At 37.1% G+C, this 52,368-nt stretch overlaps 1 protein-coding gene across 1 annotated transcript; it reads left to right on the forward strand.

The window, feature by feature from the left end:
• Nucleotides 1-23,793: 23,793 nt before the first annotated feature.
• LOC104078531 (mannosyl-oligosaccharide 1,2-alpha-mannosidase IA-like) lies at nt 23,794-49,779 on the forward strand (the record flags this gene model as incomplete). Its single annotated transcript, XM_009580192.1, has 7 exons — nt 23,794-23,917; nt 26,255-26,348; nt 30,440-30,555; nt 41,753-41,972; nt 42,785-42,957; nt 47,827-47,942; nt 49,238-49,779. Coding segments are annotated over 7 exons (970 nt in total), but the record flags the coding sequence as incomplete, so codon positions are not given.
• Nucleotides 49,780-52,368: the final 2,589 nt, after the last annotated feature.

The raw sequence follows: 52,368 nt of genomic DNA on the forward strand, positions 1-52,368 counted from the left end.
TATATATATGTAAGTCTTTATTCATCATTATATGGTTTCTCATTACTCACGAGAGGATCTCTCCTTAACCTCCTCCAAACTATAACCTCCCAGCTGGACAGCTGAAACCCTACCTGTAACTGATGCAGTTGCGATGCGTCATGTATATCACAAATAACTATTTCACTTACCTGAATTTTCAACTTCTCTTTATAGTACTTCATAATCCTATTAATACTGTGAAACTTGAATTTTATGGTTTTCAGTTTCGTTATACCAATGTTGATGAGTGGGTTTTATGCCATTTTTGTAAACATGTTTAATTTTAAGCTGACTAGTCATAACTGCCTATGACATCTTTTGTTCTTCTGAAATTCATGGCATATCCGTTTTCATGGATACATCAGATACTCTTTCAGTGCAGTTTTCCATTTAATCTTTTAGAGTGCCCTTAAAATAACGAATCAGCATAAACCAAGTTCTCTTCTTCTCTATAAATCAGTCAGTTATATCAGAATAATAAGAACATTCATGCAGACTGATTTTTAGCTTTAGTTTTGGGTTTTTTTAAACAGAAATTAACGTTTATTATTTGTTAATTGTTCACTTAGGTTTAGCATTTGGAGAGATTTGCGGAGTTTCCTTTCTTTTCAGGAATCTTAAAATGACGGAGAATTATTGGTTTCCTTGCTTACATAATTGCTGATCATTAGTTGGATTTTCTCAGGTTTATAATCAGCTTCATGCATCCAGCTGAATACAGAATACATCCTTGTTTTTAAATAATAATCTCAGCATTAAATACAGATACCTGAAGTGCTGTACTTGTTACTTTCAGCTGTCTCAGTCTTAGTCAATGTGACAGCAGTTTTTGGTTGGAAAGCAGCTACGTTGTTTCTTGCAGTACCTCGTCAGCATCCAGACCTTATTTGAATCCTTAATCTAAGTTGCAGGTTTTTATTACAAGCTTCTGAGATCATCCAGTGCCTTTTAGTTGTATGTTTTCTGTAAATCAAGAACTATTGCAATCCGTCTTTGATCCTGTTCTAATTTATGTATTTTCTAACCCTGCTGCTACTCTTCCATGCTTTCGGCCCTCTTCTAATCCATTTTTAGTTTGGAGGAGAAACACACCACTGGTGATTTTCAGCTTTGATGGATGTTTTTTCTACTGAACTGTGATTCTGCCCTTTCCCCCACACCTTCCATAAGAGGAATCTGAATCCTGGATGCATCATGTTTTCCAGATCTGTGGGTTGCTTCTCTGAGGTTTTTTTTTTTTTTCAGATGTTTCAGTTTCATAGATGGTGAAAATTAATGTTTGGGAACTGTACTGGGTATTGTCCCACATATGTCTTCTGAGACTTCTGGGCTGACTGTTTTTCAGCCCCTTCCTCCCTCCCTCCTGTGTTTGAGGTTGTCTAGTTCATCTGCTGCTCTGCCTCTCTGCAGTACCCAAAATGGGACATATGCTAGAGCTGCTGCCTTAAGGTAAGATGCTTTTTGGAAGAGCTGATCCATCAATCCTACTTCTTCTAGTATATTATCACGTAATACACTGTTTCTTAAGGTCTTGAATATATTAAAGTACTTGAATATTCTGGAAGGTGTGATAATCAAGCTATTATTAGGCATATTTTAGTATACATTTGGGGGGGCGTATATATGTATACACACATATAGATGTTTTTTATATAGATAGATATATAACATTTATATTTTAATATGTATATATAACATTTAGCAGTGTGAGGCAAATTGGGGTGCTTTAGGGAAATTTGGGAGAAAAGATAAATAAAAAAAGGATGCGCTTGGCTTTGCTGCTGAAGGCTATATATTCTTTAAAAATCTCCTTTCCTGTCTCTGGTTTCTCTCAAATACAGAATTATGTGGTTTTTACCATCCCCTGGAAGACTTTAGAAACATTTTAAAAAAAAACCAAAAAAAACCCGAAACATTTTCAGCCTTCATTTGCTATTGAATATTCAGTCTTCCCTTTCTGATACCTAAGCTGACCACGTGAAAACTTATATTAGATCAGAATAAAATAGGTTACCGCTTTTTGGAAGCCATGATGTCATAATTTCTATACTCGTTCTTATCTTTTACAAAGGAGGGAATACAAGGGGAGAAAAAAAAATAGTTTTTAAGCAGCAATGAGGCTGGAGAAATAAGACATCTTTCACGCATAAATGGAAAATGAAAAAAGGCACATTCATTTTACTAGGTTCTCCTTTCCTTACAAGAGGACCCTTGAATAATCCTTTCCATTTTATAAAAACACCTTTTGATGATAATACAGATATGGACATAGGAAGATGTATGCTGGTTGAATGCTGCATTAATTATCTTTGCAGTATTTATAACTGCACACTCTTGATCAGAACTCTGATGAACTTTAGTCTATATCTCTATAAAGTTGTCTTCCTTTACTAGTTCTTAAAATTGCTTGCAATTTGTGCTCTGTGAAGGCCAGACAGGTATAGAGCACTTTTAATGGTTTCTAATGACAAAGTCAGCTGATGGAGAAATTTAAAAAGTCTCGGCAGTGAAGTCTTTCAACAATGCAACTACAAGTAAAACCTCTTTTGTAGTTGAAAATGTGTTGAAATACTATGCACCTCTGAATTTTGTCATTAAGAAGATTCTTTAAAAATTCACTTTTAAGCTTATGTAGTTTTTCTACTAACTATATTAAGTCACATTATAATTTATAATTTATTTGCCTTATTACAACACTTCATTAAAATGTCAGAAGATACAGCTTCTAGGCAGGGTATTACACCAAGAACTATACATGCGGTGCTTTTTTCGCATATGGAAATAGCTACAGCAGTTCTGTTCTGCAGCGTGAATTAACAAAGATTGATTGCAATCTGTTTTTATTAACTTAAGGAAGAAAAGCAATGTAGTGATATTAAGAAAATTAATTATAACTTTCTAATCTGGTAATTAATGTGCAGCTGGGCATGAGTGCAGTTAGTGCAGTTCAGTGATTTGGCAGTTCTGACAAATTAACATCATCTGTTTTAAGGTAGACAACTGGTTTTTAATCTTTGCTCAAATTTTTATAATCTTTTCCATTTCAGAATGGTTTTAACAGTTTAGAAGTTAGATGTGGCCTTTTACTATAATAATGTGAACTGAAGTTCGATTGTATCTTTTAGGACTGAAGTTCAGTTGTATTTTTTAGAACCCTTTTTTATTCTTTTCCAGTGTTGTACTGAAGTTTCTTATGAAGCAGTTGTATGAAACAGTGATTACTGGTAATTGACGTGCATATGTTGAATAATCTTAAAATGCTACTGAGAATTTAATGTACCCTGTAAATTGAGATGCTTCCAATTAAATAGAGTTCTTAGGATAATCACTTTCAAAACTAATCAAGTAATATAATGATGTTACTAAAACTCTTACTGACTTAATTGTGACAAATTAATAAACCTAACCAATGCAATTACTGTAATGGTCATATTAGTTTGTATTTTTCATAACCTATCCGTAAATGTTTTTCAGAAACACAAAGGGAAAATAGAAATTACCTAGGTGTATTGAATTAGCATGACAAGGTGACTTGAGTGGGGGAGTGCTTGTGCCCTTCTTGCCTTCTTTATGAGGCATGAAGGTTATTGTGGATCACCCCATGCTCAGTGCCTCTCATCTATTAGGAAATCAAATGCTACTGAATAAAAATTAGAACTAGGATTAAAAAAATTAGAACTAGAATAAAAATTAGAACTAGGATCCTAGCACTGGAACTGATAAGAGAAAATGCTCTTAAGCAGTCTGACTGGTTTTGCTACTATCAAATTCGATCTCCTAAAATACACCAGTGAACAAAGTATTGTAATATTGTCAATAAGGTTTATCTTTTGTGTTATTTTTAACAACAGAATGGGAAAAAGCACAAAGTACCTATGTAAATCAGACTCTGAAAACTGTCCAAAACTATTCAATATCCTTACACTGTCAGTGAACAGATGGTTAAAAAAACCTGCTGTGTTTACATAAGACTTTTTGGGGGCTTGCTTGTCGTCTTTAAGGGCTGTTGTTGTTGTTGTTGTTGTTGAAGTGTTCGTTAGGAATGCATTAGAGAAGGTGTTCTGGGAGACCAAAACCCAGGAGTTTTGAGCCCAGTGAATCTGTCCTTTTGGTTGTTTTGTGACACAATTTCAACAGGAGAAAAGATGGACAGCCTTTCCCAGAACAGCTTCTTGCCTAGCACGTAAGGTGTTCTCCAGGAATTCAGCAGGCATGGGTTTGAACCTCCTCAGCGGGAGGAGAATTGAACGTGAGGTCTTTCACTTCTTGGACATTTGCTTTAGCTCCCTAGGTTACTGCTTCCTTTAAAAGAAAGCATTAGCTATAGAACTTAAATCGGTCTGGTCTTACTGACGGATGGTGGGTATGTGTTATGGCTTAAGGGCTTGTGAATAATTAAGAGCAAGGAATCAATGTGGATGTCTTCATTAGCAGGTTAGTGCAGCTCAGGAATGAGCTTCTGAAGTGTTTCTCCCAGTCTTCCCCGCTTGCCGTGCTGCGGTTTATGGTTAAACACAAAAGTGCCTAGAAGTAGATGATTGCTCGGCACCTTTGACCTACTTGTTCTCAGGACATGTGGGGATCACAAACCTGGTCTTAGATACCTAAAGTAAAACAAAGCCTCCTATGTCTTTTGTTTGATCCAGCTCAAGCTGAGCAGAGCGCCAGCCAAGATTTTAAGCACAAATGAAAAGATTTGATTATTCCGTAATGAAAAAAAATATATAAGGGATTGGGGGTGGGAGAGGTGGGGAGAAGGGTGTTACTGAGGCTCTAATCAAATAAAAGCCTTGGAATTTTATAAAGGACCTACCAGGAAATTCGGTTGCTTTAGTGGTAGAGAGTAAAATTCAGGCAAATCTCATATTGGGTTTGCTTTATGAATAACGCCTGGAGACACAAAAAAATAAAAAAAACCCCACCCAAAAAAACCTCAAACACAAAGAGTGGAACTTGAAAATTGGCAGAGGTTTGGTGGTTGTCGCTAATGACTGTAAATACTGCATGGTGGTGTTCACTATCTTACGCCTTCTTCTAATTTGTGTTTCACAGTCAGCGTCATATCAGTGGTTTTAGGATCCTGAAATATTCCGTATTGTTCTCCATATCAAAAAATTTTCTTTCATTCATTCAAAATAAAAAATAGGCAGCAATGCAGTTTATTGCTTTAGTCATATTGAACAATTCATTTTGGAACAAATCAAATGAGGAAAGAATATAGCAAATTTGGCTTTTTTTTCTTTCTGTTTAGACACATGGTTGTGAACAATTCATATTTTCATTATTTTTCTGCTTCAAACCATTTTGTCAGTATCCTAAGTTTTTGTATTGTTTTATTTTCAAATTTGCTAAGTATTTTCTTTGCACTCACCAATGTAACACAACTTTCATGAGCATTCATAGTAATAAAGCTCAGTTTGCACATGGCAAAATAAGAATAGTTGCACAAAATGCACCTATTTGGAGAAAGAGATATTTTGAAGTGTCTTATGTATTCTTTGAAGTCATTCTGTGGTGGATTAGACACTCCAGTACTGTAAATCAGATTGATCACGCTGTAACTTTCAGTTAGATCAGCTATACTTTAGTTATTTGCTTTCACGTACTACCAGATATTACAACTGACAAAGAGCACACATTGCAGAATTAGTTTGTTAGGTATGTAGGAGAAAATATAACCCTAAATGATATCCAGTGGTATAATTCATTCAGCTGTGCTGACAAAATGGATGGTTGCAGAACTGATGTGGGTAGTGAAGTCCAAGAAATCCTCCAAAAGCAAATTCAGTCATATATATGAAAGCCTCAAGGCTTTTTGTAGCTATCTGTGGTTTTTTCTCATAGTATTAAAAGGTATGGAATGTCAACCGCAACACTTCAATCTTTCTGTCCCATTTTGATAGATAGGTTGGCTTTGAATGTCTTTTTTTTTTTCCTTTTTTTTTTTTAAAGAAAAACCTTTACCTTTTTTCTTTTTTGATCTCCTGATTGCTGATCAATTGCATGTACATATAACTTTGAAAGCTGATCCTCTGTCATATCGTTGGGTTTCTGATATGATGGACAGCATGATATTCATATTGAGAAAGAAACTGTAAAAGAAGATGCTGAATTCTTCCATCAGGAGAAATAAGGATTACCAAATAACCTGTGTCTGCTGAGATCGTTCTGGATTTTCTCTATCCTGTTTTGCAGTGAGTTGTTGCTAAAAATCCTGTACTCATTCATACTAACTGCATGGCATTGTTGTATCAATGTTATGGCTGGGTGAGCATTTCCAGTGAGTGTGCCTCTTGCTACCGGCGCCTGCTGGTGTTAGGGTGATTATTGGCTTCTGTATAGGCTGTATCTCTGTGGTTTGGTTTGGTTTGGGTTTTTTTCCCTAATATTGCCATGTAATTTGAAATTACTATAGTAGAGAGCTAATGCCTGGCTAGTCAACCTTAAGAATGACTGACCCAACGAGCAATACTTCCATGATCATGTTCTGCTCTGACTGAGCTTTAACTCATTACAGGCTGACTGGTGTAAGGGTGGAGAAGAGTAGGAATTCACAAGCGTATCTTTGTGTTGCAGAAAACAAGCAATCTGACTTTTTACTCCTTAGTCCAGCGGGCTGATGTGGACTGTCTTCCTTGTGTTAGGTGGATGCACCTAGCCAACATCCAAAATACGTGGTGTTCTCCCATGTTCTTGCTCACATTAAAAAATGAGCAACTTCACGTTTACTGCTTTCTGATGAGCAGACCTTGCTCGCTGTAGTACACCATAACCTAACTGAGTGGACCTGGCTTAGAGGATATGGTATAACTGAATATAGTTTTTAAAGACTTATCAGAATAGTCCGTTTGCTCTATATTAAACAATCCGCTGCCCACCAACGAGCAGTAATAAAATCCCAGCAGTAAATACCATAGACACATGGATGTCGCTGTAGGAGTCCAGATGACGGAGGGTAGAGACAAAATGAGACTTGTACAATGGTGGGGTAGTTTGAGAGCTATTAAAAAGGAAATAAAAAGAGGCTAGTGAGCCAGCTAAGCAGTTTGTTCCAGAAATTTGCCTTCATTGGTTTAAACTTCACGTTAAAATTACACTTTTATTGTTACAACACTGACACATCTTTACGAGAAAGTTAATAGGAGGGAACAATCTTTCAGCAAATTAAATGAAAGGCTACTATTTCCAGCTGACATCTGTGAAACTGCTGCTACATTCCTTGCAGTAGGGCTTAGAGAAATAAATGAGCAAGTATTCATTATAATTGAGCTTTAATGGTATCCATATGCTATATATCTTGTAATGGTGCTCATGTTGTGTGGTTTCTGTGTAGTATAAAAATCTAGTATTAGTCTGTCTAAAGGCCCATTAATGTAAATGTCTTGCTTCAATACTTAGCCTTGGTGAGGCTCATGTGTTTTAAATACATCCCAGCAAATTGTGGTTGGTGCAGCAAATCTGACATTCTTTCTGGTTGACCTTTCAGGTTGTCCATTTCATGTCATACAGCATACTTTCTAGATAATGAAATCTGTTGGAGCAAAGAAGATTTTTGAAGTGTTTCATTTTGATTTTAATTCTTTTAAAATTAATATTTTCTAACGGACATTAGAATGTGCAGTGTTTCAGCAATGTTGTTTCACATCATGTCATGATATTCTACTGAGGCCATAAATAACCTATTTTCTCTATCTTCTACCCAGAATTCATTTTGTATATTAATTGAGTTTTGCTTAACTATGTTTTAGTCAGCATTGTTTTAACAGCTAATAGCTTTTGGACCTGTCTTTGAAGGCTTAAATCAGGCTTAAGTCATTTTAGTATTCAGCCTGTTGTATGATTAAGGTTTACTAGCATGCAAGGTTTTCAGGAGCAGTACAAGTTCACAAGCCTGCTTTTGAGTAATTAAACTTTGGACAGTGGTTCAAACTTGCTTCTTTTTCTCCATTTAATGAAGTCTAAACTGTCCAATTTTTGCATGATAGACTGGTTCTTCTGAATGACGTTTCACAGATGCTTTGATAAGGCATACCTTAAAAATTAGAAAAGGACTCTTTATTGGCTTTGCTTGCTTCCCTCTTCCTCCTATAGTGTACAGGGATGGGATGCTCTAAAATTTTTATTACTAAACAAGCTTAATTCATCATGAATGTATGATTTAGCTTTATATTGCTTTATCAGATGTTTTTGGGGAGGCTTCAGAAATGGAATAATCACAGAAAATAAGGCAGAAGTCATGTCATCAATCTGTATGTTCCAATACTGAACACCTAAGCTGTGCCTACATTATCCCAGACAGATGTTTGTCTAGCCATTTCTTCAAGACCTGCAACACGGAGATCCCATGCTTTTCCAAGGAAGCTGATTCCAGTGCTTCTGTGTCTTTACTATTGGAAGTTTTTTGGAGTGGGTGTTATTTTCTCTGATGTCTATTCTGGAATTTAAATACTTCACTATTTTAGTGGAAGATTTATCCCCTTTTACGTGTTGGAAGAAGACTATTGCCATGTATAATCTGTTATCTGTTAACAAGATCACTCTTTCTCTCCTCAGCCCTGGGGCAATGCTTTCTGCGTTCCTGATAATTCTTGTTACTCTTTTCTAAGCTTTCTAAAATTTGTCCCTGTCTTTCTTGAAATGCAGTTGGTGTCCAGTATGGGATGCAGGTCATGGAAGGCCTTTCCATGAGTGAATAACATACACCCTTCAGCACCTTCATTCCTCAGTTCACAGTTAAGCTACATCATACACCCCACGACATGCCTTGTTTGCATTTCCACTGAACAGCCTGCTCATTTCTAAAACCTCCTTCCCCATGCCTGCTTCTCCAAGCTTTTTGAAACGCTTCTGTAGCAAATTCTAGTCCTAGGTAGCAGCTTCATTCTCCAGACCTCTTTTCCATACACATTTTTTTGAGTCAGCAAAATACTTGTCTTCTCAGAGCAGCTCTGGTATACTCTCAGCATCACTTTTATATTATTTCCCTCATTCAAGTACAACAGAAAGAGAAAACATTGGACACAACCATGGCATCACCATCACTTTTATGTGTTTTTTGTGTTATTCTATACCACATCAGTACTTGATCCTCTGATATGGGAGACTATGTTTCAATCTCTTGAGCCCTTTTGAAGTAAACAACCGGTTTATTTTTTCCTCTTTTCCTTTTATGATCCTTTGTAATTGTATAGCTTTTTGCGCATGAGCCAGATCGGGTTGTCATTAATCAGTCAGGTATTGACTAAACATGTTCTAGGTACTTTAGAGGATTAGAAAAAGACCTGTTGCTGTCTGCAGAGTTAGCAGTTGTAGCAGAGGTTGTTCTTTGTGCTCGCCTGTTAGGGAGGAGAAGGGAGCCTGGCCGTTTGTATTCCATCCCTGCATTCACCCACACATCAAAGACAGTTTGGACTCTGGTTGCTGGCCCTTGAAGACACCCTTTGGAAATCTGCTTACCTGAAAAAGATGGGAGTGAGAAAGGGGAGCCATCTCCACTTTCGTGTTTCCTCTGATCATTTTGACTTGGGCCAGGGTGTTACTCTCATACTCCCAAATTTGTAATATAATAAGAGTCAAGAAATATATCATTTTGATAGAGTAGACAGACTCTATTTTAAGTTACTCATAAGAGACCTAAAAATAGTTTATTTTTATGGCTTTTGAGTTCAAAGTCTCTCTGGTACCCAAAAGACAATTGTGTACATTACCAAAAATACTTATTTTGACTGACATTATCTTTCAAAAGTGTCAAAAAGACTAACCAATGTGCCATATCTATCCAGAATATACTCCATTCCTGACGAGGTCTTCATTTTAGTTGAAGAACAAGTATGGCACTTCTTACATGATGATCCTTGCAAGATATTCCATGCTATACTATTCCAGTCTACAGCTGGAAATACAAAAAAGCAAAAAAAAAAAAAAAAATTAAAATACAGATTTTTGCACTAAAGCCATTAAAAGCAGTGAGAGATTACAAACAATGTTTAAAACCTTTGACCAAATGTTTTGCTGGATTTGGGACAGAAACCTGATTTTCTTAAATGCTTTATAAAACTATATCATCATTGTTCTCACTGATAATTTAAAAAAGAAAAATAGCAAGGTACTTTCCCTGTATACATTGTTTAATATGCAGAAGCTTTTTCAACATGGTTAATGAAACAGTGTGTGCTGGTGCAGGAGCAAAAAGTACACATACTGTCTCCAGCAGGATTCCAGAAGTGTGGTTTTTTTCTAAGCCTTTGATTGTTCTATCATTTTAAATAGTAATCCTTTCATGCTGACTTCACTTCATCCTTTATTATCTTATTTTCATTGTATCGATTAAAATCCCATTACTGTTAAGAAAAGCTTATTTGACTACTTGATGCCAGCCCCTTTGTTATCTGATAATCTGGTTTACAAAATCCTCCAAGGAATCTCTTAAGTGTGGTCATGAGTATTACTGCATGGATTGTGATTATTTTTTTAAGAAGTACTTTTAGAAGAAATATTTGGTACTTCTCGTTTTTCTGCTCTGCCGAAGTAGCGTAGGTCTTTCAGCCTTTTTCAACTCTATTGAATTGTTAGATAATTGGATGGAAAATGCCTTTCCTTCTTCAGGATATCGATTACTTTACAGTGTCATTGTATCGTAATTTAAAACATGGATTACTGCAAAAAGATTATGGAACAAAATTACTTTTTCTTTAAAAATACAAGTCTTGCCTAATCTGACTTTACTGAGTTCTCAAGGTAATGTTTGTCCTTTTTTTTTTTTTTTCTTCTTCTTCTTCTCTTTACGATATAATCAGATTTTCCAGGATCATAATTTTTAGCGCACATCTGAGAATTAAGCTGTATTGTGCTGTGCCTTAGCACATAGTCGGCATCATTGGTTTCCTGTAAATAGCTCATCTATAAGATGAGCAGCAGCTGTGTAAAAATATTTGTTGCTTGAAGTAATAATAAGTAGATTAAAGGTGAAGTTCTGGGTTTGATGGAACACAACTGAATACCTGATAATACAGACTCTACCACAGGAAGAGTGTAATGGGTATATTTTCCTCAGGTGAAAATCAGGTGCATATTAGATTATGTGGGTTTTTTTTTTTTCCATCTGCCTGCTATACAGTAGGAAATATTCCTATTTCATCATACCTTAGTTAATGAATTTGATCATATTTTAGCCATTGGTTGATTTTCCTTGATGACATAAACAATGAGGGAGTTGATGCATTTATAAATATGTGATCCAATGAAATCACATTTAATGTTTATTAAACCATGTTGCATTATATTTGGAGGACAAGCATAACATTCAGAATCAGAAACTGATAAATAGCATGGATATCTTCCACTAACCTAGTGGTATGCCTGAAACTAATGTCACTTGAGAAAAATAGGGATAGCTCTTTATCGTTAAATTGATTGGATTATACTGAATAATATGTATCTTCTATAAATGTATAAAGTGAGGAAAAAGGAATCTGTAAATTGCATGTAAATAAGTACTTCTTTTCTTTAAAGTAATTGTAATCTTGATTTTCAAACAGTTAATAGGTGTTGAAGGATAAAACCATGCATAAGCAAATGTGTCATGTGCTGGGAAAAGAAACCAGAACAGTCTTTTTTTACATTGTATTACTGATTTCCAGAAAGAGAACCAGTTCCCAGTTCCCAAACTGAATGGTGTTAATGGTAAGGATTTATACAGTGGTACTGGTGTTTCAGTCAGGCTGCAGGGATTCCCTGTATTCATATTAACCTGTCATCTCTGCAATAATTTTAATGACAGTTACAGGATTTTAATGCTTGATCAATGCCTGTTGAAGCCACCAGGAGTTTTTCTGTTGGCTGTGAGTAAGGATCAAGCCCTTAGTGACTGGCACTGAGAAAAACAAATGTTTATCTGATCCCAGAACAAATGCATTTATATGACACAGCAATGTGTGGGTAAAGAGGAAGGAGAAGATCAAAGCAGACTGGAAAAAAGGGACATTCATACTTTTCTTAAAGCATTTGTCAAAACAGATTATGACTTTAGCAACACTAGCCTGAAAAAGACTACTTCAGGTTTTTTCATCTGGAAAAGCTGTCCGTTTCAGTGAACCAGAATGTCATTTCAGTAGTGTTTCATACAGCTGTCACAGCATCTGTGACAACAGTGGTATCTCTGTATTGTACATGTTTAGATTGATACATATATCTGTAAATGCATATGCAAGTGTAATTTATGGCATTTGTAAGTTAATGTTATATCAGATGAGTATCACAGCTGCAAGTCTTGTGACAAGCTGTCCAGTATCTGAAACCACTGTTGATCCAACAGCTGTGTTGAAAGGAGAAATAATTAACTGTCAGTCAGAAAGCCTTTGGCGTAGGCTCCTTGCAATGAATGGTAGCTACAATACCACTTAAAACAGACCTTTGCAACTTGTCAGCCAATTATTTTTAATAACAGAGCCATGCAGTTAGTGTAATGATTTTGACTCTCACTTCAAACATTTAATGGTACCCCATGCGATATCAAGCACAACAAATGTGACTAAATGCTTTGAAAGACTTTTTAACTTAAATGACTGTGATTCTACTTAAAATGTTTTCTTGACATGATAAGCTAATAAAAGCTAATTGAGTTCAGAAAAGTAAAAGATCAAAAACACATTTTAAAGTTACCATCTGGTGCTAAGGAATTAATATGATCTGGATAAACAGGAATGATACAGATATATTTAAAATGACCGAGATTGAGGACCATCTAGAGTATTATAAAATTAGTGTTGGGAAGTGGGAAAGTGGGAATTAGTGGCTGGGAAGTTTCATATAGCCTGTCACTCGCCATCCGTTGCTTTGATGCTTTGAATCTTTACCACCTTTGAAAAATTCTCATTGGACTGGAAAGACCGAATACTCGCATTTTGTGCTGTCCAGAAGATCAGTAGTGGCTTTCCTTGAAAAAGTGACTCCTGCTTTTCTGATAGAGAAGCCACTGTTTTCGCAATATTTCAGTACACTAATATTCTTGACTGGGTTGTAAGTGTCCTTAACCTGAACTGGAGGTGACCGCTGTTGCAGGATCTCCATCACAGAAACGCATCTTGCTGCTTTCCACTTGAGGCTGTGTGAAGACAACTTAAAGATCTCAAGTGACTGGCAGTAGAAGGAAGAATGTCTGGCAACACGGAAGCCAATTGGGAGAGCAAGAGGAGAGTTGTGGGGCCAAAAAGAAAGAGCAGCAGCAAAAAAACCCAATTGGTTCTAGCACCAATTCCCCATACCGTTTCTATGTTACCTAGTCACCTCCAAATGCAAACTGCTCAACACCCATCCTCATAACAAATTATTTTACAGACAAAGGAAATTAATAACATTTATTTGCACTTGGACAATGCAATTGATATGACAGAAGAATAATTTAGCAAAGCTCGCATATCAGTTATTAGTAAAGGAATTCTGATGTGGGGATTCGGAAACCCAGTGAAGTCAGAAGTTGATGAACTAATCAGGGTGGAGGGAGGATTTATAGCAAATCCTCAGCAGAAAAAAAAGATAACCTAGAAGTTGAATGTTGGAAAAGTGATATAAAACTGGGAGCAGAGTGAAATGTGCTGAGCAAAGTAGATCAAGAGTGCCGATTGCCATGGCTATGGTGGTTTAAGGCAATAAGCTCTCTTATTTAATGTGAAATGTAAAGTTCTGAAATAAGCTTTAGAGTTAAACAAACAAAGTTAGTTCATCTTTTAGTATTAAAAGGCATGAGAGGAAGAGAAAATATATAAATGGTGTTTCTCATGGACTCTTCCAAAATTCTTAGTTATTTTTCTTCCCAGTGAATCTGTTAAGAAGGTGTTTTCCATTGGCTTCTCAGAACCAGGAGTTTTTGGAGTTTTTATTGCTTTTTTTTTTTTTTGGAGGTGGAGGGGCTTTTTGTTTGGTTGTTTGGTGGGGTTTGGTTTTGGGAGTTTTTTTAGACTGTCACTGACACTGAGTTATACCAGTTGCTACAGTAGGGAATTTCATTCTAATACCTTCTTCTTTTACACCGTCTAACTTACTATCACATGGATGGCAGAACTGTAGACTTCTGTTCATGACTTTTCATTTCCTGTTATTTTCACTTTTCTTTGGGGACCTGATTAAAAGTAGTTTATGCTGGTACTTATTATCTCTATCCTTGCTCTGTTTTGTTGTATTCCCTATTGCTTTTTTAGCCCTTGGAAATTGATTAATTAAACCTTAAGTGCATAAAGTAATAGGAAACATGAATTGTTTAGTTTATTCATCAGTGTGTTGTGGGAGACATGTAGATCTGTGCTGTGCTCAGATAACTTTTATCAGAAATGATTACGGTAACAAGTACAGTTTTAGTACAGTTTTAGATGGTGACACTGAAAATTACCTTTAAACACTTGACATGTCTCATAGTGACATTTCAAATCATGTACTGCGTGGCTACTAATTGTCTCTCCCTGTCTCACGCTCCTCCACGTGGGTGCGTACGCGTGAGCTTACTGCTCTGTTGGTTTGCCGCAGGGTGCCAGTTCCACAAGCTTTGATGCCCCTTTAGAGCACCAGTAACATGAAAAGTGTCACAGGGCAGACAGCCATAAGGAAAGGCTTGTACGAACCCTGCCAGTAAAGTCCTAAAGAAATTCAGTATTTTTCCACAGAGAAGTGCGGCAGGAATTTGACATAAATGAAGCAGCCCAACAGTCTGAATGGACTGGTGAGAATAAGATACTCTGATTATTTTAAGCATCAATAGACACAGTATCGCTAGATCCAGATATTCAAAACCCACGTATCAGATCACAAAAGAAGTATCCCAGGGTGTCTGGTGGTGTTCAGAGTCTGTGAAGGAGGTGTTTTATTTTTTATTCTCAGCAGCTGACAGACTTCAATGTGTACAGTAAAGCATGATCTTCCCACAGGCAATTTCACTGGCCTTTGCTTATTCTCTGCTGCTCTCCAGAGGCGGATGAGATTGTCTCCTCTTTGTCTTGGTTCTTTCTGGCATTTTGGTCTCTACCTGCGTCTCGGCTCCTCCTGCTCCCTCTGCTGCTGTTTCCATGCGCTTCAATGTCCACTCACTTCAGTATTTCCCCAGAACCCATCATTATTCTGACCTAATAAGGAGCAAGTAGTTTTCACCACAGGGGAGCTGGTCCTGTTGCCATGACCAGCTTTGAGTTTGATGGTGGTGTTGAGCAATGTCATTTTTTACTGAGCGAAGAGTGCTTAGTGGGGTTTCACGGGCTATGACTTGGATGTGGAGCAGACATAACTCTCTGGCCTCCTCTGTGTGTTTGTGTGCACACTTCTCCAACACCTCCTGACTTGATCCTTCAGGGAGGCGGGGACCTGTCCTGGCAGAAGCCACAGCACAGGTTGATCCTGGAGATTTCATACCTCATGCACCTTCTGTTTCCTTCCCGCTTTTACATTAAGAGTGCTCTTCAGTCTCTGTTGCTGTTCTGTGCAGTTTCAAGAGAAATTGCCTGTCCGATGGTCGCTTTGAGGAAGATCAGCCCACTTGATAGCGTTCCATGATTGTTTTGCATTTTCACATTTTGCCTGCAAGTACAGTAAGGAAATAGTGACCATTCTAGGACAGCTTTAAAGGTCACTGGGTCGGTTTCCTTACAAAGGTGAAAGGCAAAAATGTTGGGAGGAGGGTAACTTTTGTTCTTGAAAAATTTAACCACGGACAGTGCAACTGATGTCCCTAGGTACTGTAAGGTCTCTAAAACAACTGTTAATCTCCAAGAACCACAAAACTATTCTGACTGGTCCCGTCTTCCTAAAATTGACAAGGGGAACAAGGAGACGGTTTCCTCTTCTCCTGCCCTTTTACAGATGGACATCTCTGTAATGTTTGGATTGGAAATTGTGCCGCACACATTGCCTTTGAAGGACCTGATGAACCTCATGGAGAAAAGCAGGGATCTTTTTTTAAGATCTTTTTCATATTAGCATCTTTTTGGAGCTGTGCTGGTAGTTTCTCACATGATGAACGGTCAGCCACAGTAATCTGACTTTTCGTACTCTCATTTCCAGCCAGATGATGATGTGCATGTGCCTCCAATACAAATGGGTGCATCTCCTGTACTGGTAGAATGAAGTGGCCAGGAGATCAGCATATATTAATGCTGACACTTCATATGACTAGGCAAATAGACAAAATAAGTGTTCTCAAACTAATCGCTCTTGAGGCTATACCTCTTCATTATCTCACTTGTTACAGTAAAAAAACCATTCATGTTCTGTCTGACATTACAGCATAGGAATTTTTTTATTCCCCGTCATACTGTAAAATTGAGTAACCACTTTTGCTGTTAATCTTCATACTGCAGTTGCTGATGGTACTAATTCACTGTCTGCCTCCTCCTGCTAAGTCAGCATCCTTGGAAATCACCTCACCAGGTAATAGCTGGTATCAGTCAGTCTTCAGAGAGGGCAGCTCAGCTGAGCAGGAAGCTGCCAGCTGGGCAATGATTAGGCAAGGGCAGTAGTTACACATTTATTGTCACACGGCTGAAAAACTAACCAGCTGTTAGCATTTGCCTAAACGATTCTCCTAACAAAGAGGAATAAAACAGGCATCAAAAACTACCACATAGGCTAGCTAGCTGATTTAAGTTTTTTTTTCTGCTGTCTCCAGCTGTCGAGACATTGTGTGAGAGATGCTTAACCAGATTATAATCACTTTCCTTTCTCAGAAAAGGGATACTGTGGAAGAGTCCGAGCTCCAGCAGGAGTCTGTCTGCCTTGGCTGATGTTGTCTGGGGGGAGATAGGGACCACACAGGCCTGCAGAAAAGTTAATTGTCATTTTTTTGGAAGTTGAACAGGAAGGTGCTTCACACTTGCTACTGGGGCTAGAAATACACAGCTACTGTGCTAGGCCTGTCATGGGTTCCCCCATTTGACTGTGCCCACAAGGTCCTGTCCTGGCAGCTCCACCACTAGACTTGGGTGGAAGAGTTGAGTGCCAGTGGTGTACGCAAACATGGGATCTCTGCGTTCCTATTTTTCTTCTGTCAAATAGGGGTATGGGTGATTTGCCAGATATGGGGAGAACAAAAACACATTAAATATCTTTGAAGTCTTAACAAATAAATCATCGATTTCAGTGCTTGTGAAGACAGGCCCTTACACCAAGATCCCATATGTTGTACTCTTGGGGGCAGAGGGTGAAGGAAATTTAAAAAAAAAAAAAATCTAGTAGTATAAAATATCGTGTAGTTTATCAAATACAGTAGTTGAAACTTCAGCAAGCATTGCCTGTGTGCTCCATGGTTGGGCTTTTTTGTTTGTTTTGTAATAAACTAATTTCATTCTTCATCACAGCTCCTTTATAAATTAAATCATAAACCATAGTTGATTAGCATTGTTACTTAGATGCAATACTAAAAGGAGAAAGATGCAGCACAGGAGTTTGAAGGGAACCTCTTTTGAAAAGTATCAACAGCAGATCACCCTTTAACTTCCCCAGTTTGGTCTATAGTATTGGATTTAGCTTCTCTCTTAGCAAGTTGTTAGCAAGGGATGTGTGTCTAATGATCAGCACTGGTTTCTGGGAAGAGAAGAAGCCGCTTTTCATTTATTTTTGTGACACATTGACAAATGGTTTTCCATTCAGGGCAAAACAAAAAATCATTCTTATGGAAGTGTTTTTAGATGTGGCAATCCTAAATAATGCATGAAACATTAGATATTCTACGAAAATGACCTCTGAGTATCATCCTTTTGGCTGCCATAGTGACTCCCTTAGCTAGGGGATCACAGTATGCAACTAATAGTATCCACGAAATATTTTTTCCCATTATTTGCTTATTTTTATGTTGAGGTGTGTGTCACAAAGTATATTTAGAACATATTAACTATTTGGTTTTGAGTTCATTCATTTGCCTAGGAAATGCTGAAAGCAATTAAGTTTTATTTAGCATTTTGACGTATTTTGTGCCATCTGTGGCTCTATAGCAACTTAATCTTTTAAATATATTTTGTTTAAAATGAGAAATAGATACCAAGTATGTAAATGAAAACCTGATCCTTTACTGACCTCTCTTCATTTGTTCTAAGGAGACTTAGTTGCCTTAATTAAATTAAAATATTATTATGACAGAGTGGTAGTGGCAGAAAAGAAATAGACTGAAGGCTTTTGCAATGTATAAATACTTTATTAGAAATGCAGTGACTGGCCATTATGTAGTCATACTGACTTTTTATAAAAGGAAGACTTTTTTTTTTAAAAAAAGTCATCCATAGAAATAATGACCAATTCTGCCAAAATGGAATGTGCCCTTGAAGATTTTTCATACTGGATTGAAATATGGCAGAGAAAATAATGATAAATTGACAGGTATTATATCTATGAGAGAAATTTTGGACATAATGTGTTGGGTTAACTTGTTTATTTTACTAATTCGCAATATGTGGCACTGTCTGTATGGCTTTGCCTGGCTAGGTATAGAAGATTCATGGACTTTGAGGTATCCTTTCCATGTCACAGTACTGCAGAAAGGTTCTTCTGTATTTATTTTTGTAGTTTAATCTGCAAATTATCTTGCAATATTTCATAAATATGTCATGCAAATGTGGCCAGTACAAAAAAGGACCATTAAAAATAAATTGTGAGCTAGGAAAAACCTTATTTTATAATTAAAGAATTAAAAATATAACATTACAAAGTGTTTATCTCCGGTCCTACTTTTTATTATACATATTAGCCTGTAGACAGTTTAAAAATTCATCTGATATCTGTGAAGCTAATTGAAATCTTGGGGAGATTTGGGCACCTGGCAAGAGGTAACTGCAGGTGAGACTGGTCTCCCTGGGTTTACTCTGTAAAGGGAGAGACTCCATCTTTAGCTTAATCTCCTCTGTGAAGTGATTTAATTCTGTTATCTCCCTGTACTGATTATCAGGGGAGCCCCAAAGAGATTCATTTCTGTGAATACCCTCGCTGGATTTGCACTGCTCTCGCGTTTCCCCGTCTTCGCTCGTGGTCAGACCTGTCGCTGGTACACAGTGTCCGTGTGCTGAGTTACACAGTCTGGGGGTGGTGGGTTGACCCTGGCTGGACACCAGGTGCCCACCAAAGCCGCTCTATCACTCCCCTCCTCAGCTGGACAGGGGAGAGAAAATACGAAAGGCTCATGGGTCAAGATAAGGACGGGGAGGGATCACTTGCCAATTACTGTCACAAGCAAACCAGACTCGACTTGGGGAAAAAAATTAATTTAATTTATTGCCAATCAAATCAGAGTAGGATAATGAGAAATAAAACCAAATTTCACCTAATTGCATAGTACTAGTTATAACGCTAGTTATAATAATATAGAAGTAAGTTCTAAAGTTCTGTTAATATTTTACAGAATTTTTTAATGGGTTTTAAATAGTATAGACAATATGATTTTAGATACAATGATTTGAGATACATTAAAATAGTGCCCTGTAAACTGAAATTATTTTAGTACTGGTCTGGAACTTCAAACAAGTTCAAGTAGTGTGGCTTCTTCCTTCCTGAAGTATATAGAAGGAGCTTTGTTTCTGACTGGGCTGTCAGTACGTGACTGACATTTAGTACAGGTTGTAGTGAGTATCGACATAGGAAAATTGAAAAATACAGTGGCAAAGTAAATTACAAAAAGAAAGCAAGATAAAGGAATACAGCTAATAGAAAGGGTCAGTGTCATACCTGGGCCCCCTTTGCTGTCCTCTGCCAGTGGTGGTATGTATCTATCTCTTTCTGAAGAGTGCATGTGTCAGCTTACAATGCATTTAGGACATTAAACCATTTTGGAAGAATAACTGAGTGAAAATGAGCTGCAAAAAGTTTTCAGTGCTTTACAGATTTTGCTTTGGTTGAGACGAGTGAGCTGCACATAAGTTTGTGCAGCTCACAAACAGAGCTGTAAGCCACCTTTTGAAAACCCCCCTCAATGCCCTGATCATTCTTTGGGTTCAGAGTGCCACTGTAGTTTCTTGACCTGAGTAATGGGTGCCCTTGGAAGAAAAACTGTAGGAACTTGCAATGTTATACATAGTTTTGCTAAAACTTGGAGTAGAAATAAAACCTTTCACCAGAGCCCCAGGCTTGTACCTCAAGACTTCAGGAAGACAGCCCATAACTTCATAACTGAAGAGTAAATAGATACCCGGCATTGACTTTATGGCTGAAGAGTAAATAGGTACCTAGCATTGACTTTTTTTAAATTTGGAGAATTTTTTGGTCACCCCGATAATAATATTGCTGAAGAGCTTGAAAAATGTCTGAGTTGGGAGCACTGGATGTGTTGTCTCATGCATGGGCAGAAATCAGTATTTTACTATGCCTGGTTATTAAGATTTACTGAGCTATTACACTTATTTATTGCATGTCATTTTCTAGGGAACCTCATGTCATTTATAAATGTACTCATTGTTTATAATCCTTGACACAGAAGTTTTTTTCCATTTCACCATATCCCTTCATCTGTTCAAGTTCTCTCTTGTTTAAGGTCTGTTCTGTTTAAAAGTATAGAAGATTTAGGAAAACATTTTTGGGGGTTGGGTGGAAAAAGAGCACCCTCTTCAGTTTCCTTTTTTTAAACCAAGAGACTTAAATAAAAGCCAAAGTCTACTTTCCCTGGTCCAAAAGGATCAGAGAGCGTGAAATCGCTCTCATTCTGTATGCACAGAGCTTTGTTGAGTATCTCCTGGGTTCTAGTAATGTCTCTTCAGGAGCTGACTGTCTACATAGCCGTGCACACTGGACTATCACCTTAAAATAAGGATAGAGTTAAATGGTACCAGAAGCAGTACTGTGGCTGCTCCAGTTAGTGTGAGGGAATATGGAAAATTTACCTGTTTCTTTGCCCCCAAAGATGAAATACATGAGAGAATATTAGACATCTACGGCTGAAGGCTGCATGAAAAAATAGTTAAGGCACTGAATTGGGTAATTGGGCAATTCTTGGGTTCTACCACTTGTTGAACCAAGCTTGTCAGTTTTGACTTAGAGCACCCATCTGAGACTAAATCAATAGATATCCTCATTATTTTGCAGATTTGCCAGAAATATATTGATGCCTTTTTTTTTTTAATCAGTTGTCCCAACTGAAAACAATAAAAGCTACATAATAGTAGCTTTTATTAATTAAATAGTACATAGATGCAACATAGATGTTTCTTTCTACTTTTCTTGCATTAAGAGTAAAGAATGCAAGTTTATAGTTTTTCAAACCATCTTAAGCAAGATGGTAAAACACATTGCTGCAAGCAGAAAATCTCTCAATAGCCGTGCTTGGAAATTTTTCTGGTTAACAGAATGCAGTACATCAAAATGTTCTGACAGGCTGTGTTGATATCAGCAGACGTTGTGGTGGAGTGCAAAGGAACTTTATTACGTTTTCTGCCAAGTTTGGTTGATGCCTTGCTGTAGGAACAGCTCAATGTTTCCACTTTGAGATTTATTGAGAAATTTAATAGAAAAAAAAGTGGGCTTTTGCCAGTTGCACCATAACATGGTAACTTTTCAAAACCTTGAAATGTTTCACTTTTTTTTTTCTGGCGAGCTTTATTTACCAGTAGTGTCTTAGGTCATCTCTTTTAATCTGGGTGATTTAGAAACAAGCTAAAATATTTTCATCTAGAAGTCAGCAGTTAGGCAGGACTTGAGCCAGTGTGTCCCATAGGTGCCTTTTCTTGGGTGAACAACCAGTCCGTAGGTGTAAGCTCTTCAGTCTGCAGATAAGAGATTTCCAGTACTCACCTTGATCTTATTTTCTGTAATATCTGACGCTTTTATGTCATCATTTGGAAAAATTCTGACCCACGGTAGATTGAAGTGCAGACAGCTTCTTAAGTCAGGTGGGTTTTTCTCTCCACTTTTGTTTTCATCAAATGTAAAAAGCACTCTAATCTTTGTAAGATTGCTCTTAAAATGAGATATTCAGACCCCATAAAACTCGTGTTCTGTTTCTGTTGTACAAATACCTTATCAAAGTTGGATTGCGTGCATCTTTGCACTACCCTGATTTCATTATGTCATTGATTTTTGTCTGCAGCTATGAAGATTAGAAACATTTTTCTCCTTTGGGGTTTTGGGCAATCATTTGCATCAGGAGACCTCCATGTGTCCCAGCCTCTTGCACCTTTATGGTCAACCAGGGGAGGCTCATCTGATCCCTTTCCTTTTGCTCAGCCAAGTTCTCCCTCCACTCTGCACTCAGATAGGCTTTGTCACTTCCATACTTTAAGGTCCAGGAAAAAGAAAATCTATAGCATACCTATGGGGAGTATTTGACAGATGCTATGGCATTTCAGAAGTGGGACAATATAAGTCCGCCTATCAGTAGGTAATATTCTGGGTTTATTTTTGGTGGCACTTTGAGTGAGTTCCAGAGGTGCCTTCAGCTCAAGGCCAGGCAGCCAAAGGTGTTGCATGGTTTAAAGCTGTGACATTAGAACACAAACATACTCCTTATTTGTAGCCTTTACTCTGCTTTTAAAGTTTAATGACTTGGTTTTGTTTTGTGTGTGTGGCAGAAATCTCAAAATAATGTGTTAATATAGCTAGTGGGGAAATTAATTTAATGGAGTCTTAATTTCATTATATTGCTTAAACTTCAGTTATAGATACTTGACCTTTTGAAGAAGAAATTTTAATACAACTGAGGACTTCCATCATGATGAACTAAAGATGGGGTTTCTTGGTTTTTTGCTTTGTTTTGTTTTTCCATAATATGAATCACATTTTAACTCAGGAAGAATACCGGATTTTCATGGTTGTGCAAGTGCTAACTGATGACTGTAGTGGCTGCTTATGTGTAAAAGTAAAATTAACTTTTTATTTTTATATATGTGTTGTGTTTAATGCTGTTTACAATTGAAAATAAGGAAGACATTCCAGTACCTAGTGAGTGTGTTTATATCCAGCATTCATACTAATAATATGCTGGTCTAATACATCATTATTCACCTAGATGCTCCGGAAAGTTGGCTAGCTTTTCTTTAATTTCAGGGTTTTTTCTGAATATTGCTGATGGAAATTTCAAGGGAAAAAAACCCACGTTTTCATAATGAAACTTTAGCAGACTTTTCGTCCTGAATCTCAACCAGCATTAGTTTCTAGTGGGGATTTAGCAATAAATGTGCTTTTCTCTACTCTCAGCACAAACCCTGAGATTAATTTTGCTGTGAAGTGTCTTTAGGTCTTAATTAAAACTCAAGTTACCAGGAAGTTACTCATCCTGGTAAGAGTGCCCAGACAGACAATGCCTACATATCCTACTCTACTCAGGTATTAAGAACGACATACTGCATGCAGTACTTTTAACTTAAAGCCTATGCTGTATATATGCAGTATTTTAAGTGAATAGACAATTGCACTGTAGAAGGAAGAGTTAGAATTGGAGAGTGTTGTGTTAAATACAGGGAAAACAGGTGAAGTGTGAGAATGTTTTCTTATACTCACTGTTTTTTGTAATGTCTTTAAACGTGATATCGTACAGTGAAACACTGTACAGTGATATGTGTAGTGGAGCTATTCATGAGCTAAAAGACTTGCTTATTGCAAGAAGTGATTTTACGAGCCTAAGCAGAGCTGGACTGAAGTAATTCAAGGTCCTCTGGTGAAGTCATGGAAAGCTGCCAAAGCGTGGTTTCTTACGCAGATATTAAGTACATTTTAAATAAATTATCTTCTCTTGATAACAGTATATCTACTACCTGTTATATTTTATTAGCATTGCCATATAGATGCTCATGGTTATTTTCTGTATTTCTCTTCCCCCCATCTTAGTGGAATTGGTCGAAATTGGCCATGGGCCTCTGGCGGCAGCAGCATTTTGGCAGAATTTGGGACTTTGCATCTGGAGTTCGTACACTTGAGCCACCTGTCTGGAAACCCTGTCTTTGCTGAAAAGGTTAGACTGTTCAGTCAAAATCATGTTGTAAAAGATAAATCATGTGTTGGGAGAATAATATCTGTGGGGAGGGTTTTGGATTTTCCTGTGTTGTAAGCATTTGTCACAGGAGGTAGATGTTTTCTAGATGTTTCCCTAGTCACCTTGGCGTGTTTTTGTATTATAAAGTCAAAAATCTGTTCCAAAATCATTGTGATGTATCTCCTTGTATATAGCACTTACTTCACCCCATAAAACATATAATTTCTGTTTATGTTCTAAATTAGTATCACATTAAACAATCAGACCATAGAGCTTTCTTCAGTACTTCACCTAAATGTGGTGAAACAAAAATTGACATTATATTAGGGATAATATGTGATGCACCATGGCTACCTTGTGTGATTTCAGCAAGTTTAGGCTTTAAAATGCTGTATAATATCACTGCTGTCAGTGAGGTCAGAAAGCCCTTCCATTGTACTGACCTTTAAGAAATGTACTTTGAACTTTTTTTTTGGGGGGGGGGGGACCTACTAAAAAATCCTTTGACAAAACAGTTGTTGTGCTTACTAATTCTTCCAAAATTTGATAACATTGTCTTCTGGATACTTTTTATTTACATGAGCTGTGGAAAGCAACTCCTTTTCTCCTTCCCCCAATTCCCACCTAAGCAATTTTGCTTTGCTTTTTGGTGTGTAAATAGTCAGCGACTCCTGTTCTTTATAATACACTGTATCATTTATCTTCTTTTTTTTTTCCCCCTAATTAAAAATTCCATTTGTTTTGGTTTTGTATTCTTACTGCAACTGCCCCATGTTAGCTAAAACTGATATTATCTATCTAATAATCCAATTAATAATGAGATTCCAAATGTTTAGCAGTAGGTTTAAAAGCAATGGTCAAATCTAAAATGAATACTAGTTGTACCAGACTTAAAGGACTGAATGACTTTGCTGCAATACCATCGTCAGCACTAGAATAAACTTTGTGAAACAAACTCCTAGCAATTTTAATGTATTTAGGGGCAAATTTAAAGACAGAGTTTCTCTTAAACAAATCTTAACTGGGGGGGAGGGAAGTGGGGGGTGGCAGCACCCAGGAACAGCCAGAAACAAACTAACTAGATAACTTAACTATCTTTTGACATTTATGGTATAACATCTCTTCTACTAAGAGACAATTAAAGTGTGATGAAAGTGTGTACATTAAAAATCCTAGCTTATGCTTCTCTTCCAAAGTGGCATCGAGCTATAGCTGCAAGATGCTGGAAACCTGTTTACATAAGCCGCTCTTAAAATCCTTTAGAGATTGCGATTTCACAGCCCTCTGAGGCAAGCCATTCCCGGGCTGGTACGCTTGATAAAAAAGAAGAAACACTGGAATAAGCTTTGCATGGAAGTATTTGTAGAAGAATTCATTAAATTAGGTCTAGAACTCGTTGCAGTCTGCATTTGGGCAATGACTGTTAGCAATGTAGTGTCAAGATGCAGAAGGCAGTTTGTGTACCACAACAGAAATCGTTTTGCGGCTTGGTGTAAGCTAATTTATCTTCTTTCTCAGCAGCTAGTTCACTTGATCTCGAGGCATTCAAGGTGTTGTAATGAAGCTGTCAGTACCTTTTTGTTACGATTTCTGGTCTGTGGTGCTCAGGATCTTCATGCTCCCAAGTTGCTACATTTTCTGTGAAAGTTAAAATTCAGTATAAATTATTTCACGTGCTCTGCAATGGATTGTGCTGCTGGATGACTCCAGCTGCAGAGCATCTGGACTGTAATTGTTTCCCCGGGCTTCTCATTTGTAGCGAGCTCCTTAACAGTGCCGGCAGAGCGCTCAGGGCTGCACGATCCCTGCTGGGCAAGCTGGTTGTATGAAGCTCAGTTCCAGCAGTGCTCTCCATTCCAGGCAAAACTGCTTTACAATTCACTTCTGCATCTGAACTAGGTGATAGGCTTAATATTTAATACCATTTCTGATTTGGGTATATGAGGAATATAATGCTGAAGTAGCTGAGCGTAGTTAAGGCAACTAGCCTCCGTGAATTTCGGTATCCTGTGGAGGGGCGAGATACTCTGTATGGCAAGTTCTGGACTTCGGAGCTTGCTTCTCTTGTGTTGTTTCATTACCGACACTTGACACAGAAACGCCAGAGGTTTTGAGGAGCTCATTTACATGATGATGTCAGCTTAGAGGATCTTTTAGAATAGTAATATGATTGCACAGAGATATTCAGATATACGTGTTGAATAAGACTATTTTTTTTATTTTTAGGGATATTTGCACTTTAAGACTTTTGTACCGACACATTTATTTTGGGGGGAAAAATGGATCAGTGCTCAGTGTTTTGTACCCTTCCAATAGGTGATGAATATTCGAAAAGTTCTAAATCGGCTGGATAAACCAGAGGGCCTTTACCCCAACTATCTGAATCCCAGCAGCGGCCAATGGGGCCAGCGTAAGTAGATCACTTCTTTGGTACTATGACCCGCTGTTTGCAGTCGTTAACTTCTTTCAATCACTGTTATGTGTTTTTTGTATATATTAAAGAACTTTTATAGAGTATAAAAACTCATGTTATATCTGAGGTTCTATACAATGTAAAAAATACTAGAAATATTAAAATAATAATCCTACATACTGTATTTTAATGTACTTTTATTTCATCTTTCAGTATGGCTTGTGCAAGCAGGGAAATGTCTGAATATGTATCATTTTGGAAAGGAATTTGTGGGTTACAAAAGTCTTTTATTCAAAAATCAAAAGTGCTCTTTAAAGTAGCTGTTTAAGGAAACATTATCAGCTCGTCTGAATCAAATTCCGTATTTTTAGAGTGGTGTGGCTCCACTGAAGATAAAAAAAAATAGAACAAGTCTTTCCAGTTAATACCAGCTGTGATTTCTGTTGAAGTTTAATGCCAACAGCTGAGGAAGCAAACTAAACAGAACTGTGTCATGGCATTAATCCCCTTGGAACCATTACTGGAGACACCAAAATTAGAAAAAAAAAATGCTTGAAGTATTTGAACTTCTTAGCCCCTTCCTGATGACTGAGCCTTTTCTTCTTGTACGTTGCCTTCTCCGATCTTTATAACATGTTCAAAGCCTACGTAGTCTGCAGGATCACGATTCTAGAGACCCTACTTCTTTTTCCACTTTTCCTACTTAGGTTCAGTCTACCACCGTCCCATTCATGTGACTCAATGTTCTTGTATTTTTTCCCTCCCTACATTATTGAAAGAAAACAAGCAAGATATGCTGTCTTGGTCTGAAAAGACATGGGTAGATGAGATGGTCCTGTAGATTATCTGTGTTGGAGCTGGGTAGACAATACAAGAGAGGGAAAGGACTGGAGAAGTTTTTGAATATAATAGTTTGTTTAGGATGCAGCTAAGGTGGAAGTAAGGTTCTGGAATCCTTATGGGACTGGCCACTGTCTGGATAGATCAGATAATTTTCGCAAAGGCAAAGAACGAGTGTTTTATTGAATAAAATATAGTTTTGAATGCTTTGTGTCACCCTCTGAATTAAAAAGATGTCCAAAAAGGTTGTGCTGCTCAGTTGTATTGTCCCATCAAGGCAAAGGCCATTTCCCTTTATGAATCAGAAGTATGCCCGACATTGTAGAACGCCTTCTGGTCTGCTACACTGTGAGGTTTCCTTCAGGTCACCGTGCCCCAAGGCCTGTGGCAGCTCAGCGTGCATAACCACCGACTCCGGCTGGCATGTTGGTATAAACTCTGACATCCATTTACAGATCTGAGAGATATGGGCCCACTTGTTACCCATGTTGGCATTGTAAAACATTAAAACCTCCCACTGGAAGTGTTGATCCTAGAGCAGTAGGCACTGGGTTTGGTTAGAAGGCCACCTCAGCATCTGTGAGCCAGGTCCTGTTGCCTCCTTCCTCAGCTTCAGTCAGCCACAGAAACTCAGCTTTTTGGTGAGCTGCATGAGAGCAGATCTTTCTAGCGGCTGATGCCGTTAGTGGCTCTGCCTTTTTTATTTTAAAGCAGTCAAATACTTGCTCTGCCTTATGGCCTTTGCCATTTCCCTGTTTTTAATATAATTGTGTCTTATGTACTCCTCGTTCACATCAAATGCCGGGTTTTGTTGGTGTGCACAGAAAAACTTACAGTTTATACCAGCTTTGCTTTCCAGTAGCATGTAGTATTGACAAAGAAATAGCTTCCTGCACATGCAAATGAGGGACACGGATGTTGATGCAGGTCAGCCCCTAGCACGCTGAAGCAGCAAAAGCAAATTTGATCTTGTTGCATCTCTTCCAATTCGGTTGCCTCTGTTCGCAGACACTGATTTATTAATTTTTTCCCATAGTAGAAGATCAGAATGTAAGACTTGAGAGATGTTCTATCTGAATTGCTTTTCTAGGCTGTTTTCAGTTGATTACAACAGGGGGAAAAAAAAAAACCTAGACTCTTAATTGGTAAAGGCAGAAGTATTATCTCTCAAACATCAAGTGGAGAGGGAGGAATAGTTTCTGAACATTTCTTCTCCAGCAATGCTGTAACTGTGAAGGACACTGCTGGATCACTGCCATTGTTCCTGTAAATTCATTTAGCCCTTGTTATTTTGACAGTAAACTGACAGTGATTTGCTGCAGCGTGCGTCAATTGGATTTGTCTACTGCAATAATGTATATAATAACAGGGCTTATTATTGATGAAACTGTGCTTGTGCTATTTAGTTTGCAAATGTCAGAGGTTTCTATGGTAATTTATTTAGGAAACGGTAAAGGTCATTTAAATGCTGCTGTTCAAAGATCAGCCTTCGATCATAGAAAATGTTCTTATTTTTTTTAAGAAGCCTCTTTTCCTTTTGGATCGTGAACATTTAATTAAATAAATGGTGTATTCTTTCCAGAAATTTAATATATCTCATTCAGAAGAGGCGGAGGGGAAAGCCGTTTATAACCCAGGTTTGATGGTACAATGTATTTCCTAGGCAAAGGGACAGGATACATTTGGAAAACTAAATTATTTTTTGTATGTCACAGGCTAGTGGAGGAAAAAGACACTGTTAATAAAGTTTGAATAGAAAAAAGTATATCTTCTACATTTGATGGCTTTGCAACCTATTCAGAAGGTGAAAGGAGGCATTCCATAAAGAGAAGATACTAAGGAGTTTAAAAATAAATTCTCTGTGTTCTTTTGAATTCCACCAACAGAGGCATAACTTTGAAGCTAAGATCAGAGTTAGGTGTTGGGAAGTGTGAGCTCTGTACCACTAACCCTTCTGCATCTCACTTTATGAGCCTGGATTACCCCATGCATGTTTTGCTTTTCTTATGCCCAGAATTTTGTGGTATGACTCACGGACTTGCTGTGTGATATATGTAACCACATCTCCATCCTGGATGTCTTGGGTGGAATTAACGGACCCCTTCCTCACTGTAAAATTGACAGTTATAAATGAGTAGTCCTGGTAAAGCACTTTGAAATCCTTTCACTGAAGACTCGATAAATGCCAAATCCCTTAATGTTACCAGGCAGCAGCAACTTAAAAAAGAAAACCTCTAGCTAGTGATCTTAGTTTAATGGAGCTTAGAGAAACATTTTTAAAATATGTGTATATATATAGTTGTAGTATTTGATGTGTTTAGGGGATCTCTGCTGAAATCATGCGATAGCCCATTAAAATTTTGCCAAGAATCTTTTAGGTTCTTGGACAGCAAGTGAGTGCAACCTCGTGCAAGCAGCGGCGAGCATCGCTAACTTTCACGTCACTGGTGCAACTGACATCGAATGGTCTGACGCGGTTGGTGTTAGTGTTTGCAGGGTCACATCCTAAACATGTGCAGTTGAATAATCACAGCATCTGTAGTACCAGATCATTTCACATAGTAAACGTAGGGCAGAATAAAGCGGTGTGATAGCAATAATCATCTGTAGATATGGCAAAGTCTTTTTTTCCCTTCTAGAACCACTGCTGAGTTCTGAGAGCAGCCAGATGTTCAAAAATGTAATATTATTTTTGAACATATGGGTTGGCATTTTGAAATACCATAGAATAACCTGAAATTCAACTCTGCAGTAAGGAGCTAAAACATTTTTGCCTTTTTTATGAAGTGACTTAAATGGAGCATTAGTGAATAAAAGAGCAAATAAAAACAATGCCTGCATGTTAAGAGGGGAAAGCCTTTATCAAATTAGAGAGCACCTTCCAATTTTTTTTCTTGGTTTTAAAATAAAAAAGAACTTAGGTTAACACATTTTTGTATGGGATAGACTACATGAATTAGATGTTAAACATATAAATTCTTCTTTCTTTGCCATGAACTCTTGTGGCACATTGTGGATATTAAATAACTCTTGCGCTTTAGCCTGATGAAAAAGTTTTAGCAATTGAAGAAATAATCATCTGTATATACCAGCTAAGTTTTTCCTGAGGTTCCAGGCTTACATTTATTAAAGATTGTTGTAGGAAGAGATGCTTAAATGGATTAAATGCGCTGTTGCAAACTGTAATTATATTTTATTGCCCAGGCTGAAGATGAAATTGCTGTTGAATCTCTTCCTTCCCTTTTTAGATCACGTCTCCATTGGAGGGCTTGGGGATAGCTTTTATGAATATTTGCTCAAGGCATGGCTGATGTCGGACAAGACAGATGAAGAAGGCAAGAAAATGTATTATGATGCTGTCCAGGTAAATAAGATATTTAAATCTTTCTTTCCATAGTAATCTGATCTATAATAATCCTAAAGAGACAGGCTCTGGGACAATGTGAGGAATTTATGTCTTTTGCAACCACAGTGTGGGTTTTTTAAAGAATTAGTTTCACTTTTAAAAAGACTTCATCAAATATAAATGCTAGAGGAATACAGATACTGTGGGAATGGGGAGAGTCTTGAAGCATAGCTGGTTTTTTTCCATCTGAAAGACAGTCAGTTCTCTCTAACACTGGAGGAGAAAAGTATAAACTATGCAACAAAAAATGCATCTACAAGTAGCTCTCAAATAGAAGTTCAATTCTTTTTTCCTCAGTTTGCCTAAATATATTCCTTCTGTACTTTTTCCTTATATCCAGGAGGGAGTTCCTCTCTTGTGTTTCGACCTCATATTTCAGCCATTAGAGTATTTTGATTGTGGTCAACACAGGGATCAATATATTATGGTAGATAATTATAAACAGAAATTTAGAATTTCTAAATTTAATTTTCTATTTAGAAAATTAATTTTCTATTTAGAAATTCTTAATATTTAGAAATTCTTCATTTTCTATTTAGAAAATAGAAATTTTTGTTGCACAATGACTTTTTGTTACAAGAGGCATATATTTGCCAGCTTCTGTGAAACAGCCAATTATTCAGATTGGACACAAGAGAAAGTTTTCAAAAATCAGAATTATTCATATTTACATTTCTATGTGGTATTTTATTTATGATTCTTCTAGTCTGTAATTTGCTTTGTTATTGATAGTATTTCCTTAATATACTGGTTGGGGAGAAATAATGGTTTTGTGACACTGGATTGAGACTCCGGAAATATTAAGTTTAAATCCATATTTACAGGCTTTCCTTGCAGTCTTGGGCAAATGACCTATTTTCTCAGTTCTTTGCTTTCAAATATACATAAGAAAGAGGATAATATTACTTTGTTTTTCCTCGTCCTTTCATCTGGTTTGACTGGATGCTCTCTAGGGCCAGGACATTTATCTCATATTAACTGTGTGTAGAATCACAGAATCATGTAGGTTGGAAAAGACCTTTAAGATCATCAAGTCCAATCATTAATCTAGTACTGCCAAGTCCACCACTAAACCACGTCCCTAAGCACCACACCTACACGTCTTTTAAAGTTTTTAAAATCTTGCCAGGGATGTGCCCTCCCCCACTTCCCTGGGCAGCCTGGTCCAACGCTTGACAACCCTTTCAGTGAAGAAATTTTTCCTAATATCCAATCTAAACCTCCCTTGGCGCAACTTGAGGCCATTTCCTCAAGCCTATCACTTATTACTTGGGAGAAGAGACCAACACTCACCTCGCTACAACCTCCTTTCAGGTAGTTGTAGAGCACGATGAGGTCTCCCCTCAGCCTCCTCTTCTCCAGGCTAAACAAGCCCAGTTCCCTCAGTCATTTCTCATAGGACTTGTGCTCCAGGCCCTTCACCAGCTTCGTTGCCTTTCTCTGGACACGCTCCAGCACCTCAATGTCCTTCTTGTAGTGAGGGGCCCAAAACTGAACACAGTATTCGAGGTGCGGCCTCACCAGGGCCGAGTACAGGGGCACGATCACCTCCCTCCTCCTGCTGGCCACACTATTTCTGATACAGGCCAGGATGCCGTTGGCCTTCTTGGCCACCTGGGCACACTGCCGGCTCATGTTCAGCGGGCTGTCAACCAGCACCCCCAGGTCCTTTTCCTCTGGGCAGCTTTCCAGCCACTCTTCCCCAAGCCTGTAGCTTTGCATGGGGTTGTTGTGGCCAAAGTGCAGGACCCGGCACTTGGCCTTGTTGAATCCCTCTTGAATGCGTCAGCCCTCATTTTCTAAATTGAAGTGCAATTTTCCCACTACTCCTGTTAATAGGTTGTCTCACACTTGATGTCCAATGGTTAGATATTTTTTCCAAATTTTCCAATTACATTTATTTATGGCCATTGCTGCAAGCTTTCTGCATCTTAAATATTTCTTTCTCTGGCTGCCTTCATCCCCTCCTCAGTGTATTGCTAGAGAAGTGGCATATCTAAAGGCTGTAAAGAGAGCAGTAACTCGGCCCAGAAGAACTTCACAGGAAGAGGGAGAATCCCTCGCCAGCGCTTCCCAAGCAGCTTGGTTCAGTGCAGCCCGTGATGGCCCCATGGTATCAGAGAGGTAAAGCTGCTGCGATCTGCAGTTTTACCTTTAGGCAGGGTAGTTTACTTTTAGACATTTGGATTGGTTAATTTTTCTTACTGGGTAACAACTGCTCAGAAGATTGTAACAAGAAAACTAGCGATCTCCAGAGAACCCAGCACGTGGAAGTAGAAACAACGGAAAAAGAAGAACAGGCGTTGTGAAGCAGTGCCACAGCAGTTCTCTGCCAGATTTCAACTGCATTCCTGACAGTCAGCCTGCTGCTAGGCTGGTTGCGTGATTAAGGAATGCAGTAACCTTTTGTGGGTATCAAAAGGGGAAAAAGTCATTTCTGGCCTCAGAATTTTGAGTATTCAGACGGAAAATATATAGGATCACTTTTTAATTTTTTTATATTTTTTTTTTTTTTTGGCACATTGCTAACTTTTGAGACTAGCCTTGATATACTCAGTTTGTACTCTGCCAAAGGAAGCTATATGGTTTTGATTTTGTTTTGGGATTTTTTTTTGTATATTTAATTATCAGCATTAAGTAGTGAATATTTTTCAGAGCTGTCGAGATTTCAGCCTTTCAGATAAATAAAACAAATCCGTGTAGACTCCTTTCTCATTGAAACGAGGGAGAGAACAAAGTGTTGTTAGCAAACTGAAAACAATATTGGCAGATAGGCCCTTTTCATCTCCAGAGTTTCATGAGGGTCTATTTAACTGTGGTGACAGTCTGGTGGCTGGTCTGCGCTGATTGCAGTTTCCATCAAGTTGCTTGAAGTGGTTTGCTTTGTGATCGTAGTGATCTTAAAAACTACATAACTAATGTGGACAATGACAGAACTGCAACAACTCAATTAGAATGATTTGTCATACTGGGTAAAGCCAAAAGTATACTAATGAATTGAACATTCAATACTTGAGCACTTCTTGGCGTTGAAGAAAATACGTAAATAGGGCAGGCAGGGTGGTGCAATAGGAGCCCATCTTCAGAATGAAATAGTTGGTGCAGGGGACCCAGCATTCCCACTGCACACATTTTTTTGGGGGGGGAGGTATTGTCTATAACTTAAATGTGTAAAAATGAAGAAATATGTAGTTCATTTACATATTTTGTCAGCTGTCATGTTTAAAATATTTATCACCCAGCTGCACTGGTGTTCTCCACGTAGCGATAGTATAGCTGTATTATGTAGGAACACAAGATTCATTACACGTAACAGATGAGAACATCCAGAGGACTCACTGCTGCTTTTTATTTTCTTCACTGTATTTCCCCTCTTGACAGGAGTTTTGAGGTTCTCTACAACTGCTTACAGAAAGCAGCAAGACTAAAGACAGGCTTCTGCAGATTTTTAAATTGTTAATGATTTTCTTATAACTGCACAATGTCTATATTTTGGACTATAGAAAGTACTTATTAAAATGTTTGCTTGTTTATGGACTTTCAGGAGAAGCAGAACATTGTTAGAACTCTTTAAGGAGGATTTTAACTAGAAAAGTCCTGTGAGAGAAGTTGTCCCCTTTTTGCTCATGGCTTTGCTCTTCTTGTCAGAGCAGTTGTGTCCTTACTACTTGTGCCATTTTCCCTTCCTTTTTTGACAGCAAAAAAGCTTATCAGGAACAATAGATATTTATTCTAGAATATTCAGAAAACACATAATGTAACATTTTGAGAGTCATTTGCTTTGATTCATGCCATTCCATTAATACTGTTTTAAGAATATGAATAAATCTAGCCTTCTGGTAGCAGACAGCATTAAGTACATTTAGTGCAAGAGCATTGGTGCTTTTAGAGACACTAATAGATCTATACAGGGGACAAAAAAAAACATAAGTAGACAGTTTTCCCCTAGAACGTAATCATCTTTTTAGTAATCAGATGGATAGGTATCATAGTTGTTAAATGCTTGCCAACTTTTCCATTTTAAAAACTTAGGCATCTCCATTATAAGCATTCATATTTCATTTCGCATATAATCTTGTCTGTATAACACGTCTTAAGTCCAAAAGCAGTAAGTGCCTTATTGCTTTCAAAACATTTCTTATATATTGTGTTTAAACACATAAAACTTCTTCTGTGTTCAGATTTCAGTTTTGATTTGTAAAGTGCAGTTTAGTAAGCAGTGAGGACCTCAGGATAAGAAGATGCTACTTTTCTTTGGCAGAAGTATTTAAATGAATTGTAACAAGGGCTTGAACTTCCTATTCCATCCTAGTTTTTCTGACTGTATGCTTTCACATGATTTATGCATCTTGTACTACATATTTAAAACCTGTATGAATGATACTTAAGAAAACAGAATCAACTAATAAATATAAAGTTTAAAAAAAAAAGTGCAATGTTTTTCTGCCATCTCCAAAACAGCTGTAAAAATGCAACAATGCAAATCTTAAACTTTTCATAATAAACTAATTGGTATTTTGGATAAAGGATAAATTTTATGAATTATGAAGATTGCTGAAGAAAAGTATTGCATTAGATCAACTCAACAGAGAAAACATGAGGGAAGTAACTTAAAGTCAAGAAAACAGGCAATTGACTTATAAACTCACAGCATGCAAAACCACAGTAACCCTGGCCTGCCTGCTGTGTGCTGTTTCAAAGCAATAAAATGTATTGGTGCAAGCCGTAAATATTAAAATAAATAAGTAAGCAATTGACATTATACATCTTTGAATTATTGGAAATATCACGTGGTAGAATTCTCTTTCATACTCACTGTTGCTTCAAATCGTCAAAACACTGTTTATGAAGAAGATTCCTAGGGGAAGAAAAATATATTAAAAGTTTGGACTGAGATAATTTATAGTGCTTTGTTGCAAAGAAGCCTGCAGAGTTGTAATTTTCCCCAAAACAAACATTATAAACCCTGGAAATTTAAAACTAGGATCGTATTTTTGAAGTTTCAAATTTATTAAGGTATGGAAATCTGTAACTATGACTTGCAAGACAGTTTTATCTCCAGCTACAGTGACGTCTTGAGGTGCAAAATGAAACACCTATTTTTTGTTGTTAAAACAGCAGTCATTGAAATTCATTAATCATACTTAAACCATTATTGTAAAAGGAGAGGTAAAATGCCTAAGTGCTAGAGGAAGTAGAGTTGCAGTTTTACATTGCATTTTGAGGTTTGTAATTTGTTATCCCTGCTCCTTTAGCAGAATTAACTTTTTTGTGGCGTGTGTTTATTTTGAATTGAGCAACTTTGAGGTGCAGAACACTTTTCCTGAGAAGCCTACATCTGTGCTCTGTAGGCATCTCTGTTCATATTTTTATTACCTGTTAGCATAATCCACCAAGAGAATACCCTCTGTTAAAAATAAGCTTGTTGATTGGGTTTTTTAACTTATTTGAACGGAGAGATGACTTCAGTTCTGTATCCTCTATGTTTCTCTATGAGCAATCCTGTTCAACCTCCTAAACAACTCAAAGAGTAAATGAAGGACTTCCCAATCACAAAATCAAGTCAGGGTTTGAGGAAGGGGGGTGGTGAAGGCAGCATTTAAGCTGTGTGAAAAGCTTAAAGGAGTGAAGAACTGAACAAAGGAAAATGGGTGTTTATTAGGAGGGACCAAGTTCTGCTTAATTTTGAAAGGGTAAGAACTGGCAGTATAATATAAAGGTTAAGGAACAGGCTGATAAGCAGAGAACACAAAACATATAACCTTAAGAAAGGGGGCAGGAGGGGGAGGAAATTGGGGGGAAAAAGGGAGAAAAATTGAAGAGTTTCTCTTTTGTGCTGTCAATAACAGAGATTACACACCCATGCAATGTGCAATCCTGTGACCTAAACAATTCATAATGTCTCATTCACTGCAGTTCTTCCAATGTGCCAGATAGGCAAGGGCATAATTTTAACATGTGAACTCATGAGGAGGATGCCAGGAGTAATACAAGGTGCACTTGAGTCACAATTCAAACCGTAAAAGGGACTGTTAGTGTTTCTAATTGACTGCTCAAGCATTTTTACAGTTGTTGTATGGAAAGAAATAATTGCCCACAAGATGGAAAAAAAATTAATTTAGCTAAAGGCTTTATTGCAGTGAGGACTGTAAGCAGAGCCTTACATAAAAGCACAAAAAAAAAAATTGCCAGGAACTGTATCAGCCGTAAAAGTCAGTCTGGCCGTAAGAGCTTGCAGGTACACTACAAACCACATGACATATCAGCTTTATATCTAGTAAATTTATTTCTTTAAATATCAGGCAAATGTTGTTTATTTTCCTTTAGTTTCCCTTCCTCCCTCTCCTTTTTTGTCCGCTACAGTCTAAAGTCAGGTTGTCTCAATATTTTTTTTTTGTCACTCCCAGGTAGCATCTGCTATTGCTCCCTTTGGGAACATACATTTGCAGCCACTTTTTCTTTGCAACCTTTTATGTTGCACGGTCTCTCTGCTTTAGCTTGATGGAAAGAAAGAAATTACTATTTGAGTTGCAGAAATATATTCTGGAAAACAGTAAATTTCATTAAATTTCCATTTACTTAAAAGAAAAACTGTACCAGCTCCAAACAATTATCCATCAATAATGTATTTTCAACTAATCAAAGACCACATTCTTCTAGCTTGTTTGATTCTTTGCAGATGTTGTATGTTGGTTTATACTGAGAATAATCATTATAGTAAAATGAAATAATAATCTCTATAGTGATAAATATGACACCACTTGATTTGCAAGTAGAGCAGGAAGGAGTTATTCATAGGTGGGGACCAACTTGTAATAGAGCTGCAATTCAAAGAAACGTGTCCCTTTTTTAAGTGTGCAGATAATTATATCAAAACAAAAGTAAATTGATTCTAAGTAGGAAATCTAAAATAAACTCTACCAAACAGAGCTTTTCACTTGGGTGGATCTTTGTCACCATACTACCTAGTCTCCTTTCATAATAACTTGTTTTAATAACTTGAGTTCCCTGCCAGAGCTGTGCCCACAGCACTGCAGATAGCAAGTAGCTATTTCACCATGGGATTGTAACCCTACCTTTCCATCCTACTGCTCAAGTTCAGAGACCCTTATTATATCTTCGTTTAAATTGATAGTATTTCTTGCTCATCCTAGTACTTTCTCAACTTTGCGTTCAAGTTTTTTTATACTTAAAACAATTGCCAGTTCCAGCTAGTGATTTAATCCTGCTCTGGACCTCAAGCTTATTTAAAAATGAATGTCTTTCAGAAAGTTCAGTCCAGCCTGACGGTACTTACAACCTTTGTGAAACTCACTGAAAAATATTTTGATGTGCTGCTCACAGAAGTACATACCACTATATTATAGCCAAAAAAATATTTAAAATGTGAATGGCAGTTTTGTGAATTTCCAATAGATGGATGCTAGATGGCATTTTGGCGGTTTGCGTATAGATTCAAAATTGATAATTGAAAGAGTACTGATTTTTGTTTATTGTTTACTTTGAAAATATTTTATTATACTAATGCATTATACAAATGCATTATACAAACATTATACATTCCAGAAATAGTGCTTTAACAATATTTGGAAGTAAATTCTGAAATTAAACTATAGTTAAGTTGGACTTGTGGGGAAAAGGAAGGTTTTACCACATCTTAACGCTGCAAATACTGTTATTGATACAGGAGTTCAAAATTTCAGTGAATACATTCATCAGTAGTTAATGTTGGGGAGTTTCTTTTACATGTTCTACTCATGCAGGTTATACTTTTTTTTTTTTTTTTTACAATCAAAAGCATTTACATTTTTGAGGCTTTCTAAATATGCTGATTTTTTATAATAACTTTTTTTTATGTTGAGTTCCTGAAACAACTGGAACACACCTAACAAATTCATTATAATCTGACACTTCAATGCCATGCTGGAATTATTCCATGCTGGAATTATTCCATGCTGGAATTATTCCAAACTTCATGCAACTTTGATACTGCAAATTCGTTAGCAACCCTTTGGTGAATGTTGTTTCAGGGCAAGCGGCTAGTCTCTCTGTTCTCAGTCGGAGGGTAGATGAATAGTGATGAGAGAAGGGAAACCTATTTCTGATGAAAACAGTTTGTCTAGCTCAGAACGAAAATGGCCCATGAAGAAACTTCTCAGATTTAGTTGAAGCTTTTGCCAGTCACACTGCAAGCTCCCTGGCAGTGGTTTGGTGAGCTCTGCTGGTGCACCACCCAGTAGCCGAAAAAGAGCTACCAGCCTTCTGGGAAGAGACACTCCTCTGCCTTTCATGCTTTACGAAAGCTGTTCGGTTGAGGTCAGTTTGCTTAAATCATGTAACTTCTACAAACTATTACTTCATAAGCATATAACTTCAAATAAAGTTTAGACTTTATCAAGTTACAGTATTTGTTTTCCTGTCTTCCAGGAAGACATGTTGAGTGCTGATGGACTTGCAAGTTCGGCACACTTGGGCTTATGGCTCCTGAAGGTTATTTGTACATATTGAAGGTTATTTGGATTTCATGTCTACATAGAAATGATTAGTTTCCTAGCATGCCATTAATAAAGGTATATACATTGGTATAGGTATTATCTAGCACTCAGGGACCCATGATTGTACAAAGTATGACAATTTGAGAGTCTGTAATATATCAAATAATTACCTAATAAAAATAGCTTTAAATAAGACGCTTATATAATAAAAATAACTTTTAATAGGCATATGTACTAGTTCTTAATAGGACTCATTTATAAATCCAAGATGATTTGCTTTACTAAACATGAATAATTAATTTGGAAATATATTTTTATTTTGTGACATTCTTAGCATCAATTAACATCAATTTGTTAGTTTCTTAGTTTGTTAGAATAATCTTAAAATTTCCCAAGTGGAAGTCATCTTTTTTCAGCCTGAACTTTAATTTTGAGCCAAAAGAGGGGGAAAAAACTCTGAAAGACTAATTGATATTGCAAAATTCATTTTCATACTGCAACTGGTCTAGTTAACCATAGTTCTGAAGGTGCATGATTACTGTTATTTCTGTCAGGTACAGTAATACTTCATTCTGTCTTTCATTAATTCTTTACTAAAAAATAGCAATATAGGCAAATTTAGTCATCAATCTATTTTTATATTGGTTTATTTTTTAAATAAATTCTGACTCAACAGCTAAGTGACCAGTAGAGTTATCAACTATTGCCAGAATTGTTGATTTGGTGAGATGGGGATACCATGCTGAAAGGTTTAATGAAATATCATTAAATTAAAAGTTTTTCATTTCTGAACTCAATTTTAGGTAGCTTAATTTTTAGAATGCCTAAGTAGTCTGAAAGCCATTTCCCACAAAATTGTTGTATGTTTTTAACAATAAGGCATCCTATTATAAAATATGAAGTGTTTAATAAAAATTTGAACAGAAGGATTCTGGAAGTTTTCCAATTATTTCTATCTTCTCATAAATTTTGGCTGTTTATGCATTAATACATTTTGTAGGAGGTTCTTTGAACCCTGTTCTGTCAATTCTTTAATTATAAATTCAAATATTTTATACCCAAATGAGCACAAAAGACATGTTTTAACAAACATTCTTTTTTTAAAAAGTACCTAGATGTTCCTTTACTAGTTTCCCAATCTGACAGAAAAGCTTTTTTATATGCACTTGGAATACACGACCACCAATTAGCTTGACACCAACTCAGCCTCTGTAATTCTTTTGTCTTCCACAGTGGGGTCTGTGGTTTGGATGCTTAAGGAGACTGTTTTCCCTCCTTTCCCCTTTCATATATAATTCCTCTTTTTATAGGTTCAATTATGCAGGTTTGTTTAAAGTACAGGAATATTCATTATTTACTGCGGCTTTGAAATTTAGGTATGCTTTTCAGTAGGTACTAGTGCTAAAAACATACAGTCAAGGAGGAAAGAAAGGGATGGAGGTGTTTTCTGAGCCAATAATGGGTCTAGAGGTGGGCAGAAAACATCCTTACTAAGTGCTTTGCACTAATATTAGTGGAAAACAAAGTGCAGTTTTCAGTGTTACATTCCTGGCACAAAAAAACTACTTAGTAAGTAAAACTTGTGCAATTATTTTGCTGATGCTTGCAGTTTAGAGAAGATTTTTCATGCTTATAAAAACAACCTTTACAGACGTTTAAATGGGAAGAAAAAACTACAATCAATACCTTCTCTTTATAACACTTTTTTTTTAATCCTGGCTTTTTTGTTAATAGTTCTCTGTACTGATATTTTATTCATGGTTTTTCTCTTGTATAATGCATGTTGAGTACTGCTTCTGGATCTTATGATTTCAATAGAATAAACCAGAGTACTGCTGGATAACTGAATGTATGATAGCGTTGTTCGTCTCCTCTCCGTTACCCTTTAAAGAGTAATAGCTTACTTTCTGTGTGGGCTTCTAATTAATGTGCTCTTCTGCATTTCTATTGTTTTAATTCTGTTCCTCTCATAAGGGAAGGTTTTCCTGGATTTCGTAATCAGTGACCATACATTGCTAATGGCACCAACTTCTAATTTTCTCTAGGAGATTTGTATGGTTTTATTCTGCTTAGGGTTTTTTCCAGTCCCTATTCTTGATTGATAACTACAGAGGAATTCAGTCTGGGGGGAAAAACTCATTGGACTTTGGGAATGCCATATAGACTCAGAGGCATAACATCATTCAGTGCACTCACTGAGTCAGGCGTTTTGAATATGAGCTATGTCTGCATATAATTGACATGAAATTATATCAATAACCACATCCTTTTAGTCAGAATTACAATGGCAAGTATGGAAGCTGAAGTTATGGCTAATCACCATTAAAAGTGAAATAATCTGAAACTGCTGAAAGTAGAAAGGGAAAGAAATAAAGAATTTTAAAATGGAATTGTATTTTTTAGGTCTTTCCAATATTTTAATAAAATGTACTTTGCGTAAATTGCTCAAAGCTGTAGCAAAATTAATCGTCCTTGCTGAGGTATGCTACTCTGTGTTGGTTTGGCTGCACTTTGAGGTCATGCTAGCTCATATTATCCATTTTACTTTATAAGCAAAGGCAATATGGAGAAAAACCAACCAACATACAAGACAACTTTGTCTTTGTCCTTCATGCTTTACCAAATGGTACCAAAGGGTTTGAAATCATGTACTGTTGCAGGCCATAGAGACCCACCTCATTCGCAAATCAAGCGGGGGGCTGACATACATCGCTGAGTGGAAGGGTGGACTGCTTGAACACAAGATGGGACACCTCACTTGTTTTGCTGGAGGGATGTTTGCTCTTGGAGTAGATGGAGCACCTAATGACAAGACGGGCCATCACATCGAGCTTGGTGCTGAAATTGCTAGGACTTGCCATGAATCCTATGATCGTACAAGTAAGTACTGTCGTGCAGAGTTTAGTTTCACAGTTTGACTTTGTGAAGGCAACCATTGGTATTTTTGCGTAACGCTGAATGAAAGTTGTATGATGGTGAGAACTCTTCATCCTCTCTGAGCAAATGCTGCTTTGCTCTAAGAGTAACTTTAAGAATGGCTGCTCTATTTTATAAATAATTTCTGTGCACCTAAATCATATGTACTCACTCTAGTAATTAACATGACAGCTTTTTTTTTACTTTTCCAATTTCTGTATAGCTGAATACAAATAAGAAAGGGAGCCTATTCATTTATGCATCAATATAGCTATTAATCATGTTTTATGCACAAAAAATTATTTTATTCTCGGTTCTGTTGGTACAATGCTGCAAACAATAGAATTGCACAAAGAAAGTGGATTTCTGTGCAAGAAATTTCTTTGGATTCTTTCATCTTCTTATAAAAATAACCCTGACAGTATTTCAGGTCCCAGAGTGTATTTTCCAGTTTGATATAGAAAAGTAAATATCCTCGTCTTTTAAGCAAAATTTCACATGTTGCTAGTTATATGAAGTCTTCCAGAATGCAAATGTTAGCATCACTGTTCAAACTGGAACTGCTCTTTAAGGCATTAATGAAGAACAGCTCTCTCCTACTCTGAATTATTTACCAAATATTAAAAACAGGAGGTGCGGCAGTATCTTTCAGAAATTGTATACTTTTTGGGTAACTTGCCTTTATGCCACATGAAAGGATAGTTGATTTGGTAGGTTACAAAATTTGAAACCTTTTTAAATGCCTTTATTTTAGCATGTCATTTTATGTTGGCTAGGCATGAAACTGGGACCAGAAGCCTTCAGATTTGATGGTGGTGTTGAGGCCATTGCTACAAGACAAAATGAAAAATACTACATCCTACGACCAGAAGTCATAGAGACCTACATGTACATGTGGCGGCTCACTCATGACCCAAAGTACAGGCAGTGGGGATGGGAAGCTGTAGAGGTAATATTCCTCTGGACTTTTTTCTTATTAAATCCTAATATCTTGTTAAGTGAGCTATTGAATGATATCTGGATATTGTTTAGCAGTTGGAGAGTAAATATTTATTTTAAATCAGTAATATCAACACAAATTTCCAGAGATTCATTTACTAAATAGATGAACTAAGATCATTTCGACAAAACGTCCTGTTTGTCAGTTTGCCCAACACCTCTTGTTTCTAGGAGAGTATGATTATAACTTTCTTGGATGGGCCTATGCTGCTAGTTGTAGAAGGTTGCTCTATACTAAGGGAAGAACATGTAGACTTGCATCGTGCAATTTCTCATCCCCGAGGGACCCTACTAGAGAGCTGTTTCTGGGTTATGACTCCATATACCTGGCTGCGACATGACATCCGCCAGTTACCTGGCTCCCGCAACAGCAGCCAAGATCTGTAATTCCATTCAATGTTCACTGTGTGAGATACTGAACGTATCTCATATGTTGTGCAAATGTTGTTGAGTGTTGTGAAAAAAGAGCGTTTCAAGTTTGGTAATTAGGTATTCTTGAAGTATGAAATTTATGATAAAATCTGCTTTCCATAGAAGAATAGCTGCTAGCGTTACTACTACTCTATAACTCCTCCTTGTTTGAATATTCACAGCAATTCCATATCTGCAGTCAACACTGTATTCAGCTAGGTAGACTGTAGTTATTTAGGACATTTTATTTGCCTACCTCAGGTGTCGGCTCTATCGGCCTGGAAACAATATGCTTCTGAGTTAATGATTCCAAAGCAATTTTTTTTTTTTTTTAAGACCTCTAATTTAGAGTGCTGTTCCCTTACTTTCTTCTTCGCTAACATCACCCATAGGCACACATTTTACTACTGGAATCTTCCTAGGCAGATTAAACTTGGAATATTTACAACGGCTGTTTACAGAAGTCATCCCACCAGGCTTCAGCAATGCCAAGTGTTCCTTCTCCAGGAGATGTTTTTCCTGACTCGCTGCTGCTCACACTGATAACATTGTTATAAACAATTGAAATGTTTTCTTTGCTATTATTCTTTACCCTTTTGGTTCAGTTTGTGTTGATTGCAACTTTGTACATTCATTTACCTTCTTAGCGCTCCCCATGTGTTCCTTGTTTAACATCCTTGTGGTTACTCTTGTCTGGCTCTAACTTAGTGGGGTAGAGCCCATGTGTGGGAGATGCAGCTGGTCCCATTCTGCACAGGCCCATCTTCCACTGTCCTAATGTGCAGCTGCGTGTTTCACAAAAACAAATCTTACAGCTTCACAGAAGTTATACAGTCAGTTGTAGGTTTCAAATCTTTTTTTCTTTTTTTTTTTTTCCTTTTTCCTTGGTGTTTATAGCCTGTACAGCTCCACCTTTTTGTTCCAGCACGTGTCATGATAGCTTACCACAACTATTTCATAAATTCTGCTTCCTCTTGCTCCAGAGAGCACCCAGTCACTCCACCCTTTTGTTCTTGGGGAAGTCCCTGACCACTGACTATAGTTGGTTTAATTACCAACATATGTTGCACGAAGAGGAAGCTGAGATTGAAACAAGAAAAAAAGGACAACAGTCAGACCATTTGTTGTTGCCCAAAAAAGTTGTTCTTCAGGTGTTTCATGTCCATTTTCAACTCATGACACTGGCAAAAAGAACTCATTAGGTTTGTTTCCCAGTGCCCTTACAGTAGAAAAGGAGGCTGCTCTATAGGTCATGACTTCTAAACTCTCCAACAAGTCTATTAATTCTTTCTCTAACTTTTGTAGACTAAAAACACGCTCTAGCCTTTCCATTTTTTCCTTTGGAAACTTGCTTTGCTGCTTTAATTTGAGTCCAAGATCATCTGTATGTACTTCAGCAGTTGCAGAGTTGCAGTTATGACCGACAGCAATATCCACTGTTACTGAGTCAGAAAGGTTTTATCAGCTTAGCTCTTGAAAGTCTCCCTTTCTGCATTATAAATGCAGCACATATTTTGAATTCACAGCACTTCTTTTGTTTTTTTCCTTTATAATACTTTGAGACTGTCAGCCAGTTTTCACTCTGTTTGATATTTTCCATTACTCTAGCATAACTGATCTCAGCCACCCTCATTTTCTGAGAACTACTAATTTAAAATGTGTTTGATTGTTTCTTCCCACCCACTACTATCCCGCTGTCAATGTGAACATCACTGTACTCTGAAACTGGAGGTATGGGCACAAAAGGCCATTACTGCCAGTGGAAGGAGGGTGACACTCTTTACTGAAAGAGTGGTCAGGCCTTGGAACAGGCTGCCCAGGGAAGTGGTTGAGTCACCATCCCTGGAAGTATTTAAAAGACGTGTAGATGAGGCGCTTAGGGACATGGTTTAGTGGGCATGGTGGTGCTGGATTGACGGTTGGACTCGATGATCTTAGAGGTCTTTTCCAACCTTAATGATTCTATGACAAGCAAGAGCCTTTTTATCGTACTAATGCCGCACATGAATGTCCTGTTCCTTTAGTTAAGTGGAAAGTAGCTTTGAGGGGTAAGATACTTCACATTTGCATCAAGTAGATACCACCAGATGGCTAACATGGAGCAAGTTAACCTCTTAGTTTCCATCATGGCAGTGTGTTCAGGTGCCTGTATGGTATCTCCCTACAATGAACTCATAAAGAAGGCTCTGACTACATGTTAGAGCACGTAAACGCAAATGCAATTTGCTTTTATTTTACCTCACCCTGTTTAGAATGCAGATGTTTCCTTGAATAATAGCCTTATCCTTCAAGTTCAAGTTCTCCTTCTGCTGTGCCTTGGAAAACATAATCTTGTGTTTGATGTTGAAAATCCAGACACATATTCAGTATTTGGAATTCATTGCAGGTTGAAGTAGATGAGAGGGAAGGAGTACCAGCCAGGGGAAATTACTTGTTTAAACTTAAGTATATTTGTCACTTAGTAAAAGTGTCCAGGAAAATTAAAGAACCTAAAGACACATAAGAAAAGACAAATAGGCCTGTTATATTTTAAAGGATCTCTCCTGGAGAAAAACTCCTTTTAAATATACAATAGGCAGCTTACTCCCCAGTGAAAACTATGGAGAGCCTGACATGCAAGCTAAATATATGCAGATAGCTACAGGGACTCCAGCAGAAACAAGGACGTTTAGGATATCTACTCACAGCAAAACACAGATCTTGAACAGCCTTTAGAGCAGGTGGAGGTGATGGATACCTCAGTAATTATTAGTGACTTTTAATCCCATCTCTCATCAGAAAATGCTTATTCTGCCTGTTTGCTTTAGACTTGTCTTCTGCCTTCTTCTCATAGCTTTTTGCCATATGTGGTTTGAAATGCAGCATCTTTCCCACTGTAATCTCTTCAGTGATATTTGTAATAACTTGAGAAATGGAGGAACTAGTTGTCTTCCATCTCTCTGTTGGGGGTTTGATAAAGCTCCAGGTATTTCTGCCTGAAAGTTTTTGCTCCGATATCTGTCTCCACAGCAAGCATCATGTTTCAGAGTACTGTGGTCCTTAGTAAATATAGTAATCCATCATGCTTACTGTCATTTTCATTGTGAGAAGTTATTTAGGGCTAAAGAGTATTTTCTGGATTTGTTTTTGAATAATGAGTTGGTTTAAATAAAATCATCTTAGATTCTCTTCACTCCTTTATTATACTGTATGATACCAGAGAGTTATTATAAAACAGAATAAGAAAAATGAAGAAGCAAAGAATACTTTTGACCTTGTTAAATAAGCCAATTATAAAGAAAAAAGATGAATTAATATTTTTAAGCAAAGCAGTGATAAGAGAGCTAATATTCAAATAAAGTATTGGATAGCAGTCTATTTAAAGAAGTTATGGCTCATATATAGCCATATAGGTACCATGTTTCTAATGCAAACACCTGTCTAAAATAAAGAAAAGTGGCAAAGTTTATTAAATAGTATAATTGTATACCTTCTACACTTCCAGCACCAGGTACATGGTTTTTGCCCTTCTGTATACACCCTTCATCTGATCTTTTTTCTCCTTCAAAATGAGCTGATCATGTAGAACATTCCTGTGGGCAGAAAATAAATTGTATTTTTAGGTGTAAAATAGGAATCAATATCTGTTTTACACCTTTTAACTGAATACACAGTTTGGAAATTAGTTAGAGAAAAACACATTCTTATTCTTACATCTAAAACATGTTGCGTTAAGCCCAGCCACATACTAGCTTTCCATCTACTCCTGTGTAACAGACAAAGCTTTTTCAGAAAGGTATCAAAGAAAAACAGTATCTACTGCAGAAAAGAAATTCAGTCACAGCCCAATATCAGAGGTTTCCCATTGAAAAATGAAATAATTGCAAAGAGAAACCAAACAACTTACAGAGAAAATGGAGAGTTGCCTTTCCTTTTTCGAAGTTACTTACAGGAGGTAAGGAAAAGACTGGTCTTTATCACGGCATTCACTCCTATCACAGTAATTTTTAAGCACTAGAATATGACCAAGAAAGGTATGTGTGACACGACCTCTGAAGGCTGATAGACAAGCCTGTGAGAGAGAGACTACTGAACTATTGTTATTCCTATTAAAAAGAGGAAAAAGGAAGTAAGTGAAAATCCATATATCTTTACATCCATATATCCATATAGCTTTCCTTCTGAAAACTGGTTTGTGTTCACTTCTTTTATTAATTTATCATTTTGCTTCTCTTCCTAAATGTAAAATTGGATACGTGTGCCCATGTCTTTTTAAAAAGCATTTTCTGTCTAGAGCTTCGTCTAGTTTTCATCTCTTTATCCAAAAAAATGTGACCTTTTTTGGGCTAGTTTTATTGTCAAACAAAGGAAAACTGACAGATGATTTATTTTGTTAATACCACTGTCTTTCCCCCCCGCCCCCCTTCAGGCACTGGAAAAACATTGCAGAGTAGATGGTGGCTACTCTGGCATTAGAGATGTTTATAACAATCATGAAAGCCATGACGATGTGCAGCAAAGTTTCTTCCTTTCAGAGACGCTCAAGTAAGTTAAGCAAGTTGACTTTCATTAATATGAAGTAGTTCTATGTATCATCTTTACAGATGTATTTATTAGTAGTACCCTTGACATTCACGTAACAAAATCTGACTGAAATAGTAGAGCTTTTCTTAGGTGACGGGAAGCCAAATTGCCTTTTTTTTCCTTCTATATCAATAAACTAAATTCTATGACTTCTGGAAATTATCTTTACTTCTGATAAAGGTACTTGATAGTCTTTGTTGAGAAATTATGTCTCCTAGCTTTGATAGGATCTAATTATATATGCCAACGCTAGTGAAACAAAAAGAAGTCAACTTGCATGGTAAGCTCGCACTGTCTATTAAGAGAAAAAACAAAAGCTTTCATTATCAATTACTGTCTCCTAAGTTTTTAATGAAATAAAGGAAGTTTTGTCTTGGTTTCTTCACTTTTTTTTGTTTGGTTGGTTTTTTTGCTGTGCAAGAAAAGGTTGCAAAGACCAGGAAGAAGCAATTGTGCAATTTCAACAGAAAGTGTAATACTCAAGTAAATGAAATAACATAAATACATTTATATACATATTGGCATTTTTTGAGATAATGCACTGCCTCTACTATACCTTTTAAATTGGCCTATCAGAATTAGATCAAGAAAAGCCTTCAGGGAAGGATGGTGATTGAGAAAAAATAAAATTTCATTTGCTAAGCAGACTTCAATAATCATGCTACAGTAGCTACCACCTTGTATTATGACAATAAATAAAATGTCGGATTTGTTTACTGGTTACTGCTGGGTTTAATAGACCCTGTCTTAGTAAATGGCTGCCCAAGCTACTGGTCTAGCGCTAGTTTTCTTCTTTAAAAATCCTAAGCCAGAAGTTGTTCTCAGAAGTAAGACAGGATTGGACTACAATATCTTCCATTCCTACACCTTGATATATGTGGACATTCAGGAGGAAAAAAATTACTACGGTTGTATATTATCAAAACAATATGTAATAAAATTACCGAGGATGAAATGGAAGTGAAGTGAACTGATATTTAACCTTGATAGCCTAAACTACTTTGTTCTCTATCAGGATAGAGGCATTCTTTTGTTGGTCTCCAGTTGCTGTTGTCCTTGACTCCAATCTGAGTTGAGAGTAGTCCCAAAGTTTTGTGCTAATCATTGCAATGCTAGGACTTACTGGTGTTTTGTGTTTGGTCAGCTGTTTCCATAGATACGTTTATCTAGGGAAATCAGGTATTTATGTCTTCCTGAAAACTATTGTAGTTTCACTTCCCTGATGTGGTCACGTTTCCTGCTTTTTTTCTTGCCAGGTACTTGTATTTGCTGTTTTCTGAAGATGATCTTCTTCCATTTGAACACTGGGTCTTCAACACAGAGGCTCATCCTCTCCCTGTTCTTCACAAAGACGATGGGAATAAAGAAGAAAACCAGAAATAGATGAAGATTGTTATACTTTGTTTCATTCCTTATGTTTCTTTCCAGGACTTGGGCACATGATTTGGTTTTAAATTCCTGATTTAAATTTTTAAATCAAGTGTTTTGCAGTCTGTTTTCTTTAACAGTAAGTATTTATGAATGGACCCCAACTGATTATGATAAAACTTCATTCTTCTTATCCAGCTGAACCACTTCTTAGAAGAGAAATAGGACATCTCTCCAGATTTTGTTAGGCTGCAGTGTCATCTTGGCCAAAAAGAGCAGGGAGTCTGCATGTTACTTGTTTCCTGTTACGCTTTTAATTTGACTGCAAAATTCTTTTCTCCTCTGTGAGGAGATGTCTGCTTTAAGCTGTAATATTTTGCCATGTTGCAAAAAGCCATATTGAATTAAGTATAAAGAGCTTTTTTTCTTTTTTTTGGTTCTATGTTAATTTGTTTTGTGTGTCATCCAAGACAAATATTGTGACTGTGACATCCTCTTCTTATGCGGGTCTATCTTGGTAAAGTATCTGATGTATTTCATTGTCAATGAAGTCTACATAGGAATATTTTCATCTCATGCAGACACGACTCTGAAACTGCAGTATACATTGAAGTTAGACTAAACTAGTTTCTATGAATTTAGCACATTAGTTAGCGGACCTTAGTTTTTCAGGTTTTGATTAGAATATTGTAATAGAATAAATTGTTTCCTCCCTTTTCTAAGTGGTGTTATTCTCATGTCTTTAGTCAGGCTGCTGTGGAGTAAAATAAGATAGTCATTTCTGATTAAGAAAGGGAGTCTTACCTTCTTTATATATTTAGTCCAGTAGCTTTCATTTGGTTGGATGGTAAAAAGACAAAAAAATACTCGATGACATTTCCGTGGAAGCTGAGAATTATACCAGAGACAATTTGTTTGGTTTTCTGGGACTTTCTCAAACATTCAGATAGGTTCTGACTTGACACCAGACTTTGATGGTTTATTGTCACAAAGCAATTTAATGTACCTACATGAATAAAACTAGATGTTCAGATGCCTTGAAGAAAACTTGTCTCCTTAAAAGAAGATAATCATTCAGAGAGGAAATTATCCAGCGTAGAACTAAAACTTTCTGAAAGCACCAAGTCTGTCTTTCCAAGTGACAAAAACATAGTGTGCTTAAAAATATTCCCTAGATTAGAGGCCTGGCTTACTAAGAAGGGTAACAGCTTTGCCAAAAATGTTTTACTTTGTGGCATCACCAAAGGGAAAGAAAAAATGAGGCACAACTAAGTCCTGTTTCTACTTAAGTGTAGTTTGGAGTGGTTTACATGATTATTAAGTCTGCCTACGTTTTCATTTAGTGACAGGATGACTTTCATCCATTTTGAGTAGGGCATGACACCTGGCTTCCCATTCTGAGAAAGCACGTTATTCACTGATTGGACTGCAGCAAAACAAATACGGTTCTGAACAGTAATCTTCTTTAAAGGTATTGAGTAAGATAGCTCACATCTCCAGCATAGCTAATCACAGCTGAGGAAGCACATTTGTTTGTTTAGGCATTACAGAGTACATTTTTTCTATACTGATAGAGGTCTACGATGTAGGTTTTCTTCAGTAGAAGCCAAGAGCAAAGATAACGGATTGCTTTTTTATATATAGCAGCTGGAGGCTGACCCATAAACTTGACCCTCTGGAGTCTCTAAAGACAGCACTGCCTCTGCTTCCCCTGCAGACAGAGAAGATGGCATGTGCCACATGAGCTGCCAAAGACATTTATGTAGGAGGTAAGACAAGAGGATCTTCAGTGATGCTGATCCTTCCATCACAGGCCTGGCCAAGTTGTGCATTCCTACATGGAATTTAATAGGGGTACCCTGCTGAGCCTGGGCAACCCAGGGCTGGGAGAATGGATACAAATGTATGTGCCTCAGATAAAGCCTGCTTACATGGAACCAGCTCATTGGCTCAAAACTTTTTGCTTTACTGCTTTTTTTTTTAATTATTATTATTTTCTTTTTTAAAAAGTCACAGTAACAGTTTTTTGAAACTGAACGAGCAAGGATGAAGTCTTGGCTCTCCTCTGTTGAAAAGCAGAACTCCTGCTGATTTTGTTACTCCAGTATTTGTATCTTTGGAGGACTATAATATTTCACTGTATTTCTTCAGAAACAGTATTTATAAGGGAGCTTTTTTTTTCTCCCCCCCAAGTACCACAGAGAAATTATAGCTGTGGAATTAAAACAAAAAAAATACTCTCTTCCCTCTTTAACCAAAAAGTAGTAGTATTGGGTCATCTACTGCTGCCTACCACATGGTTGTGCATGTGCTGCTATAGGCCTCATCAGTTAAAGAGCTACAGTAACTCAGACAAAAACAGCCTTTGAGAAATGTGTTTTATAAGCCTCTTTCTACATGGTTTTCTTAACCACAGTATGCTTCCCCCAGATGTGTCTAGTGAGCTTGCATTTACTTAACAAGCTGAAGAGAAACAGTGGAGAACCAGATAGCTCTTCTCCATGTTTCAAAAAGCAGGCTACTAACACAAAATTATTGTATGCATTGGGTCCTATGTACTTAAATATAAGTGTCATAACTGTTTCCTTGTAATACAGACATTTAGTATGAATTTTTTTTAGTTTGGGAGTAAGGATGATTTGAAAGAGCACAAATTTGATGTGACTGGTATTGGTATTCAGGTTGTATGTACAAACTGCACTATACTGTACTTTTTGTAAACTAATGTAAGTAGACGAGAAGATTGTACAACATGTAGATCTGCCAAATGTAAGAAAAAAACCTTTTCATAAACTGAGAATATATTGATTTTTCTCCCTTTTTTTTTTTTTAATAACCCCAAAACACCAAAGTTAGAGCCATCATTTTAAAACAGTCAGTACTTACCACTGCTTGTTAGATTGCTGAGATAACATGTGTTTTATTTCCTGTTCACCGAACTAGCTGCATGGAAGTGGCTAGTGATGGTCACTTTGTGTTCCTAGTCATTCATAAGAGCAAAAGAAATTGCTGGGGGGGG

Source organism: Fulmarus glacialis, unplaced genomic scaffold (assembly GCF_000690835.1).
Source record: "Fulmarus glacialis isolate BGI_N327 unplaced genomic scaffold, ASM69083v1 scaffold9586, whole genome shotgun sequence".
Lineage (NCBI taxonomy): Eukaryota > Metazoa > Chordata > Aves > Procellariiformes > Procellariidae > Fulmarus > Fulmarus glacialis.